The sequence below is a fragment of the Chenopodium album genome, chromosome 7 (assembly GCF_948465745.1).
Source record: "Chenopodium album chromosome 7, dcCheAlbu1.1, whole genome shotgun sequence".
NCBI lineage: Eukaryota > Viridiplantae > Streptophyta > Magnoliopsida > Caryophyllales > Amaranthaceae > Chenopodium > Chenopodium album.
This window is the reverse complement of record NC_137840.1, coordinates 64957469-65029557: the sequence shown is the minus strand read 5'-3', so window position 1 is coordinate 65029557 and position 72089 is coordinate 64957469. Positions and strand designations below refer to the sequence as shown.

The 72089-nt window shown below is 31.1% G+C and overlaps 6 protein-coding genes across 6 annotated transcripts; all 6 read right to left on the bottom strand.

The window, feature by feature from the left end:
• Positions 1-12242: 12242 nt before the first annotated feature.
• Positions 12243-13918, bottom strand: LOC145638095 (basic blue protein-like). The gene is made up of 2 exons (XM_081689052.1): positions 13600-13918; positions 12243-12698 (listed from the first exon to the last, which is right to left on the bottom strand). The coding sequence occupies exons 1-2, from the start codon at positions 13778-13780 to the stop codon at positions 12499-12501; spliced, it is 381 nt and encodes a 126-aa protein (XP_081545178.1). The 5' UTR covers positions 13781-13918; the 3' UTR covers positions 12243-12498.
• Positions 13919-21865: 7947 nt separating this feature from the next.
• LOC145639190 (basic blue protein-like) lies at positions 21866-23492 on the bottom strand. Its single transcript, XM_081690359.1, has 2 exons — positions 23220-23492; positions 21866-22297 (listed from the first exon to the last, which is right to left on the bottom strand). The coding sequence occupies exons 1-2, from the start codon at positions 23398-23400 to the stop codon at positions 22098-22100; spliced, it is 381 nt and encodes a 126-aa protein (XP_081546485.1). The 5' UTR covers positions 23401-23492; the 3' UTR covers positions 21866-22097.
• A 7991-nt stretch (positions 23493-31483) lies between these two features.
• LOC145639195 (petal death protein-like) lies at positions 31484-34969 on the bottom strand. Its single transcript, XM_081690363.1, has 7 exons — positions 34671-34969; positions 32929-33002; positions 32739-32821; positions 32583-32607; positions 32452-32471; positions 32178-32324; positions 31484-32075 (listed from the first exon to the last, which is right to left on the bottom strand). Exons 1-7 carry the CDS (start codon positions 34877-34879, stop codon positions 31722-31724), a joined length of 912 nt encoding a protein of 303 aa, XP_081546489.1. The 5' UTR covers positions 34880-34969; the 3' UTR covers positions 31484-31721.
• A 1321-nt stretch (positions 34970-36290) lies between these two features.
• Positions 36291-40065, bottom strand: LOC145639189 (petal death protein-like). The gene is made up of 7 exons (XM_081690358.1): positions 39687-40065; positions 38025-38098; positions 37845-37927; positions 37454-37478; positions 37331-37350; positions 37057-37203; positions 36291-36857 (listed from the first exon to the last, which is right to left on the bottom strand). The coding sequence occupies exons 1-7, from the start codon at positions 39890-39892 to the stop codon at positions 36504-36506; spliced, it is 909 nt and encodes a 302-aa protein (XP_081546484.1). The 5' UTR covers positions 39893-40065; the 3' UTR covers positions 36291-36503.
• A 4122-nt stretch (positions 40066-44187) lies between these two features.
• Positions 44188-47931, bottom strand: LOC145639188 (petal death protein-like). Its single transcript, XM_081690357.1, has 6 exons — positions 47625-47931; positions 45709-45782; positions 45532-45614; positions 45342-45366; positions 45071-45237; positions 44188-44780 (listed from the first exon to the last, which is right to left on the bottom strand). Exons 1-6 carry the CDS (start codon positions 47834-47836, stop codon positions 44418-44420), a joined length of 924 nt encoding a protein of 307 aa, XP_081546483.1. The 5' UTR covers positions 47837-47931; the 3' UTR covers positions 44188-44417.
• A 3590-nt stretch (positions 47932-51521) lies between these two features.
• LOC145639187 (petal death protein-like) lies at positions 51522-54487 on the bottom strand. Its single transcript, XM_081690356.1, has 6 exons — positions 54159-54487; positions 53011-53084; positions 52830-52912; positions 52621-52645; positions 52332-52498; positions 51522-52201 (listed from the first exon to the last, which is right to left on the bottom strand). The coding sequence occupies exons 1-6, from the start codon at positions 54362-54364 to the stop codon at positions 51839-51841; spliced, it is 918 nt and encodes a 305-aa protein (XP_081546482.1). The 5' UTR covers positions 54365-54487; the 3' UTR covers positions 51522-51838.
• Positions 54488-72089: the final 17602 nt, after the last annotated feature.

Below are 72089 nucleotides of genomic sequence, written 5' to 3'. Positions count from 1 at the left end.
GATTGCTTCGCCTGAAACGATCCTCCTCCGCAATGATAATATTCTACATCCTAGGGAATACTATCAAAGATTGCTTCTCTTGAAACAATCTCCATCCGCATTGATAATATTCCGCGTCCAAGGGAATACTATCGAAGATTGCTTCTCTTGAAACAATCCTCAGGTGTTTGTGACAACTCTCCACAATCTAGGGAACGCCACCTTGCTGTTTCGATGTTCACTCGTCTCTGAACAAAGAGCTTCCTTTTGATATGACTCTAATTTCCACTGTGATAGTCTTCGAAAATATCACTGCTTCTTAATGTTTGCTATGCCAGTACGTCGATACTTTGCTGCTTGTGAACCAGTATGTCGGTGCTTTTGCTGTGATGACAATCCTCTTTTCTTTGGGAATAGTTGCCAACACAACTCCTGTATGATGTATGACAATCCGATTTAGGGAAAGTTGTCAATGCCACGTAACAATCCATCCTTGGAAATGTTGTCACGATGAAGCGACAATCCGTACCTCGGAAAATTTGCCAAAATCAAATTTTTGGAAAAGTTGCCAATGCTTCGTAACAATCTTTCATAAGAACTTTGCTACGATAGACAATCCACATCTTGGAATATAACTCTTGAAAGCAATCCACCTTGGAAATTTGCCAACGCTATGCGACAATCCTTTTGGGAAAATATTGCCACTATTGACAATCCGCGTCTTGGAACATTTGCAAAAAAGAGTCGACCGACAATCCACTTCGGGAAAATTTGCCACTTACTGAAATGAATGACAATCCACGTTGAGGAACTTTTGCCGATATTTATGATGAATAGAAACCTACAACAATCCTTTGGGAAAATTTGCTATAGGGAACTGGGTGTATGACAATCCAATTTCGGAAAACTTGCCAGCGTTCCGATGAATGTATGACAATCCGAATTTGGAAAAACTTGCCTAACAAAGAAGGAGCACGACAATCCACGCTTGGAAACTTTGCCAGAGATGACAATCCAATCTTGGAAAAATTTTCGTTGAAGAAGATACACGACAATCCATTTTTGGAAATATTGTCAGTTGGGGATGACAATCCAATTTTTGGAAAACTTTGTCGTTTAATAAGAATGCGCGACAATCCATATTTGGAAACATTGTCGTTTAAGTGCTTGCTTTTGAACCGATTGTAATGAGCCAGTGCTTTAGGCGCTTAAGCTAAGTGAGACGATTTTTTTGTCAGGTCAATCACTTACTACGATTGTAATCGAGCCGACTACTAATCATGTCAAATTGCTTATAGGGGCTAACTGGCGTACCAAGGAACCCAAAATTGCTGCATGAGGTCGAAATCACCTTTCTGGGAGGCTTCGAACTCTGTCGTTGCTGAGATATTTCTAGCGCCAGGAATTGGAGTAGGGTCCTCCCTATTCTGCTGCACCTGTATTTATTTTGACTATAGAACTTTGCCAATCTCTTTAATTATCTTAGGGTTGACCTAAAGCTTAATGTTACTTGACTCATCGACTGGACACGACTCAAGGTATAAACTTGACTCGATATGTTTGACTGACTCGAGGTTGACTCGACTCAAAGTGTAATGACACATGTGTTAGACTCAAATCAAAGTGATATGGCACGACATGACTCAATGTGTACATGACTCGTGTGTGCATTGTAATGTGATCGTGCGACTCGAAAAATGCAAAAAAGCAAAAATTTTCCGTCAATTTTGTGGAGGGTACCGACTTTCTCCCAAAAAAGAAAGACGTGAAAAAGAAAATCAAAAGTTTGAAGATGCATGTTGAATGAGCTTAGTCAAATGTTGTTTGATACTATCTCTCAAGGTTCAAGGATTAATTAATCCTAGGCTATCTCAACTGTTGACTCCATGATGAAAGTATTTGGGTAACTTAGGCATGGAGGCTAAGCACTTCATACTTCGTGATGCAATGACAATTATGAGTGATTTTGACGAAGCATGCTTCAGCGTTAAGATTTCATGACAAAGGGTTCCTAAGGGAAATATATTTGGTCATGTATGCGTGATGTGTGTGATAGTGACACTAAAGTTAGGCCGCAAGAGCTAAGTGTGTGGAAAGATATTATTTTTAGAAGAGTCAAATGATGTGACTCTTAGGCTAGGTAAGCTAATGATATAAGGATCAAGCCCCCAAGTCTAGCTCTAAATGAATAGGGATGAGCACAGGGGATCCCTTGATATGATCATGGTGTAAGTGTGTGAATGTGAATATGAATGCATTTTTATTACGGTCGCACCTCGATGTGAGGTTGCGTACGTATCCATTAGGAATCAGGCCGAACGTAGCTCTAGCAGAACCTCGCACAAGTGTGTATACCTCAAAAAGGTCTTTTTAAGGGTTGTAACGTGGTTAGGCTAAAGGTTTAAAGAAGAAGGGGATAAAGGATCTAGACCCTAGATAAGCCCCCAAGGTGTGCAACCTTGATTTTGAATATTTGTATTTTTATGCTTGAGGTTTTCTACTCTTTATTTTAGCTCTTTCTTTTGCTTTAGCATTTATTTCATTTTTATAAGTGTGAGCAATCTCGATCATGCGGTCTATCACTCACTTGGCATTCATGTTTCTCAGGCACGGTACCGAGCACTCGATAAGAGACGCAATCTGAGACGTGTTCTTATCGAAGATATTTTCATATCAAAGACATTGGAACACTTGCCCTTTTGTACACTTTTATTTATATTTGCTTTTGCTTATTTTTAATTTTTTTGAATTCACTCAAGCTTAGAATTGCATAAGTTACTCACCATCCCATCCCAAGGTTAGGTAAATGTAGGTTGAAAAAAAAGAAAGGTCTATCGTTAGGCGAGGCTCAAAGTGGTTTATGAAGAAAGGATTTGTAAATTAGAAAGGCGAAAGGAGATATGATGTGGCTACAAGGGGTGCCTCAAATCATTGGTATACCTTGTGCTTAATTCGACATGGATTTTTTTTTTTTTTTTTTTTTTGCAATGCAATGTGATGATCATATGCAAGGAAATAAATGCTCATTTTTATTAAAAGAAAATAAATAAAGAATCTACAAAAATAATCTAAGGAAAGGAAAAGGTGCCTATGCTAGACTTATTGGGGAAAGGAAAAAAATGAAAAAAAAAATAGAAAAAAAAAAGGCCATGAAATCTTGTCGTTGCAGCTCGCCTCTTGTCTTGTGTCATTCGCTTCATCATCACCCAGTCTTCTCGCTAGCTAGAGGCAATGGGACCTTGTTTGCTTCTATGAGGTCTTGAATGAGATTTTGAAACCTGTAGCATTCATCAGTGGTATGACCGTTTCCTCGATGGTACTTGCAATAAGAATTTGGATTCCATCTCGAAGATCGATTTTCTGGTGTTGGATCCTCGGTAGGGCCAATAGGTTTGATTAATCCTCGATCATAGAGACGATCGAAAGCAGCATCGTAGGTCATTCCAATGGGTGTGAACTCTCGCCTGGGTTTCCTTTTAGATCCTTGATTGTCTACGGCTAAGACATCATTATGGTCAAAGGTACTAACATTATTACTAGAGTGGGCGTTTTCTGAAGAAGAAGGATTATTGTTCTTCTTTCCTTTCCAGCCACCGTGGTTACTATTGTTAGTAGCCTTTTGCTTTGCGAGGTCGTCTTCGATTTCAATTCCGAAGTCATAAACGGCCTTGAAAGTATTCAAGTTGTGTTGATATTTTAAGTGCTTTGAATACTTTTCTTGGAGATTCTTGACAAACATCCTTACAGACTCCTTTTCGGTGGGGACCTCAATCATCTTGGCGGAAGTTTCCCTCCATTTATTAAAGAAAGAAGTAAAGCCTTCATTCTCTTTTTGTCTTAGCATCTCAAGTTGTCTATGGTCAGTTTCAACTTGAATATTGCACTTGTACCTATCAACGAAAGCGTTTACTATCGATTCCCAGGTAGAGGTTTTCTCCTTGTCAAGGGAGAAGAACCATTGTTGGCAAACGGTTTCAAGAGACAGTGAGAACAGAGAGGGAAAAACCTTCTTATCGATACCCCTTATGTTCATTATAGTTTTGAAAGCTCTTAGATGGAAGTAAGGGTTATCTGTTGCCTTTAATTTAGGGATGTCAGTGGCGTTGAACTTATGAGGAAGAAGTTCCTTGTTCAGCGAGACCTCTTGTGAACTCATGCCCTTAAATTTATAGTCACTAGATAGCTTGCTCAAACTTTCTTGCATGAGGTTCATTTGTTGTTGCTTCACGGGATCATCGACCTTGAGCGCGAGAAGCTTCAGTGTCTCAGTCACAGTAGCCAGTTGGTTCTTAAGATCATTGACTTCTTCTTGAGTTGCCATTATCTTCCTAGCTTTACTCTTTTGACGAATTGGTTTATCAAAAAGCGAGACTTGAATAAAGAGGTTGTCCTTGATTAATCGCCCTTATCTCCTTGACCAAGTACTGTGGAAAAGGAATTTGGGGATACTTATTGTTAATTATTTGACTCAAACTTTATTCAACATGCAATGGATGGGGGAAGTGAAGAAAGATGGAAGAATGTGAAGAAGATTTAGGTGGAGGGATGTGAAGAATTAAGAATAGAATGTACCCCCTCAACTCAAATGACGGAAAAAACCGACTCATGCATGAACCTAAGACATGGTCATGGTGACATATACTCAAAGTGTGTGCTAAGACTAGTGAGTGTAGGTGACATGTTGAGACTCGTGTCATGACCATGTGGCTAGACTATGTGACCAAGACTCGATTAATGACTTGACAAGGTGTTATTGACAGCGAAAATTAACCGAGTTAATTAGTAAACTAGTTAATTAGACCTTAGGTGATGACTCGACAAATAATCCAAACGGTCGGCCAAACAACAGGACTGGCGTCACACTGTGGAGGTTGGCGCCAGACAACATAGCTGTCGTCAGGCGCTACACACCATAGTGTGGCGCTACAGCTCAGACCTTGGCGCCAATAGTGGAGCTTCGGTCTGGGACTGTTTTCGGTGTTATTAGTCAACTGGGGTATGCCTAAAGTCGTACTAGGTCAATTCCAATTGAAAAATTAGACTTTATTGACTCAAATTAAATAATTAATTAATTAATTAATTAATTAGGCAAAGTTCTTTAAGTCATTAATTTATTTAATCTCAACACAAGTCAACAAACGGTTAAGAGAAACATAGAATATATATGCACAACAAATAATGCACAATTAGTCAAGTAGGCACAATATGATGCAATGCGTTCGCAACCTAACCGTGGCTCTAGTTCTCTAAAGTTCGGGATATAGTTTAGTCAAAGAGGGTCCATGGTTAATTGTCCGGATGCACTGCGCGGAAGCCTAACCGTGAAGGGTTGGCGCGAGTGGATGGGACACCGCGAGCTTTAAAAAAACTCGCTTCCATGGTTTGGTGAATTCAACATCTCGGATGTACCCTTTGTTGCACGGAGCGTTCAATCGGGTAGATGGAGCATGAATTCCCAGAGGGTTATGTCCATATGTAGAACACATATGGGGTTCAGAAAAGTGAGAAAAAATTCAATCAGGAAGTAGGATCGAGCAAACAATACGAAAAACCGGTCAAAATTAGAACGCATATTTCTGGCTCGGTATTGGGGGAAATTGGCGCCAGCAAACAGAGACTGGCGCCAGCTTTTAACTGTAGCGCCTGGCGCCAATACTGGCATCTGGCGCTACAACTAAAATGTTGGCGCCAAGCTCTTGCTCCTGACGCTACTTCCCACATGCCTCAGCAGCTTTCTGTGCTCGATAAAATTTTCCAGTTTCGCGCGGTGTTATTTCGGTCCTAGTTGTGAAAGACATTCCTCAAATTTCCTACGTGTAAAATCCTATGTTTTTGACTCATTACGGATGGTCTTTCCAATGAGATCCTTTTTATGCATATGACAATAATGTTAATCAAAATTACGCACATGAAATACTTAGAACTTTTCGAGTGTCATCCACTCATTCTAAATCATTGCCGAAACAAATTCAGGAATTAAAATAGAAATCCTCCCCAGCGGAGTCACCAAAAACTGTAGGGAATAATTTCAAGCCTTTAAAATCCCACTAGCTTGAACCCCACTGTGATCATACACTAAAGTACGGTGGCGTCCAAAAGGGAAGAAGATATAGCAAAAGAGTCGCCAACAAGTTTTTAAGGAACTTGTAAACCGTTCACGAGGTGAAGGTTACACCCCTTAACGATCCAAGAGATCGTCAACTCCATAAGGTCATGAACCAAATAAGGGTTCGGGGATGAAGGTACAAATCCAACCTAAAAGAGATTGAATCTTCCCTAATAATAGGCCTCTACTTTATTCTGATCGTATTCATGTGCGCTTTCTGATTAACATGCAATCAATAGGTTAACCCTAAACCTGTTTAATCTATGTTGGTTGAATATTAATGCACAAATAAACTATTATTGGCGATCACTTGAATTATAATCAAATTAACCTAACAAGATTATTAATTATCTTATTAAACGTGATTACAAGTACAAATTCCCTTTAAACATGCATAAAAGGTGATCAAGCAATAACAATAAAAATCAAGCAACATAATAAATAATCAATATCATGAATAATAATTATAATAATCATAATCATATCAATATTAAAGCATAATAAACATAGCAAGATCCTAGGCATGATACTAACAAGATAAATAACAAACCCTAGCATGTCACTAAACAATAAAAATCAAATCTTTAACCCTAACATGATACTAACATGAAGAAATATTAGGAAGAATATAGGAAGCATCTTAGGAATCATAATAAGCATATTTAATATTAGAAATACCCTAGACATGATACTAGGAATATCATAATAACAATATAAACATGATTTCTACATCATAATATCAATTAATCAATTAAAGTACTTACTTTGATGCCTCGTACCTCTTTCTAATAACAAAATACACACGTTAGTAACTTCAAGGAAAATAATAATCAAAACAATTAAATTAAATAATTGAAAGAGAGATTTGGGACCAAACCCTCATAAATTAAACCTTTCACGTCTAGGGCGAAGGCAACTTCGAATATGGCTAGGTGTTTCTAGATCTTGCGAATGCGGAATTTTGTATGAAAAAGCAAAGTAAGAAAGAATTGAAAGAAAGAATGCTAAAGAATTAATGATTGTTGATGAAAGCTAATTAAAACTAATTGTTTATGAGAATTCGTGAATGAAAACGGAGTTTTTGATACGATATTTATAGAGAAAATCAGCCAAAAAAGATAACTTAACAAAACAGAGTCTGACGCTCAGGAAACAAGGTTGGCGCCAACCCTGGCTAGCTGGCGCCAGGCACCAGTGGCTAGCGCCAGGCGCCAATGGCTAGCGCCTGGCGCCAAGCCTGGTTCCAGGCGCCAAGGCCTGGGGTTGGACGCCAGTCTTGATTTTAACGCGTTTTCGAAAATACGATAATTTTATCGTACTGGAGGATAAAATAATATAATTTCTTCGAAAATGCTATTTGATCTTGATTAAAACTCTGAAAAGTCAACTTATCAATGCTAATTGAATTAGGAATGAAAAGAACCTTCTAGAAGATTCTAGAAGACTAAAACCATTCCTAATTACATTAGGAATGATAAATCATATTAGGCCCTCCCCTAGATCATTGGGCCGTACATAAAGCTCAAACCGGGCCCAGTTTAGTAAATTGGCCATAACTTCCTCAATATTTATCGGAATTGGGCTTATAATATATCGTTGGAAAGGTCTTTGCAAGCCCCATCCAACTACACTACTATTGGACCCATATCATGGACCAACCAAACTGGATTGGTTGTTTTCTTAAAATAAAGTTTTCAAAAACAGAGAGAAGAGAAAAGAAAATAAAAACTTTCCGCACCACTAAACCTTTCCACACTTTCGTTTCATTCGATTATGATTCGACGTGAAAGGTACTCATCATTGGGTTTGGTTTTGGGGAGACACAAATGGGTGTCTACAATTCTCAAACCATATCATAATTACATATTTATAAGTGATTGTGAGTTGAAATTACATAAAAGAAGCAAAGTTCTAAGTTTTTGGGCCCATTTCATCAAAATAAAGCCATTTTGAGCCGAAATAACTTATAATATGCCTATTTTCTTCATTTCTCAACTTATAAACTTATTCTTTCTCAAACTATTTCAGATTTCGCATGGAAGCAAAACTTCAAAGAGAAAGAGGGTGGACAAGCCTAAAAGCATTGATCAACCTAAGAAGAAGCTAAGTGAACAAAGGTCTAAGAGTGAACAAGCGTCGAAGTTGCACTCTTCGAAAGGTTCACCCATGCAACCTGCACCACTAGTTGAAGACATTGTTCTTCAATCGCTCTCTGCTGACATGACCTTTCTTCACAACCGTGCTTGTCATTTGGTCGATCCCACGGAAGTTGCCTTCCTAAGGCAATGTTCCACTATGATGAGGATGCAGTTGCATGGATCAGCAAAGAAGATGTGAAGGAATTTCTACGTGGTGCAAAGCTTAACACTTCCTTCATTTAAACATTCATGAGGTACTTCAATGCCCACATAATCTACACTTTTTCAAGTTATTCAAATTTATGGTGATTATCCTACATGTGATTAATTATTCAATGTTCATGCACGCAGAGCACTACAGGAGCACTTAACTGAAACTGATTCTCCTTGTAAAGTTGGGTGGTTATGCCCCAAGCAGTTATACACTACTAGAATCATAGGCAACCCCCATGACGTGTTGTACTATGTTGAGCAAAGTATCAAGGAATCAGCGTGTGCGGGAGACAAGTTTATATCCGCCCCATGTTATAAAGAGTAAGTCTAACCATGTCAAATTCAATCGATTTGGCCTCATTATATGTTGACTCCTAAATATTAATTTGCTTGTCTATTGTGAACTTATGTAGGGAGCATTAGAGCCTCATGGTGATTTGTAATTCCAATAACACAATTTATCACCTTGATTCACCTCAATCATCGGAGAAGTTGCTCGTGAAGTCTATATTGCAAAAGTAATTATATATAGCTACCTAGTGATGATTATTGCTAATAATAACTAATTTAGTAGTCATAAGACTAATCAAATTTGAATGTACTTTATTTACTATAGTGTTATGAAGAAGCTACATTGTCGTGCTCCAAAGGGTCCAACATGGAAGTCACCGTTGGTAATTTACATGATATTGTGATTATCTTCAAAATCTATGTAAGTAAATATTTTCTAATTTCCTTTGCATGTTTCACTAATGTGATTTGTTTGTCATATGCTAGTGCGCACAACAAGAAAATGGACTTGATTGTGCTTTGTATGTGATGAGATTCATGCTTGACATTGTGACTCATTGTACGGACACTCAACAGCTTGATAAGGTAAGTCCTAAAACTTAATGAAATGCTATATTGATGTGATTTCTAGCCTTATACACCTAATATTATCCAACATTGACATGTTATGAGAAATAAAAAGGTCATTTGACAAGAAAGGTAGAAAATGGGCTGAATATAAGTCATTTGGGCCATATTTGGGCCATTTTGTGTTAATATGCGCTTTTGATGTGATTTCTTTCCTTATACACCTATAACTAGATAATATTGACATGTTATGAGATAAATAAAGTTCACTTAATAAGAAATGTAGGAAATGGGCAAAGTAAAGTCATATAGGCCATATTCGGGCCATTTTGAGTAAAAAGCGTCTTAAACCTTAATAAAAAGCTCTTTTGATTCAATTTTAGGGCTTAGACACATAAAACTAGGTGTCATTGACATGTTATGAGAAAGAAATAGTTCATTTGATAAGTAATGTAGGAAATGAGCTACATAAAAGTCATATAGGCCATATTTGGGTCATTTTGAGTAAAATGCGTTGTTAAACTTATTGAAATGATATATTGATGTGATTTTTAGCCTTAGACACCTAATATTACCCAACATTGACATGTTATGAGAATTAAAAAGGTGATTTGACAAGAAAGGTAGAAAATGGGCTGAATAGAAGTCATATGGGCCATATTTGGGCCATTTTGTGTTAATATGCTCTTTTGATGTGATTTCTTTCCTTAAACACCTATAACTAGATAATATTGACATGTTATGAGATAAATAAAGTTCATTTAATAAGAAATGTAGGAAATGGGCAAAGTAAAGTCATATAGGCCATATTTGGGCCATTTTGAGTAAAAAACGTCTTAAACCTTAATAAAATGCTCTTTTGATTCAATTTTAGGGCTTAGACACATAAAAATAGGTGTCATTGACATTTTATGAGAAAGAAATAGTTCATTTGATAAGTAATGTAGGAAATGGGCTACATAGAAGTCATATAGGTAATATTTGATAAAATACATAATGTTTTGCCTAATTAATTAATTCTAACATAATTTTTTTGTATTTCAAATTTTGCAAGGTCCAAAAGGATGGTCCGTTGACAATCAAGGAGCTTAATGAAGTTTGTGACATGTTGGCGTCTTTTATCACCTTCAACATGTAAATGGCATTTTAATTGTAAATTTATGATATATATATATATATATATATATATATATATATATATATATATATATATATATATATATATATATATATATATATATATATTTATATGTATATATGAATTCTATTTTATTATAATATTTAATAATAATATTATAATTAGTAATTATTATAATATTATTAATTATTTTATTTAATATAATTGCTGGAATTACAGGTTATTATTATTGCTGGAAACAAGGTTTTTTTTTTTTAAATATTATTGCACGAAAAATGGAAAAAAAATATTGAGTAAAAAGGCACCGATTAACCGGTGCCAAAACTAGCTACCACCAAAAAAAAAAGGCGGGAGACTATTTTAGGCACCGGTTAACCGGTGGCCAAAATAGTTAAAGGCACCGATTAACCGGTGCCAAAAAAAGTATAGGGCACCGGTTTTGACCGGTGCTAAAAAGGGGGGTATTTGGCACCCCCCCCCCCCCACATAGAAAGCGGTTCAAACCGGTGCCTTAGACCGGGTTTGAACCGCTGCTAAAGGGTATTTTTCACCTAGTGTATTTCAGGTTGATAAGTTCAAACAAGAATTAATAAGATAAGATAAGTTCAAGAAAAATAAGTTCAGATAAGTTGTGATAAGGGTTAACTAGGGTTACCCAAGTTTAATTCATAACTAAAATAAGTTCTAATAAGGGTTAATAAGTTCAGATAAGATCAGATAATTTCAGATAAGTAAAAATCGGGTGAATAGAACGCTCCCTTAATTTGTGATTTGTTTTGATTTTGGGGAATTGGTTTTTTCTTTGTATTGGGGATTTTGGGATGTAGATTTGGATTGTGAAAGGAAGGAGTGAAACCCGTCGCCACTTCCTTCTGGCCACACAAACTGTTGGGTGCGGACGTCCGCACCCAATAGTTTGCGATTTCTAAAATATTTTTTTTAATTAAAAAAACTCTAACTATAGTCAAAGAGTTTAATAAAAAAAATGATCATTAATGTTACCAATGAATTAGTAAAGATAATTAAATTTTACCATTGATAATAAGTTTTTTATTTTTTTTTTATTTTTTTTTTTTTACATTTACCACCGAGAAAATTAAAAAGTTCGAGTTTATCAAAGAGAATTTCCCAACAATATATATTATTTGTCAAATTTCTAATATACTCCATAGCTTGTTTAGGTTCAAAGTTGGTTATATTGCGGTAGTTTTGGGATTTAGCTAGGTTATTTTGTCGTGATTTGTTGGAGTGTTGTTGATATATACAAAGTACTAGGTTAGAACCCGTGCGATGCACGGTTTATATAAAACCTATTTTTAATTTGTACATTTGAATAATAAATCGCTATTATACATGAATATAAATAAGAATTACGTACATTTTGCAATTTAAAATCTTTTATTTTCATCAAAACTATGATATAGTATCTGTTCGACGTCATCTAATTCATAGTTCAATAAAGGAGATCGTTTATTAGTGTGTTATTAAAAATTGTTTCAATTTCCTTCAATAAATTGATAGGTTTTAGTTGTAAGATAGAAGCTTTTAATATTTAAATTTGAAAAATGTTAAATAGGATAACTCTAAAAAAAAAAAAAAAAAGTGATATCATCATTGCATTTAGGCGTGAAATTTTTTATTAAGAGAATGACACGTGGATAGTGATGATGTCATCATCTTCTGTTTTAGTAATAGTTAATAGATATTATTATGATTAGGATTGAGATGTAAATGTAGTTGGTTTATACAAAATGTGTGTTGCATGAATATAAATTTAGTCTCTGAAGCATATTTGGCAATGTAAACAGACTAAACACAACAGCCATACATAACATAATTATTTTCCAAATTAAAGCCAGCATTCTAACAAGTATCATGATACCAAATTAAATCCCTTGTAAGGATTTAATTATAGATCCTAATTTGTAGTACAACCCGAAGATATAAGACGATAAAATACATAATTAGCAGTCAAATAGTACACTTTAGTCCGGATTTAGTCGTTTGACACAATGATTAAGATTCACTATCAACGTGACAACTAATATAATTCCGGCTTAATACAATTAAGCTGCACTAATAGCAATCTTAACTCCGCCTTGGCAATGGCCAGGAAGAGAGCAGATGAAGTAATTTTGACCTTTGGCTAACTTGATTCTATCCTTTCCAGTTTGGTATGCTTTTGCTCCTTTTGGTGAAGTGCAGCTATCATAACCCCTTTTATTTACTAATACCACATTGTGTGTTGTTTTATCATAATTGAATGCTGCCAAAAAAACATAAAACATCATCATTTTGTTCAAATTAATATGTTAAACTTAATCAACTTTCATAGTTTCTTGCTTTAGAAAAAAAAAAAAAAAAAAAAAAAAGATAGACTTTCATAGCTCCTTTTAAGGAGCTAGGCACAATTTGCGGTGAAATTAATAAAGTCAATGCCAGAAAATAGTCTCGACCTTCCTCACAACCCAAACATAATATAAAGACCTTTTGTGCCACTTTTTTTTTATAAAAGGGAACCATTATGCAATTATATATGCAAGCAACTTAATCTTGAATTCTAGACATGCAATGCTTTTGAATTTAATTATACATGTTTCTCTTATTTAATATATGTAAGAAAATGTTTCATATAAATTATTACTCCATATAAATTTATATGTATTAACCTTAGCTTTAATTAATTTTGCGGCCCTAGCTTGAATTGTAGAATAAATTAATAATAATGCATGCTTTAATGAACCTCTATAATTTAAAGTAGGTAATGTAATTCAATGGAGTACCATTTATATTTATTTATAGAGATGAAACATTGGGTTTTTTTCCCTAAATAAATGATTGACAAACATACAGTTAGAAACACAATAATGAATAATTAATCGGTTATTGACATGTTGATCAGGTAATACATATTGTAACTAGAGGTAGATCTAGCATTTTGAAGATAGGGTGTCGATATACGTTCATGGGGTGTTAGAGACTGTTATTACTATATAAAAATATATGTTTTAGAGAAAAAAAAGATTGCTTTTACGTAGTATTATTTTTATGTCCTTTTTTTAAAAAAAAAAAATATGTACGAGAAAAAGCAACAACAAGAAGAATTGAAATATTAATCCCAAAGATTTAGTTGAAATAAAGAAGTAATTAACGCGAAGTGAACGAACCTAAGACATCACCAGCTTTGAAGGACTTGCCATTAGTCCAAGTATTGACATTAAAGGTCCAACCACCAGCTCCTCCTACAGTATAAATAGCTCCAAATGTAGGCTTGGTTAGAGTCAAGAAACATAATATGCCAACTACAAAGACCATACTTAGTCTTACACTGCCACTTCCCTGACCCATTTCTAAGCAAAATGTAACACACCTAATTTACCAAAATAATATAAAGACTACTAGAGATAAAGATATAAAGATGGAAGAATGAAATTATATATGAGCTATATTGGAGTGATTTGTTAGAAGTGAAGGAATACTATTTATAGAGCTAGCTTAGTGGGAGGATGAAATATGTAGTGATAGACCCAACATAGAGTGTTGATCTAGAGTTTACACCAACTGGTCCATAATACCTTTTTTTTTCACAAAAAAATTAATAATACTTGTATATGGAAAACAATGTGTTTTAGGTCATTTTTAAAAATTAACAATCATCGCTTGTTAGTTTGTATGCGGTTCTTAACTTCTTTTAAACAGCTCGAAATAATCACACGAATACTTTCTTGCTACCAAGTGAGGTTATTTTATAGATGACCTATATTATATTCAAGGTTTCCCATTGATATTTGTCTTCATCATATATATATATATTTTTTTTTTTGACATTTTTGGGGTAAATTTTGGTTTTCCTCTACAAAATACTTCGTAAGACAATATATATCTAGTTAGGAATTGGTGCAATGGTTATGTGTGTAAGTCCAAATTTAGGGTGATTAATTACCTTTATTCCAAACATCAAATCTAACTATATATGTTTGTAATTTCATATCCTATAAATGCTATTAATCTATATTATTGATACCTAGCTCAATTCAAAATTTACAGTCGAGTTCGTTCACTCAATTTAATCATCTACTGAATCTATACTTTATCGACCACTCATTAAAGGCTTTATTGTTTAATCGTTTCTTTTTGAAAATGTGGGCATGTAAACCTTCTTTGGGGGCATAACATAGCATTTTAAGCTATAAACATATGTAACCTTTATGATCAAAGCAAAAAAGTCTAAAGCAAGTGGGTTTTGTAACTAATATAACTTCTGTCCTTTAGAGCTTTACCAACTCCATTAAGTGCTAGTCCTCCATTGTGAAATATAGTACTCCATATTAGACTTAAAAGTTAAAATAGTAATAATGTGTATATTGTATTGAGTAGTGATTGTATTTTAGACTTAAAATAGCTTAGTAATAATGTGTATATTGTATTATTGGGTTGTTACATGACCCCAATGAGAGTATGGACTGCCTTAGAATTCCCATATTTAGGCTCTCTCTTCTCATTAAAGCTTATTCTTACCTACCGCTACCACTTCATTGCATAGTTGCATACTTCCATCTACACAACCACCAAATTTAACTTTTCTAAAGTGGCAAAAAGAGTCATTCGTCAGAAATCTTTATTTGTTGTTGGAGATACATTATAGTGTCAAATATAGTGATAACTAATCATATTATGTTAGAGATATATATATATATTTTCCGATATCTCATATCTCTAACATATTCAGTTTTTAGAAAGAGTTGGAATGCATCGCCACCATTACTTTTAAAGATTTAATCTTGTAGTGATACGGAATGCGATTTTAGCTAAATATTAGTCGAATAGTCGATATCCGTAGTTGTTAAACCTGTGCGTTGTACAAATAGCTCATATTGTATACATTTTAATTCAAACATCCTCCCAATATCCAAGTGTTATTTTTTTCACAAATCCAACACAATAATACAATACCTTTTTTTTTTTTTTTTGGACAAACACAATAACACAATACTTTCTCACATGTCATTATGACACCCCATATAAAACAGAAATTCTACACAATCTCTCCTAGTTAATTGGCCTTCTTAATTTTTGTGGTTATTACCATATATAATACTAGATTAGTACCCGTGCGATGCACGGTTAAACATTTTATATCTAACATATAATTAAATTAATTTGTGAGAGTGAGGCGTGATTAAAACTTCATTTTCGATTTAAAGGATCATAACATTGTTTTTTTTTTTTTTTTTATCACCGGTTCTTATATATCTCTAAACATCAATAATAAAAAAAAAAAAAATTGTTGGTTAATAAATTACTATAAAAATATTACTAAAAGAATTAAGATGCAACCTCTAAGTAAAATAAAGGAAAAAAATTAAGATGTAACTCTAAGTAGTAAAATAAAGGAAAAAGAATTAAGATGCAACTCCCACCAAGTAAATTAGGAAAAGCAAACCCATTTACCATTATTCTGAGTTCTGACATATCTTCTACCAAATAAAATAAAAAATAAACACTTAAAAAAAAAAAAAGACCCCAAACAAAATAAAACCAACTTCCTAAAAGTTTATCCTTCTTGAGTCAAATGATATGATCATGGTAGAACAATAAACAATCTTAATTCAAAATTAGATATAGTGATAGATCCAGTCCATTGTACGAACAATGAAATTTCAGATATTTTATCTTTTGGATCATGTGTTAGAGTTTGATAAGAGTAATCTTGATATTAGCTAATTAATAAGTATCATGAGACATCTGCTTTGTTTTATATATGTATCTTCCTCAAAGTATAGTCTTGGTTTGATAAGGATTACTTTTTAATGATATTAGTATCAACTTTTTTGACATTGTTTATTCTAAACGATTATAGCAATTGAGCATAGTTGTATTATTAATTCTAATTCAATAATTAGTTCTATAATAAGCTTATAGCTCTTGATTTACCTTCTTTTGGGAAGGTCGACAACCCCTTCTTGCTTAACGGAATGTGTGCAATGTCTGTAGCAAAAAATCAGAAATAATATCAAACACGTTACTGTAGAAATCATCAAAATATGTAGTTAAAAATGACAAATCTTTTAATTTCTTCTACAAAAATATTAGATAGTTTACGGCAATACCTTGTCACAAATTTTGGAAAACCTCCTTGTGTACTACATTAGTAGTAGTACAAACAGTCTGACCTTTCTCGTCACAAATAAAAATCAAGTGTATGATAAAAGGAATTTATTTTCATTTAATTAAGAAAATAAAGAATAGAAGAGATGCATACTTATGTTTGCGAAACAGAGGTAATACGTATTTTCATAAAATGGATAAGTTATGATTTCGTAAGATGCCTATCTATTTATAGTAAAAATTAATTGATTTAAATTTTAAATTATGATGTTGATAAAATTATGATGTTGATAAAATTAATTGATTTAAGTTTTAAATTTTAAATTATGATGTTGATAACTATACTCAATCTGATAAGATTAGTACCTGTGCTCAGGATAAAGAATATCATGTACACCTCAATTTTAGGAAAAGTAGCTTATTATTATAGATTAAGTTTTTTTTTTAATTTTTTTTTATTATTTTTACGTATAAAAATAATAATGATAATTAATGTGTATCAAGATAGAGAACATCACATACCCCTCAATTTTAGGAAAAGTAGTTTATTATTAATAATCTGTATCAAGAGTTATCAAGTGATAATAATTTTTTTTTTTTATTATATAATATTTTCATAGCATGCAAGACAGTTTTGGGCGGGCAAACTTTTTATAATAAGTTGCCACGTGTCCAGGTTTGGGGAAAAATGACGTCAGCGGTTTCTACTTTAGTTATAGTTATAGATAAGAATGTTGTAAAACGATTAAGGCCCTGTTCTTTTGAGCTTCTGGGCAGAGCAGAGCAGATTTCAACAGAGCAGAGCAGATTTTAGCATTATTTTTATTAATATTAATACAACTATTATTATTAATTTATTATTATTATTATTATTATTATTTTATTATTATTATTATTATTATTATTTTATTATTATTATTATTATTATTATTATTATTATTATTATTATTAATGTTGTTACTATTTAATTTAACTACTATTACTATCATTATCGCATTGTACTACCATTATTATTATTATTATTATTATTATTATTATTATTATTATTATTATTATTATTATAATTATTATTATTATTATTATTATTATTATTATTATTATAATAATAATAATTATTATTATTATTATTATTATTATTATTATTATTATTATTATTACTACTACTACTACCACTATTATTATTATTATTACTACTACCACTATTATAATTGATGTGTGAATGAAAACATAAATAGATGTGTACCACGTTAACATATGTTTATAGTGAATAGATAAAAGATGATAATGGTTTAAAATATTCAAATTATTACAACATTGTAGTGTTAGATTTAATTATTAATTAATTCAATTTACTTTTTTAATTTCTTTACATAAAAAAAGTAACAAATTAGTAAAATATCTTCCTTTTTATATCATTATTTTTCACTATTATTATAATAATGTAGTATTACTATTCCCAAAAAAAACATGTATTATGTGTTATTATTAAGATCAATATGTATTTAGAAATTGTTAGACATTATTATTAATAAATATTAAAAAATTTGTATTGTGAATTTTTAATTATTATAATTTTTAAATATATACTTTAATTATTATGCACTTTAATTATTATGCACTTTAATTATTAAGTATTATTAATTATTGGTTTATTGATATTATTAATTGATATTAACCCAGAGCAGAGACAAATTTCAGCAAAGCAGAGCAGGGCCAAGCAGAGCAGAGCAGAGCAGCTCTAAAGAACATGGCCTTATTAGTATATGTAAATCTTAGCATGTCACAAATTAATCATTATGCAAAACGTACGTAAAAGAAAATTGGAACTTCGATTTGGAGATGGAGTCATGGAAGAGGTACTGACTTATTAAAAAAATTGATGATGTGAAGCTGACATCAGCATTGAATTGTATGAGGAAAGCTTATATTTTGAGGAAAGCTTATATTGTGCCCCTTTATTTATTATATTTTTTATTACGGAGTACTATTTTCAATTTAAATACTTCCTCTTTTTTTTAAGTGTTCCAATTTGTCTAGACAATTATGTCAATATAATTAAGTTGTAGAACTTTGGCTAATAATATCTTTAATTAATTAATTATTAATAAATATAGATTATAAAAAGTTGATATTCAAAAACTATAATTTGAGAGATTCTAACAAGTAATAACCTGACTATATTATTATATTTCCCATATACGAGTATATATCATTGATGTTGATTAGATTACTCCTCTGTATTTTATTACTTGTTCCACTTTTCTTTTGCGGTCGTGTTTTATTACTTGCTCTATTTTCTTTTTTTGGAAACCTTTAACAATATTTTACTAATCACTTCACTCTTAGTACACTCTAACTATTCTACTTAAAAAATTTCGAATTCTCTCTCATCTCAACTATCATACTTTATTTTTCCACCAATCCTACTTTTAATTATTTTATTGTTTTCTACTAATTCTCATAAAACTCTACACATGAAAAAATAGAGCAAGTAATAAAATACGGAAGAAATAGATACTTTTAAATTTTGAAGAGAGTATTTATTTAAATGGTACGATGAACTTTAAAGACAATACAAATGAAATGGAAATGGGAAGCTTGAACTTCTGGCCTATCATACATAAGTACTTAATAGTTAGGAAATTTTGTCAGAAAGGACCTTTTAAGTGCATTTCTTTGTCTAAAAGGACCTTTTAAAGCCAAAGTTGTGAAAGGGGTACAAATTTTGGAAAAAAGTTGTGACTTGGGACCACATGCCGTAATGTCAACATTGAGTGGTCAACTCCGGCGTTAACCAACACTTGCAGCCACCAATTTCCTCCACCCCATTGCCTCCTTCGTTCTCCCCCCTCCCCCTCCCCTTTCACGACAAGTCGACAGTTCAAGCCACCCCCTTTCTCCTCCGTTGTCGACACTAACCTCGAAACCCCATCTCTTTCACAGCAGCCCACTTCTCCTCTTTCCCACCTCCACTCCCTTTCCTCCACCTCGATTACTGTATAATCTTCAAGCAATTCCCTACACCCAAACCTTATAATTTAGGGATGACAGAATGGAGCAAAGAGAGAAGATGAAATCAAATTTCTAAGTGAGTTTAATGAAATTAGGGTATGAATTAAAATTGGATTAATTTGTGCTGAATTTGGGGAAAGTTGAGATCTTGGAGATTAAGAACCCTTACCGGAGAGTAAGTTGAAAACGAAGGGGGTGGGTAATCGGGTGAGGAAAAGGATCGGGGACTCAAGGTGGAGGAAAGGGAGGCTTGGGTGCTGCTTAGACAATGGAGGGGGAGAGGGGGGCTAATGGGGGGGTTCTGCCGTGAAAGGGGAAGGGGGAGGGGTTGGGCTAGGGTGGTCAACGCCGGAGTTGGTGGGTCAAATTCCACTTTTCGGCAAGTGGTCCCAAGTCGCAAATTAAAAACAAAATTTGTACCCTCTAGACAACTTTGATTTTAAAAGGTCCTTTTAAACAAAGAAATGCACTTAAAAGGTCATTTTTAACAAATTTTCCTAATAGTTAATACGTACTCCGTAGTACTTATTAGTCTTAACCACTAATTCAAGACCGCCTCATCGATAGTGTATTTCGTCATTTGTTGTTATGTGTTTAATGAACCGCGTTGTTTTGTCGTAGCATCGTGCTTAGGCGCTTAGCTTCATTCATTAGGCTCCAGCAGTCAAGCATGCAAGTATGCAACACAAATGGTGACTTCAAAACTGAGCGAGGTATCATAATAATTCATAAAACAAAAGGGTCCATATATTTTTATATTATTTTTTTGTTTTTATTTTTTTATCTTTTTGAATTAATTCGAAAAAAAAAATTAATTTTCAAATTAAATAATAATACACTCAGTTATTAGCAAAGTATCAACTTTCCAAAAAAAAAAAAAAGTATAAAAATAATTAGCATTATTATTTTCTCTACGTAAACTTGTCCTTGAAAATAAATAGGAGCATGCAGCACATACAACGGCGTAATAGTCGTAAAATTACCATGTTTTAGGGTACAGATTTGACTCAATATCATGTCCTTTTCATAGGTTCAATTGATTTAACTTTGCTTTAATTGCCTTGTAATCCCTTAATTAAGGATCTAGATTAGATTTCCATTAACTTTATTACTCCTTGTATTATGTGCATCAGATGTGACAATTAGGATGGTGCAGAATCCAATTAAGGACCGAGCACTCTACATTTGACATGTATTCATTTGGATTTGAGTCTTGAGATCATGAGATTCATGTTTCAGTTTTTATTTTCTTTCAATAGAAATCATAGAATAGATGTTTCTGTTGGGGTATGCAATACGAATCCTACACGTATATATTTCATTTAGATGAGGAATTTGGAAAGGAGCTAAAAAATAAATCTGTGCGAGTTAGTTTTAAAACGGACAATATCAAGGTGGATAGCCTAGGCTTAACAGTTTGAAGTATTATGCCAAATATATACGAGTAATTTTCATATTGGTTCAGTTATCGGGGACAAGATTATATATTAAAAGAATCAAAATTTAACAAATCTTTCATAATGATGAAAGTGGATGACAAACCACCCCTTGACTCTTGGTGATTGTGAAATTGACTTTCTTGCAATTCTAGACATTAAGTTCCCTTTCTTTTTATTTATGGTATAAATTTGACCCGGTATAATTTTTCGGGGGAAGATTTAAAAAGAACGAGATGATGAGGCAAAAGTTATCTTTTGTTTCACAATTTATCATATGACTTATTATTGTAACTTTAGACTTATTTTGATTTATTAAACTAAATTGAACTGTTTATGAGACAAGGAAATTAGAAATTGAACTGACTGAACTGAAATTAATTAAACTGAAGAGAACAAACCTTACAATATAGCGTTTATTTTGTTACCATAATTGCTCATTTTTTGCTCTTTACATTAGTCAAACAATGAGCAATAACGACAAAATTGAGTAAATTGGTAAAGACGCTCTCCTTTAGTGGTATTTCCCTCCTCTCTACATCCTCCTAACACCCCTATCTCCCTCAATAGCGTAAAATGTTGGTCCGAGTTCAATATCCATAATTTGAGACATCGGTATAATATTTAGATGACTTAGACATTTAAAACCGTAATACATCATTTACGAGAAGATAATAATATGAGGTGAAACGACGTACTAAATACTTTAGAACAACACAAATATCAAGATTCAAGAGTACAATCCTGGAAAAAGTTAAAATTAAAACACACATATATTATACTTGTATACTTGTACATAAATCCTCAATTTTCTTATCCATTTTCAAACTTACATTCCACAACAAACTTCCTTACATAAGCTAAGAACATGCCTAGATATTATAAAAGCCACAAGCACTCCTTCCTTAACATACATCACAATAAAAACAAAAACAACACTAACTTAATCAACAACTTCCTCTTTTCCCTCATCATAACATAATCCTAACTTTCTCCCTTTTTTTCCTTTTATTTTCAACACACATACATTAGTAAACCTACAAATTCAGAACATTAATTAAGAGAAGAAGTAGTAGTTGAGTTAATTAATTAATTAATTAATTAATTAATTAAGCAGCATTAATAGCAATCTTCATTCCACCCTGGCAATGGCCGGGGAAAGAGCAGATGAAGTAATTAACGCCTTTCTTCAGTCTAATTCTGTCTTTTCCACTCTGGTACGGCTTAACTCCTCGTGGTGCACTGCAGCTTGCAAATCCTCTGCTGTTCACTGGCACTACATTGTGCAGGTTTCTTGCATAGTTGAATACTGCATTCAATTTTTTTAATACAAGTGTTATACGGAGTACATAATATATATCGCCTTGTAAAAAAAAACTTTGTCTATCCACCGACGTAACAAATAATAATACTTATACGGAAATATGTTGCACTTGAAGTGTACTTATCTTATTAGAGGTGATTAGCCGTGATTTTTGCTTTATAGCTACACCTGATTAATTTTAAAATTTTTATTTACCTAACAAATAATTATACTTTGTATTGAACTGCACTTATCTTATTAGACTTGTTTAATTATGATTTATTTACTATATACTTACACTGTTATAACACTCGAATAATTTTGAAAATTTTATTTAAAGTGATCTAAATGCACTTTCATAATTAGTGGTTGGATTAGTAATAGTATATTTTGTTTTCATATGAAAACAATAAAAACATTAAAGGTAAGTAAAGAAAAAGGTTTTTTTTTTTTTTTTTTTTTTTTTTTTTTTTTTTTTTTTTTTTTTTTTGGGACAAGTGATGTCAAAACAAGAGTTTAAAGTCAAAACAACAATTATAAAATCCGAGCTTACTTTTGATTGTAAAGTTGTGAAACTTAAAACCCACTAGGAAAATAGAAAAATGAACCAAGTAGAACTATACTAAAAAAATTTTACATTTTGTTGTTACACATATAAGATTTAAGTATATAACCCATCACATTTAAAAATCATATTATAACCCATCACATTCAGTAATCATATTCACAAATCATTAAACTCCGTACATGTTGATAAATATGACAATGACACACACTGGAAAATGATATTTTTTCCTATCCATATTTCATACAAAATTAATTGTAACGTTAATATACATAGTATTATAATCAAAACCCGTAAATTATAAAAAGACAACTAAATCCGAATAGAGGAAGTAAAAACGTAAGAGTAAAGACGAGATCTTACCAAGAATATCACCAGCTCTAAAGGACTTGCCTCTAGGCCAATTGTTGACATTAAAGGTCCATCCACCACCATTTCCAACATTGTAATAGGCAGCAAGACTTGGCTGAATAATAGCCAAAAGGCAGAGTATTGCTACTCCTACTACCAAACTTGATCTTGCACTGCCTCTTCCCTGAGCCATTTTTTTGTTAATTACTTTAGTAAAAGATGATTAATTGTTGTAAGATAAAAAAAAAGATGTTAAGTGTTTTTGAGTGAGGAAATTAGAGTAGTGAAGGCCTCTATTTATATAACTTTGGTGGTGTTATTTTTCCATGAAAGAGGAAACTTTGGGCCCCACAAGAGTAGATTTTGTTTGAATTTTAGGGAGTGTGGAATTTAAGATACTTAATTAATTGGAGTATTTATTTGCCGACTAAAGTCCTTTATTTTAATTTTAAATATTTGTAGGTTATTTGAAATTAAATCTAGGTTCATGAGGTATAGTTGTTAATTCGGATATCTGGGTAAGTGGGTTAGATTTAGTGAAATCGTATCACATTTATTAAATTACTCTGTAAAATATTGTGTACATACAAATTGAAATCTAAATCGAATTTTTTTCGACTAGTATTCATAAGTTTTTTTTTTTTTTTTTTTGAACAGTAGTATTCATAAGTCATAACTCCCAACTACTCCAAATTTTTGGTCCACAAAGTTACGTTGGAGTTCCACTGCCTAGTGTGAACTCTTGCCTTTTCATGTCTATAATACAATATGGTACCTCTAGTCAGTCCACTAGACACTACTCACTAGTAGTAGTACTCTCTTCGTTGACAATATTTGTTCTAGTTAATCTAATTTTTTAACTTTAAATGATGCAAAAATTTAGACCCGTGATTGTAAACATAATAATAAAACGTATAAATTATTTGATACTTGTGAATTATGTTGACTTTATCTTAATATAATATGAGTAATTCACTCTTTCGATTGTCCAATAGTTTTTCCCTTGTTGAAAATCAATGTTATAGTAAAACTTAGGATATCAATTGGGTAAAATCTCACAAAAAATTATTGAATTTAGGCCTTGTTTAGGGTCTGTTCTCATTTACTGAACTGAGCTGAACTGAATATTTTATGAGAGAAAGAAATTAGGAGCTGAACTGAATTGAATTTATTAGAGCTGAACTAAACTGAATATTTTATGAGAGTAGGAAATTAAGAGTTGCACTGAACTGAACTAAACGGAGCTCTCTCTATGTACATCTATTTTAATTGTAATATTCTGCCAACAATTATTAGAAATTAGTTAGAGAACTCCATTAAATGGCATTAATAGGAACAATACAACATACTCAATGATGAATGATCGTAGGAGAATTATAATTGTGTACCTTCATGAAATTTCTGATTATAAATCTCCTTTTTCATTTTATTATTTTTTTGATGAAAATCACATAAAACCTACCTCATAAGTTTGACGAATTGTTCATACTATTACAATTGGTTTTCATATGGAACAAACCTCCTTAAAAATGATATTATCTTTATCTTTAGATATAAAAGAGTTAAAATCTCACAAAACAGCAAAATTTTGTATTTCAAGATCCACTTCATCATACAGTGACAAACTACGTATTTAGAGTTTTCGTTCGCACACAAATTCCTACACTATTAAATATGGTTGTCAAAGTATGTAGTTGTTCTTATTACTACCTCCGTTACATATTATTTGCAACGATTTGACATAAAGTAGAGAGGAAAAATGTCTAATCGTTGCAAATAATATATAACGGAGGTAGTAGACTAGTAGGTGAAAAAAATATTGCTCCTTATTAACATTTGTCTTTCTCAACATCTAAAAACTTGCGTTGACAAAAGAGGCTAGTGCTAAAAATAAATTTGATTTGAAACAATCCGACCTAAATCAAAGGGACTTAACCAAAAATTTGATTTGTACAAACTTAATAATTCAACAAGACCAAAATTTAAAATAATCCGACCTAACTAAATCTAATGCAAACCGGACCGATCCGATGATAAGAATTGACACTTCTAGCCCAAAATATTAAAAATAATGTGATTCGTAATATATACGGCCAACTGCCCAAGTCCCGACACACCCTGTACGGCTGGTAGCAGTATCATTACGACGATGCAAGTAGTTAATAGAATACACAAGCATATCTGCATATTTATATGGACTGACTTTCAACATTGACGCCCAAGCCACCCCATCATCGATCTTTAGTCTTTATAATGTGCATCTACCTAACTAGCTAGTTTGTGCAGCTTGTGCTAATGCACTATAACTAATGCGACTCAAATGCAGTTGCTAATGCACTATATCTTCAGTCATCTTTCCTTTTTGTTCTTACGTTTTGAATTTTTTGGTCAATATTTTTTAAACTTTGTCTATATATATTCATTCTCTCCGTTTTTTCTAATTGCAACACTTTGATCGGCACAAAATTTTATGCAATAGAGTCGAATTTGTTAAAAAACTACTGTCTACTCCTATTATGTAAGTGGAGATTCAAAAAAAAAAAAAAAAAAAAAACATGTAAGTGGGGTTTGTTGGAGAATTAAAAAACGATTAAAAAAAAGTGATTGTGAGTGAATAGTTTATGAAAGGGGATGCAAAAAAAGAAAAAAAAAATTATATAAGTGAGAGGGGGTAAGATCCTCTTTCTTTTGAGCTATATCGTTCTACTCTGCTCTGCTCTGCTGACAATTTTGCCTGCTAATAATTGCTCTCTCTGCTTAGCTCAGTATCTAAACTGTAATTAATAATCAATACTTATACTAGTATATGATGTGACAAAACTTAGAATAGGTTCAAATGGCATGGTAATTGATTTAATTTGGTTAATAGTAAGTTTGACTATAATATGAAATACAAAGTACAAAGGATGAGGGAGCTTTGACGCCCAAGCATTTGCTTAAAGTTTCGTAATGCTTTAGAAGTATATGATCAAAATATTGAAGTTGGCAGAATGGGAACGCATAGGGCACAAGCTTTGCTTTGGGCATCAAGGCCTAAACGCGTAAAAAAGTGAGAATACTGAGTTAGGCATGTGATTTCACTCCATATTCGATCACTATAGGTGCTTTGAAGTCAATATAGATCCGAAGGGGATTAATGTATACGGAGTATTTGTATTGTTTTATTTTTTTATTTTTTATTTTTTATTTATGAAAAAGTATGTGTGAATTGAGATAAAGAAAGATTGATGAGATCTTTCCTTAAAAGGTACAGAGTAATGTTTAAATCGTTAATCTAACAAGAGATTAAAAAAAAAATTGTTTGAACTAAGGGCTTGTTCACATTTACTGAATTAAGTTGAAATGAATTGAATTGATTGGAGCTTAAATGAATAGAGCTTAAATGAATATTTTATGAGAGAAGGAAATTAAGAGATGAAGTAAACTGAACTGAACTACACTGAACTGAACTGATTGGAGCTAAACTGAACTGAAATTAAGCTGAAGTGAACAGACCTTAAATTAGGACTGTGGAAATAATTCAAAAGATGTCATGTATAGATGTACTCATCAGTCATGTGCAGGAATTGAAAAATAAGGTGTTGCTAATGATAAATTAAACAATAATTTCTTATAATTTATAATAATTATAACAATTCTTTCAAATAAATAAATAATAATAATAATAACAATTAATAACAATTTCTTTTATAAACATTTTATATTAGAATCACAATGTGTAGAAACATTATATGTATGTGGGTATTGATTGTTAGTTCATTGAGTTGAATTATTTTTTAGACTTTCCATACAATTTAAGAATTAAAAAAAAAAAGAGGTTTTCAAGTAGTACTTTGTATATCATTATTATTTTTAGGGTTAAAAATATATGACTAGGACAAATTTACAAGTAAAATCATTATTACTCATCAAATCATTTTATTTTAAATTTTTTGTGAAATAAATATAATTAAACCGTTGTCTTTTATCTTTCTACTATTAACATATGTTAAATATGGTATACATATATTTATGTTTTCACTCACCTAAATCAATGGTATATGCACTTAGTAATAGTAATAGTAATAGTAATAGTAATAGTAATAATAATAATAATATTAATAATAAAAACATTAATAATAATAAAATTAATAATAATAATAATAATAATAATAATAATAATAATAATAATAATAATAATAATAATAATAATAATAGTAATAATAATAATAGTAATAATAATAATAATAATAATAATAATAATAATAATAATAATAATAATAATAATAATAATAATAATAATAATAATAATAATAATAATAACAACAACAACTACAACATTAATAATAATAACATTAATAATAGTTTTAATAATAATATTGAAATTTGCTCTGGTCGGCTCGGCTCTACTCTGCTGAAATTTAATCGATTTGCTCTGCTGACCCCTGCTCTGCTCTGCCATATGCTCAAAAGAACAGAGCCTTATAAGTTCTAAAACTTCGCAATTATATTAGTGGATTCATAAGACATGAGTGATGAATAGTGTAACTTTGATGTTGTCATACGTCATGCCATAAAAGGGGAATATAAAGGCAACACTCGAGTTGTGCTAAAAGTTGAGTGTGAGTTTTGGTTGCCACAAAATTAAATAGGTCCTCCTATATTAGATAGGATGGGTATCTTGGCCTCTTGAAGAGTAAGAATTGAAAATGCATGGTCGTGCTCAAATGGATCATAAGATGATAATTTGCTTAGCATTTCAAACTCGGATTTCAAGAAATAATTTGAAGGCTAGTATGGATAACATAAAAATGTAATTATACTATCAAATTAGACACTAATAGACTTAAGGAATTTGAATATTGCACACTTGTTGTAATACCCCGTATTTTTAATGTATTTTATATATTATTTATTTAATAATAAAATATATTTTGGGTCAAACTATTTTAATTATTGGAATATATAAATAAAACAAGTTTTGGGTCAATAACTAATTAATCTAAATGTAGCCCATTTTCACTATAAGGCTAATCATTTTATTTACTTATTTATTTGGGCCAATTATTCTTCCCATCATACCATTTCTTATGAGGCCCAAATAATTATAATTTACCCTATTCTATAAATATCCCTTTGATCCCCAAATTTGCCACACAAAAGTCAAATGGTCAAAATGGACTATTTTCCCTTTTCTTTTCTTTTCCTTTTCTTCTTTTTCTTTTCCTCTTTCTTCTTTCCGTGGGTTTTCATGAGTGAGACTTCATGCAGCCCTGCTGCTCGCCTCCCCTCAACACCACCTAACGACCAGCCCTCAACGCCACCTACAGACCACTGTCAGCCACCGCTGGCCGCACGCGACACACCCTTCTCCCTTCTTCCTCCTTTTCTTTTCCCTTCGTGAGATGCCCACTTCTCACTTAGCTTGCCCTGTTCTTGCGTGACCGCTGCTACTGCCGCCCTTCACCGCCGGAAATCGGCGCCACCTACCTGCCGCTGGTCGTGAGTCGTGGATCACCATCATCATCATCACCCTTTTACTCTCCCTTCTTTTGGTTTTATCTCTTTAATTTGTATAATTATGTATAATTAGTATTGGTTTTGGATTTTTAGTATTGAAACTTGTTTATTTAGTATCAAATCATATTTGTTATGATTCAAAAATAATTTTCAGATTATGATTGGTTTTAAATTTCAGATTTTTGGGTTATGGTTTATACGTTGGGGTTTTAATTCTTCAAAGATGTGATTTTAAGGTTCTATAATATTCTTGACTTGGGGGTTTTTATATTTTTCATGTTTCAAAATTATAATTGAGTATAAAAGTATGTTTTGATGAAATATTAAGGGGTTTTTAATTGGTTTATAGTGTTGTTTTTTATGAGCTTACAAAAAGGGTGTAATTACCCATTAAAGAGGAATTTAATTAGGGGTTTTTAATTAATTTTCAGATTATTATAAGTTGTTTAAAGTGAGTTTAAGTTGCTGGAAATTGTGTATACAAGGGTAATTAATATAGTATTATCGTCCCTTTATGTAGGAGACTTGGTTCGAGAATTGTTGTAGAGTACTCGGTTATTTTAAGAGCTTATTTGAGGTACGTACGCGTACTGAGCATAATTTGGTGATGTAGAATCATGCTAGGTTTGTTTGTAATTGATTATAAGTAGAATCATGCTAAGGTTTATGTATGGAATTGTGACTTTGTGAGTTTATGATGTTTGTGATTGAATTGGGAAGCATGAATTATTTGTGATGGTTATAGATTGGAAGATTATATTTTGGGCATGTTGTGTTTGAACCACATTTTTTTATTTATGGGATGTTAGAAGGCATGATTAATTAAATTATGTTTGGAATATTGAAAAGGAATTTTATTATGGTTCAAATAATTTTTATTGATGCTTTAAGCATGAGGAAGGAGCTATAAGGTGTTTTTAACACCGAGGGATAGGATTTTTGGCGCATTATGCGTTTAAGGTGTCTTTGACACTGAGGTAGAATTAAAAAGGGTTCAACAATAAATAATATGTGGTAACTAATTATTCAAGAATTAAATTGGTATGTTTGTTTGATTGTATAATTATTGTTGACTGACTTATTATGTTTTGAGAGTCATCACCAAGTCTAATAATATGTAAATAACGTAAAGTGAAAGAGATTACGCACCAAAACTCTTGAAACGTATATACCTTGAGTATGAACAATGGGGGGAGTTATGGGGTTTTATATTTAACCATAACTTCCAATAGAGTACAAGACGATGTATATTCCTTTTTTATTATTTATTATTATGCGCAGGAATTCCGCCACCTTTGTGTGGTTTTGTCGCTGGCACGGTTAGCTCCCGTGCCAGTTAACCTCAAATTTATTTGGGGGAGGTTAATAGGTGGAAACCCGTTCGATGCTTAATCAATGCAAAATGAATTAATTAGTGTCTAGTCATCGTGTCTTGTTGATTGGTGTGTGTGCTTGTGAACAGGTGCAATGAGGTAAGTGTGTGTTGATAGGTGAAAACATGTTAATGTGTTTAATTACGCTTATGTACTCAGCTTTGCTGATTGTGTGTGTTTGTGTGTTTTGGCCATGTCTTTATCTTGGCCCTATGATGACCCATTTTTAATGGAGAGTAGTGGAGACAAGTAGAGATAAGCTTTTCAGGTATTGAGGCATATTCATGATGGGGCACGAGTGAAGAGCGAATCATGCTAGTTTATTTTAGTTACAATGTGTTTCTGCTTTAATTATTTATGCTAATATTTATATGTGGAGCTAATATCAAGTTTGGATTTGGGTTGGTTTTTAATAAGGGCCTTTAATGGTTCCAAGTTGTAGGTTGATTTTCATTTTACTTCGCTCATTTTGGTTTTAACTTTACTTTCGTTTGGTTAGCTTTTCAAGTTGGGTTGTTTTGGAAAGGTTTTTAAAATTAGTCTTCCGCTGTGTATCTTTGATATTTGCCTTAACCGTTTTCACGGTGGCGGTAATGTCTTAGATATTCCTATTTAAAGTTTTATACAGGGCAAACAAATATTTTAAAATAAAGGAATTTCTAAGGTGTTACACTTGTCTCGGACAAGTGGAAGATTGAAGGAAATGTGTCCTCGACTCTAGTGCAATTATTAAGTATAATTATGGATCGTATTATGGAGATAGTAATTCATTTATTTGGGTCGTTTATACGTCTTGCAAGAGAATGATATAGAACTTTGGGTTAGTAAGTAATAAACCCGAATCCCACCTAAACGGATCCTACAAGGTCACACATTAGGTTTGGATTAATAGGAAATCCGAAGCCCAAAGTGGACCTTAGGGTGACCGGCCAAGAAGTGAAAATGAGAGAGGAAACCCTAACCTAATTAATGATAATGTGATTATATTAATGAGAGTTTTGAGAAAATAAAATATATAGTATTCAGTTTTCTAAAAACTACGTAACTTTTCCTCTCTATAATTTTTCTCTAAACCGGTTCTCTACTCCAAAAAAGGCGAAGGATTTTCCCGTCTAACTAGCATAGGTGCATTGATTCAAGCCGGTGGATTGAATAAAGGAGTCACGTTTGAGCCTCTTTATCTCCCCTAGAGAAGAAGATTGCTAAGAGGATTCACGCTTCAAAGGTTAATCCTAAACTATTATGTGATCCTTTATTTGAATATGCATGAGATCCTGTTTACGTGCGTATGAATGCGATTCATGAAATTCCGCTTAGGGTACCTAAAACCCTGCACCTTACCCTTGTAAAGTACGTAGCATTTAGTATGCAGTACAATTTTGTTAACAGATAAACAAGACATGGTAGCAATAAATTACTTTATTTTTTTTCTTAGTAGGAAGAAAAATTACATTACAACCCATTGCTGCACGAGTACAACTCGCAAACTGTAATGAAATCAAACAAGCAACATTACTCAAATTCATAATTTAAACAATAGTAAACAAGTGATAACAAAGTATATGATCTGGTATGATATGATATGACATGACTTCGAGCTTATATAGTTCAATCCCATTTTTATGAAAACCCGATAACATAATCAAGCTTTAGGGATGAAGTTCTTGAACTTTGATTCCATCTCATACCAAGACTCCAAGCTGATCATGTCATTAAACTCGGAGAAAGTAACCATTTTGTCCAAATCATCCCTAGTAGTACCCTTGTCCTTAAGAACCTTCATGATTTCAACCAAAGCTTTGGTTGTAGCATAGATTGTTGAGAGTGAATGAGCAATCAAATGGAAGCCGAGTTCCTTGAACTCTGCCGGTGTATGTAAGGGAGTTTTCCCACCTTCGATCATGTTAGCAATCCTCAATCCTTTCACATCCCTAACAACCTCTTTGAGCTCCTCAATGTTAGCTGGTGCCTCGACAAAGGTGGCATCAGCCCCAGCCTGTAGGTACCACAGAACCAATTTATCATGTGTCACAAGATTTACTACTCAAGTGCTGAAGTGCATAATGCAGACTTTTATGTAGAATTGTAGATGATATACCTCTCTGTAAAGGTTTGCGCGTCTAATAGCTTCTTGAAGACCGTGGGGTGCTCGTGCATCAGTCCTAGCTACCAGGAAAAAATCAGCATCTCCAATTGCTTCTCTTGCTGCTGCTATCTTGAGAGCATGCTCTTCTGCAGGTACAACCTGACATAACATAATATAAATGAAAACAATTTGTTAGCCCTGATTGCTTTCATATGCTTGGATTAGTTAGATGTATCAAAATAAACTAGTAGCATATAGTAATTGTGTGAGACAAGTTTGCGATTACCATCTTGCCACGCATATGACCTAAGAAAAAAGACACGATATAGAGTGAATTAGTAACGATGTAGAGGCAAATGTACCATTGGTAACACTATATATTAAGACAGATAAAACAGAGGAAATATTGATATTTACCACACTTCTTCGGCCACACTTGATCCTGTCATGAAGAAAGTTAAAAGTTTTTAAGCTATATGATACAGAAATACACACATTAACATACACTATACATAAGAATTCAATCACAAACTTGTTCTAACTCGTGTTCATAACACAAGTAGAACCATTTACCTCTAGAAAAACACCCTTAGCACCAGCTCTGATCAACTCTTTAATGAACCTTTGTACATTAAGAGGACCACCACCACCAGTGTCTTCGCGCCACAAAATTAAAAACAAAATACTTTTGTAAGTGTTACCTTGGAAAAAATAAAATAAAATTATCGCGGTATATGAAGCATGACAAACACTAGTCTGTTACCTCCATCAACAATGACACACAAGTCCGGGGCAGCAGCTGTTATTCTACGAGTAGCTTGTGTAACTTCCGTTGTCCTGTATAGCATAAAGTCATCATATCAATTAAAGGTCCTAAAAGACACAAACTAATTGGTCATCCTTTCATCTTCATAAAAAGTGTGCATGTGTTATGAACTGTAAACAAAACATGTCTCTTCTATAAATGAATCCAAGAGGTACTTCAATAACATGTTTGAGAAAATTAGAGATGCAATTAGTACGAAAAAGTTCAATGGCACCTTCTGACAGTTAGGGCCTGTTCTCTTCAGATTATTTTTAGTTTAGTTCAGTCCAGTTCTTAATTTTCTTCTCTCATAAAATATTCATTTCAGTTCGGTGCAGCTCCAATAAGTTCAATTTAGTTCAGTTTTGCTCAGTTCAATTAATCAGAACAGACCCTTAGTTAAAAATTATCATAACTTTCTAATAACGGGTTTTAATTAGTTTCTAATTTTCAGCCCATAAACTATGCTATTCAGCTGGGCTCCCACACACTTTGTAGTAATGGGTATTATTCTTAGGCTAGAAGATCAAATCATAAAATTCTAGAAAAAGTAAGGTGGGGAATAATACTGATGACTTTGACATAAAGCTAGACACATAAACGTGTATACTCACTTCACTTAGGCCCATTTCCAAAAAAAAGGATAGTAAGATAAAATTAGACACTAGAAAGTACATATATGTCCCTTTTTCTAGCTTTTACATTCTATTGAAATCAAAGTAGACCAATATTGGCAATATATGATTAAAGAAAAAAGTTAATGTTGCCCTACTTTGAGTTTCAACTATGCCCGCAACTCCATGTTACATAAAATTTTGACACTTTAAATCTTGATCTAATGTTTTTTTTTTTTTTTTTCAAAAATTGAATAGTTGAATATCTATAGACTAAAATTAGTTCATTTAGGTGCAATTTTTCCAATGTATACTTCATAGTATAATGAAAGCCACCTACCAAATCACGACCTTTAGTAGCTTAACAATAGTTGTGAATTTAATTTGTTCATCACCAGGGTGTTTTTGAAATACGGAGAATATATTGTGGACATTTCAATTAGTAGATTTTGATAATTATAATGTTTATTGGGGGCTTAAACAAACATAATTTGTTCATCACCATATTCTAAATTTCGAGTTTCTCAACTATGCGTTATTGAATTAAGCCATTATTTGCTAAACTAAAAAATGTATTACTTTTCGAGATCTAAAAAGAACTTGTAAGAGAATAGTTTTGAATGTAAGGAATACTAAGGCTTTTTTATTTTTCCTTTTCCTAATCGAAATAAACCATTATACTCCTTATATTCTAAAATTGTTATCCCACATTCCCACCGTGTCCACCCTCACAGTTAAGGAAATGACACGAGTTTACAAAGATAAACCTTGTATAACAATTGTCACATTTATACTTTCTCCCAATTACACAAAATATGTAGCAACATCTTTAAAATATGATTATATGCCCACTTAAAGCTTATAAGAATATTCTAACACAATATACAACCTAATCAATTAGACCATTATTACAAACTATAATCAATCTTCCATATATATATATAACAAAACCTTATCATAAGTTCTTAACTTAAAAAAACTTAGTTAATGGAACAATACTTAAACATGTTTAACAAAGCATTAAATAAGCAATTAATAAACAAAGTAGACTGATAAAATAAGATAGAGAGAAAGAAAGAAATATACGTGAGCAAGCCAAAGTCAGGCAAGCCAAGGAGTGCAGCGGAAACACCAAAGCCAGAAACAAAACAAGCCTTAAAACCAGTTTTGGCAGCAATAGCAGCCGAAAAAGCGTCTTGAATACCCGGCATCAACACCGGCCCTTCCTCCGCGATAAGGCGGTGCATTGTAGTGTTGCCCTGAGCCACATTATTGCTAGCACCAATAGAACCCATTTGTATGAAATTTGATCACTTGAAACTAGTGTTGTTTTTGTATTGTTTGTATCTTAACAATGATATAGTATACTATGTTTTATGTATAAATATATGCTCTTGTTATCTTATTTATACTACTATAAGAGTAAAAGACTAACACTTGGTAGTGTTGTAGTAAAATAGTAACATGTACAAAATGAGTAGGTGGGAAATTTCGTGGCCAGGTTTTTAGTATTTTTGAACCAAGTGGAAATTTCCTTCTTTGTAATTTTTGTTTTTTAGGGATCAACTTAAAAATCTGACAAAGTGGAGAACCCATCGATGGGTCCCTACATATGATGAGTAATTTACGTTTTACATGGTGTTTATATCCGTATATGGTATATCTATCATGCTCGTGCAATGCATGGTTGTTCCCGTTACGAATATGTACTTCGTATAAATAGTGTGAAACTTCTGGTTTTTGAGGAAGAAGCGTAATACTTAACTCATCAGATTGATGGCATTAAGACAAGGCTTTAGGTTGCATACATTAAAAAAAAAAAAAAAAAAAAAAAAAAAAAAAAAAAAAAAAGAAGGTAAGCTTTTATATAATTTGAGTCTTGTTATGATCACTCAAAATTTTGATTGAAAATGAGAGTACGTAGGGCCTGTTCTCATTGACTGAACTGAACTTATTAGAGTTGAATTGAAGTGAACTGAAATGAATATTTTATAAGAGAAGGAAATTAGGAGTTGAACAAAACTGAACTTATTAGAGCTGAATTGAACAAAACTGAACTGAACTGAAGATAAACGTATGAGAATGAGAATAGGCCCGTAGTTTGTTAAAGCTTATAATATAAGTTGATTATTTTCTCTCATGCTCATATGAAGCAACTTCAAATATATACGAAGTATATGTTTTAATGGAAGTTTCAACATTCAGATATGGTCTTAAATATCTAAAATTTTATAATGATCTATGTACATGTTATTATGTTAGCAATATATAGTACGAAGTATGTCATAAGATAATACGGAGTACCATTTTGCTCATCTCTAAGACTAGTTAAACTTAATAAATTGACCTGTTAATCATCTAGATCATCTTATAAACCAACAAATTAGAAAACAATCAAACACCTTTGAACTTGTAGTGTAATTTTAACAGTTATTATACATGTCCATTTTAAAACCATATGGTATATATCAGGTATGACTAATTTTGTGTCCACTTGGTTTTTTTTTCTTGGCCCATCTGGTTTATTGGAGCTTAACTTTGACTACATCCATATTCGATCGAGGTCGCACACCTTGCTTATGATACTAGAAATGAAAACTACATCCATATTTGATCGAGGTGCCAACTCTTGTTGGTGTCCACTTGAAATATAAAAGCAAAAAAATAAAAACTACATTGATACTAGGCTCTGTTGATTACTCAATCTTCAATCAAAATTCAAAATTATATTGGTCATATGCTAGACGAAATTTATTTTTACAGCTAACGGATCAAGTAGCACTAGATTACCTTATTTATTCTCAAATTCATAACACATACAATAACAAGTGGTATTAGACCACATCATATGGTATAATATGATATGACTTTGAGCTCATATAGTTCAACCCCATCATTTGGCTCACCCAATAAACATAATCACTCTTTAGGGATGAAGTTCTTGAACTTTGATTCCATCTCATACCAAGATTCCAAGCCAATCATGTCATTAAATTCGGAGAATGAAACCATTTTGTCTAAATCATCCCTAGTAGTACCCTTGTCCTTAAGAACCTTCATGATTTCAACCAAAGCTTTGGTTGTAGCATAGAGTGTTGAGAGTGGATGAGCAATCAAGTGGAAACCGATTTCCTTGAATTCTTCAGGAGTATGTAAGGGAGTTTTTCCTCCTTCGATCATGTTAGCAATCCTCAAACCTTTTACACCTTTAACAATCTCTTTGAGCTCCTCGTCGTTTGCTGGTGCCTCAACAAATGTAGCATCAGCTCCTGCCTGTAGGTACAACATAAAAGCAAAGGTATCATCTTAATGCATTTGATACTCGAAAAAATACTATATATAGAGGGTATGTTCTCATTGACTGAACTCAGCTGAACTGAACTGAAATGAATATTTTATAAGAGAAGGAAATTAAGAGCTGAACTGAACTGAATTTCAACGTATGAGAATAGGCCCAGAAGGTTATATATACCTCAGTGTAAAGGTTTGCGCGTCTAATAGCTTCTTGAAGACCGTGGGGTGCCCGTGCATCAGTCCTAGCTACCAGGAAAAAATCAGCATCTCCAATGGCTTCTCTTGCTGCTGCTATTTTGACTGCATGCTCTTCTGCAGGCACAACCTGATAATATAGTAACAGTATTAAAAAAGAAAGCAATTTGTTAACTCTGATTGCCTTAAATGTATAAGAATATATACTAGATAACTAGCAGCAGATAAGTGAAAATGGGAGATGAGTTCGCAATTACCATCTTGCCACGCATATGGCCTAAAAAAATACAAGGTACAGTGAATTAGTATCAATATAGAGACTAGAGTATCATAGTTTACGATATAAAGACTGATAAAACAGAGAAAATGTCGATTTTTACCACACTTCTTTGGCCATACTTGATCCTGTCATGAAGAAAGTTCAAAGTTATATGATACAGAAATAATAATGACATATAAACATATGCATTCAACTACAATCTTGTACTAAATCCTACATTCGCGTAGTTTGGTTACATAAATATGTTGTTGATAGAGGCAGGTTTATGCCTCTTTGAATCTTTTTTGAGGAACATTTAGGCAAATTTACAGATGCATTTAGATTTACATCATTACAGTTAAACATTACTTCAATTTACATCAATTGTACTGTTAGTCTATGAACACAGGACATTAGGACAATATGACAAATTCTGTTAATAACTTGAAGTGATTATAAGTCATTTTCCTATGCTATTACATACGAAGAATAACTCAAGCAGAACAATTTACCTCTAGAAAAATTCCCTTAGCACCAGCTCCGATTAACTCTTTAATGAACCTTTGTACATTGAGAGGACCACCACCACCAGTATCTTCACTTATCAACAAAAACAAATTATCTTCTGTAAGTGCTAAATTGGAAAAAAAATTATCGCGGTACACGAAACATGATGAACACTAGTCTGTTACCTCCATCAACAATGACACACAAGTCCGGGGCAGCAGCTGTTATTCTACGAGTAACTTGTGTAACTTCCGTGGTCCTGTATAACATATAGTCATCATATATCAATCAAAAATCCTAAAAGACACAAAGTAATTGGCCACCTTAGCTTAAACTTCCGTGGTCCTGAATTTGGTGTTACTGAAAGAGTATATAAACCGATCATGGACTTCAACCATTAACTTAAACTTTTAATTGAGTGAGTCCTTTATGTCAAATTCCATTAAGCTATTGCATCAAATCACAAATTCTAGAAAAAGGTACAGGATATTTTGATGACTTAGACATAAAGCCAGACATAAACGTGTATACTCACTTAGGCCCATTTCTAAAAAAAAATAAAGTGTAAGAGAAAATTAGATACTACTTGTAGAAAGTAATTCCCTTTTATGTTAGCTTTTACATACTATTGAAATCGAATTAGACCAATAATATGATCAAAGAAAAAAGTTAATGTTGCCCTACTTTGAGCTTCAACTATGTCCATAACTCCATGTTATATAAAGCTTTGACACATTAAATCTCTATTGACTTTAAAAATATCTTGAATATTTAAATAGCAATAAGCTAAAATTAGTTTATTAAGGTGTGTTTCTACAATATTTGCTCCATAATAATACTCTCTCCGTCCTTAAATTACAATACTCTCTCCGTCCCTAAATTACATTCCTGTTTTTCTCTATTATGAAATGAATAAATGCTAGAAATAGGAATGTAATTTAGGGACGGAGGGAATACTAATTAGTAGTGGAAAGCCACCTAGCAAAATGACCTTTTTTAATATTTGTGAATTGAATTAGTTAATCATGAGGATTTTGTTGAAATCCCGATAAAACATAGTGGACAATTCATTTTAAAAAAATTGCTAATAATGATTATTGGGACTTAAATAAACAAAATTGGTTCATCACCAATTTATAAACTTTAATTTTCTAAGCTAGTTGTTGTTAAATCAAGTTATTCTTTGGCAAATTCATGACAACACTCATCTTTTCAAGATCTAAGAAGAGCTTGTATGAGATTAGTTTTAAATATATATGGATTTATCAAGGTGAATTACCATAAGTTTTCCACATTTATGATTAAGGAAACAACACGAGTTTACAAAGATAAGCCTTTGATAAAAACTATCAAGTTTAATTTATACTTTCTCCCAATTACACAAACAAAATATGTAATGGCATCTTAATATAAATGTGGCCAGTTTTTCTAATCTACCTCCTCAATCATTTCATATATGTCCACAAGTATATTCTAACACAAATATGCAAGCTAATTATACTCATTAGAGTATTAGACCATTACAAACTTAAATCAATCTTTCATAAATTTATCATGATTTGAAAAAACTTAAACAAAGAATTAAACCAGGCAATTATTAGGAGGGGACTTCCACCGAGGCCATTTAGGATCCGGCCCCGATAGAAAATTATTCTAATTAATTATTTAATAAACTTAAATAATCTTATTTTACTTATAAAATATCAGAACATAGTGATTAATTTTGAGCGAGAGGTAAAAGATTTAAATCTCGGCCCTCTAATATTTTGGCCAAGATCCGCCACTGGCAATTATGAACTTAATAATTAGATTAATAGAATAAAGGAAAGATAAAGATAGAAATATACGTGAGCAAGCCAAAGTCAGGCAAGCCAAGTAGTGTAGCGGAAACACCGTAGCCAGAGACAATACAAGCCTTGAAGCCAGTTTTGGAAGCGATAGCAGCCGAGAAAGCGTCTTGAATACCCGGCATCAACACCGATCCTTCCTGCGCGATAAGGCGGTGCATTGTAGTGTTGCCCTGAGCCACATTGTTAGCATCAATACAAGACATTTGGATGAAACTTGGTCACTTGAAACTGCTAGCTAGTGTTCGTTGTTTTTGTATTGTTTGTGGCTTAACAAATAACAATGATATAGTATATATTTTCTGTTATTATGTTTGGTAGTATATATTGTTGCCTAATCAGTAGCCTTAGTTTACGCCTAATTAGTTGCTTTGTATAACAGTATGTGTAGTCTACTAGTCTTGTACTCTTCTTATCATATTTATGACTAACAGACTAACAGTACACTTGGTAGTTGGTAGCTTTCTCTTCTCCTAATGGATTTTTTTTTTTTTTTTTTACCTTCAAAAAAATTTCGTTCTTCGTGTTTTTTAAATGCATCCTTTTTTTTTAAATTACGGATTTTTATACAATTTTTGAAATATATAGAGATGAAGAATTAAAATAAAGAGGATATGTGGGTGATGCATTTTAATTAAAACTTTATCTATAACAAGTACTGTAATATTTCGGAAAATTTGCAAATTACAGCTATTTAAAGTTAGTATTTTTCAAATCGCAGTCATTTAAAAAAAATTGCAAATTGCAGCCCAAAAGTTCTTATAAATTGTAAATTGCAACCCAATTTAACTTTTTCATCGGTTTACGTGTTAAAAAAAATTTGGTTAAGGTTTTGGAGGCCATTTTTTTCTCTTAAGGTTCGAATTGAGCTCGCAATTATAAAAAAAATAACGTAATTATCTCGTTTTTACAACAATACATAGTTGTCCAGAAATCGATACATTTTTACACAAAACGAGGCACTTATGTTTTTTTTTTTTTGCTAATTCCGAGCTCAATTTGGGTCCTTAAAGATTAATATAAACTTGGTACCCCCTCTGTCCCATAATATAGTTTCTGTTTTCCTATTTTAGAGATCCAAAATGTTGTTCCTGAATCCTGATCTATTTTTGAATAGTATATAAAGACCATTATACCCTACTTTTTTTAACTTTATTCATTGTATTTCCTAATTTACCCTTGAATTTTGCACATGCATTATACTTTTCTCACTTTTTCTCTCTAACTTTTGTCTACGATTGTACTTTTCATTTTTATTAATATATTTCATCCACTTTCTTCTTCTATTTCTTAAATACCGTGAAAAAAATATAACTAGCAACTATATCATGGGACGGAGGGAGTACTAGTGGACTATTGGAGTAACATATTCTTCGTACAAAATGAGTAGGTGGGGAATTTCGTGGCCAAGTTTCTTTTAGGAAAATTTCACATTTACTACCAGGGAAAGCACCACCATGTTTCACATTTGCTACCCCTTTAAAATTTTATTTTATTTTACTACCATCGAAACACACTAACTTTCATAATCACTACCACTTAACGGAATCCGTTAGATTTCCGTTAAGTTTATTAAAAAAATTATAAAATTAAAAAAAAATTAAAATAATAAATAAATAAATATAAAATGAAAAAACCACCCAAAAAACCCTAGCCCTCTCCGTCATCCACCCTCCCCCTCCCCCTGCCGGCGGCCAGCGCCCAAACCTGCGGCCGGCGCCGGCGGTTCGGGTCGGAATCGGACTCCTCCCCTTCCCCACCCAAAACCGACAATCCTAACACTAATCCCCCTGCCCAAAACCACCCTAAACGAGTTTTAGGGTTTCGCTTAGGGTGGTTTTTGGTGGCAGGGAAATCCTTCGTCGCGGCTAGAATAGGGAACGGGGGACGAGGAGGGGTTGGATCGGGTTTCAAGGGGAGAGGAGCTGGGATCGACGGGGGTTTCGAGGGGAGAGGGGCTGGGATCGACGGGGGTTTTGAGGGGCTTCGTCGCAGCCAGAATAGGGAACGGGGGACGAGGAGGGGCTGGATCGGGTTTCAAGGGGAGAGGAGCTGGGATCGACGGGGGTTTCGAGGGGCTGGGATCAACGGTGGTTTCGAGGGGAGAAAGGGGTTGGGATCGACGGGGGTAGGGGAGAGAGGGCCTGGGATCGATGGAAGTTTTCGAGGGGAGAGGGGCTGAGATTGAGGTGGGTTTTGAGGGGAGAGAGGGGCTGATCGGGTTTTCGAGGAGTTGGGAATGCGACGCCGGCGCCGACAGTAAGGGTGGTCGGAGTCGCGGGAGGCAGGGGATTGGGCTCAGGCGACTATGGCAGTGACTTGGTGGCTGGGCTGGACGGTGAGTGGTTGTTGCGGCGGATTGGCAGCTGGTGGGTGGGAAGGAGTGGTGGCTGGACGGTGGTTGGGTGGTGGTAACGGAAATACTAACGGTGTAAGTCAAGTGGTAGTGATTATAACAGTTAGTGTGTGTAGGTGGTAGTAATAAAAATAAAAAATTAAAGGGGTAGCAAATGTGAAAAAGGGTCATTTTGCTGGTAGCAAATATGAAATTTTCCTTTCTTTTATTTTTGAACCAAGTGGAAAGTTCGTCCTTTGTAATTTTGTTTTTTTTGGGTTAAACATAAGAATCTGGCAAAATTGAAAAGCCATTGAAGGGTCCCTATTTATGATGAGTAGTAACTTATGTTTTACATGATGTTAACATCGGCATATCACATCTCGTTCATTGCATGGCTGTATGAAATTTACTACGGTATATGAGGGGCCAGGGAAGTTGAATTCTTATCTTAGATTATCAAACACATTTTAAAAAAAAAAATAAATAAATAAATAAAATCATGAATGATATTAGGCCAAGGAAGTTTAATTCTTAGGATATGTCATATGGACTACATATAAACATTACATATATTTCTTTATTTGGTACTCGCATTAGTATAGAAATTTATGACATAATCGATCACGCGCAAATTAGTATATATAATGAACATATTTTATTAACACTTTTCTCTTTTAATTTCTTATACTTAGGGCCTGTTCTTTTCAGCTTAATTTCAATTCAGTTCAGTTCCTAATTTCCTAACAATTCATTTCCATTAAGCTCCAATCAATTCAATAAATTAGAGCAGGCCCTTAGCCCTAAGGGCAGTTTATAGCATTTTCTTTATTCTTATCCTAATGACATTAATTCTCACAAAAAAGAAAACTTATCAACGATATTAATTACAATATGAGTTTAGGCCGCACACACTAGAAAGTAAGTACAATTGGAGGGTTTTAAACTTTTATAATTCGAGTCTTAGAAAATATGAAAGTACAATTGGAGTGTTTTATACTTTTATAATTTAATTTGAGTCTTAGAAAATATGATCAGTAAAAAAATCAATAGAAGACAAGAGTATTAACTAATGGTAATGTTATATGTAACCCTAAGAGTTTTATATAAGCACTTGGAAATTGTATAAAATTAGGAATTCATGACAAAAACACGCGTAAATTAGTGTTATTAGTGTTTATATTTTGATCATTTCTTTAATTTTTGCGATTTTCAAGTGTAAATTTAATGCTTATATGTAGCCCTAAGGGTTATGTATAACATTTTTCATTAATTAAAACTTATTTCTTTCATGCTCTCCAATATGATATGCATGAAATACAACTAAAATTGTGGGATTTAATTAATATATATGAGCATTAATTTAAACTTATTTTTCCGTACAATTGATATGTCCAGAATATTTAAAATGACTTACACGAAGTACATATTAGAAATATAAAGAAATCATAATAAAAGTCCATTTTATTGGTGTTTTCGGTGTAAAATTAATTACCACACATCTAGATTTTGATCAATGTCAAATCAACCCAAAAATTAATGTCACTAATATCAATTGATTTTTCTCTAACTTGAATTTGACATCCACAGTTCTTGTAGGTGTGTACTAAACTAATTCACTCACGATTAAAAGGCTAATAACCATTAAGAAGCAAAACCTTTTTTTAAAATAAAAAAAAGTTCATAGCACCAACAAAAGTACTTGTACTCCGTACTTCAATTAAAACCACACGAAAAAATGAATTAACTATTTATTTATCTTATTCTTGGATAAAGGCGTGTCCACCTTTTTTTTTTCTTTTTTTTTTTTTTTTTTTGTCGTCGGCAACCTTGAGTATGAATCGGGCTAAAATGACAAAACTACAAAAGCGAAACTTGGACTCATGCCTTTGTTTCATCACTCCGACAAAGTCAAACTACTGTACTTTGATGCTCTTTGTAAATTGTAACAATTGCATCCAAATCACTTTTATAGATTATTTACATTAATATAAGCTTTTTATACGAGATTCAAAATCATGGCCAAGCTCATATTACGTTAAGTTTTAGAGTGGTATTCAAGATTGAGGATCAAACTTGTTGCAAAGTTAAGTTTTAACAGTTTAGGCATATAATTCTCACAAAGAAATCCCATTCAATAAACCAATAATAAAAATTCACCCAAAATAGGAAAAAATAGCTTCGAATTATATTTGAATTACTAATTAATATTGATAAGATTACAAGCATCTACACCTTGTAGGCTCTCAAAACGGGAATCAAACTTACAATATTACTCAATATGCAAAATTATTATTTTCTCAAACAAATATTAAACTAATTTCATAATCTTACAAAACTCAATTGCATAACCATGCATGCGATTGATTTCAACTCTTGATAGGTAAAAAAAAGTCTTAGGATTCCAAAGATTTTGGGGTGAAGTTCTTGAACTTTGATTCCATTTCATACCATGATTCCAAGCTAATCATGTCATTAAATTCAGAGAAAGTAACCATCTTGTCCAAGTCATCCCTAGTGGTACCCTTGTCCTTAAGAACCTTCATGATTCCAACCAAAGCTTTGGTTGTAGCATAGATGGTTGATAGTGAATGAGCAATCAAGTGGAATCCCATCTCCTTGAACTCTGCTGGTGTGTGTAGTGGGGTCTTTCCACCTTCAATCATGTTAGCGATTCTCAAACCTTTCGTACCCTTGACAACCTCGTTAAGCTCATCGATGTTTGCAGGTGCCTCAACAAAGGTTGCATCAGCTCCGGACTGTACATAAATAAAATTTAAATGTTATGACTTTTATGCATCTTATCTTAATCACATAGTTAGCTCATATAAATACAAACATTTTTTTGGAATATATAGTACATAAGCCTTTATGATTGATTGAATTTTCTTATACGCCAAATAAATTAAAGTTAGTGGTTTGTTAATTAAAATTATACACGACAAGAGTTTTTTTTTGTGGAATTAATTATATCAATATTGAAGATTGTGTTCTGTTTATCGGGGGTCTTTTAATTTGGTGACGTGTTATTTCATTTACACGGTTGTACCTCTCTGTAAAGGTTGGCACGTCTAATAGCTTCTTGAAGACCGTGAGGTGCTCTAGCATCAGTTCTTGCTACCAAGAAGAAATCAGAATCACCAATTGCTTCTCTTGCTGCTGCAATTTTAAGTGCATGCTCTTCGGCAGGTACAACACTCTTACCACGCATATGACCTATAAATTAAGATAAACAAGAAATAAATTCTAACGCTCAATATGGTCTACCATGTTACAATTAATGTAAAAATATGACTATTGATAATGTGTAAAGTACTTACCACACTTTTTTGGCCATACTTGGTCCTGAAAATATTGAAATACATGTGATCCAATCAGTAAATATTCTTAAATTGTACAAATAACCCCTTTTTTTCTTTCTTGTGTAAAGTTGATTTCTTAGTCACATTCAATTCTAATTATTGTCTTACTATTCTAGTATATTAAAGTGAGTCGTGAAAAACATTTTACCTCTAGGAAAACACCCTTAGCACCGGCTGCAATCAAGTCTTTGATGAACCTTTGCACATTGAGAGGGCCACCACCTCCGGTGTCTGTCATAATCCAAGAAATTACAACTTTTATAAGTAATGTACGTCTTTATAACAATGGGACATACATGAATAAGATCGTTTTAATTTTTTTTACCTCCATCAACTACGACACACAAACTTGGAGCAGCAGCTGTTATTCTACGGACAACTCCTACAACTTCCGCGGTCCTGTATCACAAATTCGTATTAATTAGATAGGATCAACTAAGTCTCATGTATGACCCCTCTTAAAAACAAAAAGATGTGTCTTATCGAGTTAATAACAAAATAATACCGTACCCCAGGCTCAACAAGAACTAGGAATTATTGTTGAACCTTAATCACATATTCAATTAATCAATTAAAGTTCAAATACATGTACTTGTAGATAACGTTGTAAAGGTCCAACAATTTTTAGATAGACAAAATAAGCCTTTGAATATTCATGCCTTTTTTTCTCTCTCACTTTTAATTAGATAAAATTACAGTCTTACAATACGATAAAGTAAAAATAATTTTAAAATTTGCTCTTTAATAATTTGAACCAAAATTTTGTGTTATAACTCTAAATTTTGTTTTGAAGGTCCAACTTTTATTTATTTATTATTTTTTATTTTTTTTTGGTAGGGAGTTTTTTCGTTAAATAAACAATCTAATATATATATATATATATATATATATATATATATATATATATATATATATATATAAAGGGGAGTTTTTTCCCGAATTTTTAGAGAGCCACGTAGGATCTAATTTTCTCAGCGCGCCATGTATGATTATAAATCTTAGTGGTAGCCAATTAAATAAGAGATTATTAATTTCTTTTAGAATTAAATAATTTAAATTCCATGTAAGCAAAATTGGCGAATGAGATTTTTAAGTTTAAATTAATTAAATATTATATATTATCTTTTAATATTAGGAATTTTATCTTAATATATAACAAATTTTAGTCTCATAAATACAAAAAAAAAAAATTATTTAAAAAAAATCAAACAAACCGTGCATCGCACGGGATTCATCTAGTTCATTATTACATATTTGTATTGAAGAAGTACACGATAAATTTCATTTTTATAAAAATAAAATAAAATTTAGACGGCAATAAGTAAATAAAAAAGAGAAGTAGTTCGCCTCTCTTTGTGGGGGACAAAATCTAACTTTACGAACGACAAAAAAGGCAAAAAAAAAGATAAATCCAATTTCAATAAAATAAATTTTGGCCGGCCATAATAATTCATGTACGAACATGAACTTTTTCACTACTAGTCTACTACACATCTCAAATATAATCGCAACAAAATATTAAAAAAAAAAGGATGAACTTTTAAATATTATAATTTATTTATACTATATTCCATTTCTGATTTACGAGTATATACTCTTATATTAATTAATTATTTACAGATCTTTTTCAAGTCAAAGTGCACAAGAACATTCCAAGGAATATATAATACCAAAATAAATTATGGAGTATAATTTGAAGGGTAATGTTATATGTAGCACTAAGAGGTATATATAAGTATTAAATATACTCTTGAAAATTATATAAAATTAGGAATTTAGGATAAAAACACGCGTAAATTAGTATTATTAGTGTTTATATTTTGACGATTTCTTAACTTTTTACGATTTTTAAATGTAAATTTAATGCTTATATGTAGCACTAAGGGCTATGTATAACATTTTCCTAATTTGAATAACAATCAGTTAAAAAGTCAATCCTTGTGTTATACTCTTAATTTAGATGTAGTAGCCGTAATAAGTGGATCATACAAGCACACACTTTTAGATGTGTAATTAATTTGAATTAAGACTATGATTGCAAAAATAAATGAGCATTGTCAACTTTCATGATGAAACTAATTAAAAACTCGCAATTTATTGCTTAAATTAAAGCAACGACGTAGCTATGTGAAATGTTACTCGCTTTGTCCTACTTTAATAGGTCACATATTAGAATTTTAACACACTATAAAGTACGTAGATGTACAAAAATAAAGTGATAAGAGAGAAATATATACGTACGTAAGCAAGCCAAAGTCGGGCAAGCCAAGGAGGGCAGCGGAAACACCAAAACCGGAGACAAAGCAAGCTTTGAAGCCGGTTTTGGCACAAATGGCGGCAGAGAAAGCGTCTTGGATACCCGGCATCAACACCGATCCTTCCTCCGCGATCAAACGATGCACGGTTGTCCTCCCCACGACGGCATTGCCATTGGTCTCAGGAAGAGAACCCATTTTTTTTTTTTGAGATTTAGTGGGAAAGGAAGAAGGATAGGAGAAGATGACTTAGGAACTTTTTTTTAATTTTGTAAAGTTTGAGTTGAATAAGTTGGCTTTGATTGTTGTTCTATTTATAGTAGTAACTAGTGTAGAAAGACTAGGTAATAATGAGTTGTACAAACAAAAGATGCAAAATGTAGGTGGGAAATTTCGTGGATTTATTTTATTTTATTTTATGCGAAGGGAATTTTTTTGGAATTTAATTTTTCTTTTTTAGTAGATTAAATATAGAATTATATTGGGAAATTTTGTGGTTTGGATTATTTTAGTGTCAATTTGAAGAAATATAGGGGGTCCCTCCACGTGAGAAAATGCATGGTTGTAGTATTTGGTCACGATTAAAGGTTAAGGGGAACATAACACCCATCAAACTACATCTAAGTCACATGATCTAGTGATAAACTCACATGATGTCTCAATAGTGGCTTAATTTTTGCAAAGGTTAATAGTATTGTACTCCAAATATTGGATGCTTCATTCCCTTTGTTTATTTAATTGGCATTGTTTTGACAAAGATTTAAAATTGAAAGTTTTTTAGTATGGATGTTTGTGGTCGGAACAAAAAACTGTTTTAGGGAGATTCCTTAGCTTGTATTATAAAGTGTATTTGCTTTAAGTCTTAGGATTGTAGATCAGATTATCAGTTATAATATGAGACTCTACAACAATTATTTAAAAACTAGTTGTTCAGATCGTGTATTGTTTTATGTATATATGTAGGGCTTGTTCTTTTTCGATTCATTTCAGTTTAGTTCCAATAAGTTCAGTTCAGTTCTTATCTTAATATCCTTCGTTCATAAAATATTCAATTCAGTTCAGTTCAACTCTAATAAGTTTAGTTCAGCTCAGTTCAGTCAATCAGAACAAGCCCGTAGTAATTAATTTATTATAACAGAAACCAATCTCATCATCAATTATGGCTAGAATAATTTTCATTATAAGAAATTGCTATTTTGCCGTCTACAATGAAATTCGATTGGCAATGTAATATTAATTACGGTTGAGTAGTAATTAAAAAATCACATATAGTTTGGTATGCGTAGGTAATTATAATGAAACTATTGACTATGTAGGTAATTATGAAATTACCAGCATAGTTGATCTTTAGTTAGCAATTGAAATCTTAAACGCGAGAGAAAAAGAAAATTACGTGAATTGTTGAAACCCATTGTAACCCACTTATGAGTGTCCCACGTTGGAGAAAGAGGAGAGATGGTTTCACTTTATAAAGTAGAGGAGTACCTCCTACTATTGTCAATTGGTTTTAGTATGGAAGCTGCAAAGCCTTGTTTGTGGATCAAACTCTCCTCCTCCTGATTTGGACATAGCGTTATTAGATTATGTAAAACTTGGGGTACGTTCCAGTGTTAGAAATTTGTCTAACAATTAAGATCTAATCACATGAATTATTCAAAGCATGTGAAGAGAACTTATATAATATATATTCCCTAACATACGCACTCAAAGAATGTCACACGCTAATTAAAACTTAATCTAAAATAAGTCTCTTTGTAGGCCGCCTTTTGAATTGTGAATAGAGATCAAAGTAACACCTATCTAATACAAACAAGAAAAACTTGAATATGACACAAGCAAGCTACCTTTTTTTTTTTTTTTTTTTTGAGTGGACTGAAATGTATAATAACTATCGGCTCACAATGTTTGATGCATTAGTGTTGAGCTAAGTTGCTAAAAAAAGATAAAGACATAAAGTGCTCCAATATTTTTCACAATATATCGAGGCCAATGAATTATAGCTCAATTACAAGATTACGAAGCCAACATGCCTCACGTAGTAGGGTAGTCTACAGACTGGCTTTGGGAAGCATCAAGACTTTATGCTTCTCGCTCACTCTTAGCTAAGTGTCAATCTAGCCCATAAATACTGAACTAAAAAAGCAGTAACCGTACTAAGCGAGACCAGATTGATTTCATCAGGATCATTTTCCTTACCTTAAAAAAAGTCATAAAACTTAATTATAGTTATTTTAATACGAAGTATTATGTCTACCATGTCACCATAACGCATTGCCAATAATGTCAACTTTTGATTCATTATTATTCATTGATACTATGGGTGTTTTAATTAATCCATAATCATAATGAATGCACAAACTAATATTCCATTTGATCTGAGCTGGATTTGATGAACTAAGATTGGAAAAGATAACAAGATCATGGCATTGTTTATGGCTTCATCATGTTTTGTAGATTAAAAAAAGCTACAATTTGTAATCGAAACATGCATGTCATGTAAGTTGATAGCTCAATAATTAAGTTGATAACTCAATTGGTATTTAATTAAAGCCATAAAACTAGGAAAATACGTTGCCACTATATATAATTGACATTAAAAAGTTATGGCTGCTCAAATTCTCAAACTCATCATTCGTTGATTGTACTAGTTGAAATCGAAAATTTGATCATCACTCATTGGTTTTTAAATTGTTTTTGACAAGTTGACGAATACAAGCATTTATACATATAATTGAATTGTTAAATATCGATGCATAAATCTATACCATTTCGTTTAATGTAAAGAAACAAAATCAAGTCACTTGAACCAACAACTACCATCCCATTTCAAATTTAAGAGATTTATGAATAAGGGTGGCAATCAGTTTATTCGGATTCGATTGGGTCAATTTCGGTTGGGTTATTTGTTTTCTTTTTATCCGGAAATATGCTTGTTTTGATTAAAATTATTATTATAAAAAATTAAATATGAGGAATGCTTAGTTAATTCCCTAGATAAACAATATTTGTTTATTTGGGGGTATAATTGTCTTTTCAAGTACCAGTGAAGGGGTATATGCGTCTTTTCATGCACTAGTTGAGAGGTACATGTGTAATTTCCTCACCAAACAGTAAAAACAAGTTGTACTGAATAAATGACCCTGCTTTTTCAATATATTTACAAAAATGCCATCAGATTAACAAAAATTCATTCATCGAATTAGATTAACTTGTATTTTCCCATTAAATATTGACTATTAAATCAGTTTAGTTCGAATTAGATTAGATTTTATCGAGTGATTTCGATTTTGAGTATGATCCAATTTGCTAAATTTTATTTACAAGCGAGATTTTTCGACCTTAGTTTACAATATGTGTGCTCCCGGTCAATGCAAAGTCACCAGTAAATCAGCAAAGTCAACAAAATTAATTTTGATTCAGCAAAAATAAGGTGAAGTAAACGGGCCGTAATACCTAATAATTATAAACCAGAGCAAAGTCACCAGAAAATCAGGAGCCAAAATTTTCGGAAGTTCCAATCATGAGGGATTTTACCATGTTGATTTGTTGAATTTATAACTCCAGTGTTTTAACATGAAGATAGTAATTGAAGTGCCCGGATAACATTTTTTTTTTTTACAAGGTTGGTACATACCAAACTACCAACTAATAAAGTATCAAGTGGTCCAAGTTGAGAATAGAATAATGTCGCAGTAATTTGTCTCAAATTATTAAATTTTACGACTAATTTTTTTTTATTTAAAAAAAAAAAAAAGAAAGAAAACATCCATCAATGTTGAATTAGTCACCTCACTATTACATACGTAAATGCAACAACGTATTATAAAAGATTTTGTTAGAATTTGATAGATCAACAACTCGTATTGCATTGGCTCATTATAAATCTAAAGAAATTTGGTAACAATAATTTATTCATTTCATATGAAAAAAGACAACTCTAGGTTGTATTTTACTAATTTGAACAAGAACAAAAGATTACAATGCATCTAAACTCGCTTTCATTCTAGTAATCAAGCTTACAACCTTACTCAAATGCATTTTTATTTCAAACAAATATTAAATAAGTAACAATGACATGAATTTAAATGAGCTCACAAATTCTATTGCCATTATTTGGCAAACTAATTCACATTATAGCGTGTTTGAATTTCAATTCTTGTATTATGAAATAATCAACTTGGACCAAGCTTAACCACTTCTTTAGGATTCCAAAGATTTTGGGGTGAAGTTCTTGAACTTTTGTTCCATCTCATACCAAGATTCCAAGCCAATCATTTCATTAAATTCGGAGAATGAAACCATTTTGTCCAAATCATCCCTAGTAGTACCCTTGTCCTTAAGAACCCTCATGATTCCAACCAAAGCCTTGGTTGTAGCATAGAGTGTTGAGAGTGAATGAGCAATCAAATGGAATCCCATTTCCTTGAACTCCGCGGGTGTGTGCAATGGGGTCTTTCCGCCTTCAATCATGTTTGCGATTCTCAATCCTTTGACACCGTTCACAACCTCATTGAGCTCGTCAATGTTAGCAGGTGCCTCAACAAAGGTGGCATCAGCTCCAGACTATTAACATAATAGGAAATAAAAAAATTATTAATTTGAAAATTAATTATTTCTGGACATTTTATAATTGTTAATGGGAAAATAAATACGGCCTAAATGAAAATTTTGGTCTAATTAAAGTAATGTGTACCTCTCTGTAAAGGTTAGCGCGTCTAATGGCTTCTTGAAGACCATGGGGAGCTCTAGCATCAGTCCTTGCTACCAAGAAGAAATCAGAATCACCAATGGCTTCTCTTGCAGCTGCAATTTTAAGGGCATGCTCCTCAGCTGGTACAACACTCTTACCACGCATATGACCTATAAATTAAGATGAACAAGAAGTAATTAATTAAGGCCTATGTTAAGTAATCAACTAATTAATCACATTATAAAAATTACCACATTGGTAAAAAAAAATGGTAAATGTTAAAAGTACTTACCACACTTCTTTGGCCACACTTGATCCTGTGAAAAGTAAAAAATTCATTTGATTAGTACGTACTTAGTGTCACTTTCTTTATTAATTACATAAATTATTGATATTGCTCAATTACCTAATCATATTTTAAAAATAAACCTAATCCTATTTTAATATAACTTGTTGTCTTATACTAATAAATGTAACAATGACACACGCAAAGCTATTTACCTCAAGAAAGACTCCCTTGGCACCAGCAGCAATCAACTGCTTAATGAACCTTTGCACATTAAGGGGGCCACCACCTCCGGTGTCTGTCGTAGTAAATAAAAAAATTACTCGTTTAGTGACTATATTAATCAAAATAATAAAATACGAAAGGATGAAAATAAATTATGTTTTTTTTTTTTACCTCCATCAACAACGACGCACAAAGTTGGATTAGCTGCGGTAATTCTGGCTACAGTGTCCACAACTTCTGCGGTTCTATATCACAATATAATTCGTGTTAACTATTGCTACAAGTACATAAAATGATAATTTTTTTTAACATGACATTTATTATGATAATTGTTTTCCTAAACATTTAAAAACCTATTTTATCGAAAAATAATACAAAGAAATTTAGTAAAATCCTACCTAATAATTTTCTACAAGTCACAGGTTTCTTTTTCTATAGAAACGTTAGTTAGACTAATTTGTAGTTTCAATGACTTATTTTGCAGCATTAACAAAATTAATCATTAACGAATATCTCTCCTTGTGGGGGCAAAAAAGAAAATTCGATTCTATTAAAAACGACAAAGAGAATAAAAAATTATTAAGATACCAAAAATTAAAAAATTTAAAGTCCACTTATACAGCCACAAAATACAAACATAGAGGCGACAAAGCATATGAGAAATTTTGCATATTTCATTATCCAAATTAAAAAAATATATTAATATAAAAATTCAAGATTTATAAACTTTTCTACTGCCTTTTTTTATTTTATTATTATTACTTCGTATTGTTTTTTTTTTATTTACCCATCATTCATGCATGTGATTACATGTGATAATTTCCATTTTTATCAAAATAATAATGAAAATAATAATTTTATTACTTATATAATTATAAACTAAAAAAGAAAAATACAGTACGTACTACATTTCTTGATAGTGGGAAGCAAAACAATTTTGTTTTTGTAAAATTCGATTTAAGTCAACGTATGTCTAAACATTCCCATTACTTTTACTAAAAAGTTAAAGAACAATTATTGATACTAGTTGGTACTACGGACTACAATTAAGAGAGCAAACATATTATAGTTTATAACCCTTTATCTTTAATTTTTTAATAAATCAATCATGTGGAATATACGAGCATATTATACCTTTACGCATTTTTCTTAAATATTTACTACGGAGTACTATATTTATATACATCTCGAAAAATAATGTGTGACACGTAAAATAGCTAGTTACTAACCTAGTATGTTATATGTAACACCGAAATTGTTACATTTAATCATTATGTACGTAAAAGAACTAATAAGAACGGTAAGGGAATGAAACATACGTGAGCAAGCCAAAGTCGGGCAAGCCAAGAAGGGCGGCGGAAACACCAAAACCGGAGACAAAGCAAGCTTTGAAGCCGGTTTTGGCACAAATGGCAGCGGAGAAGGGATCTTGGATACCCGGCATCAATACTGATCCTTCCTCAGCTATTAAACGATGCACGGTTGTCCTCCCTGTGGCGGCATTGGTCTCAGCTAGAGAACCCATTTTTGCTACACAAAAGTGGAAAAATAAGAATAAAACCGCGAAAAGGAAGGAGTAAGGAGGAAGGAGGAAGGAGGAAGGAGGAGGTTTATTGATAGTATTTGTAGTTGAACTGAATGAAGATAGCTTACATTGTTGTTCTATTTATAGTAGTAGAGAAGTGATGTAGTAGTAGTAAGACTTGGAATTGGTAGTAATGGCATTTAAGTAAATAAGAGTAGTTGGGAAATTTTTTAGGTGTATTATGATGAGTAGTAGTTAATTTAACTTAGGCAACATTTTTTATTTTTATTATTTATTATTTATTACAAAAAAAAAAATAGAGAAATTTCGTGGTTTGGATTATTTAAGTGTCAATTTTAAAGAAATTGTGTAAGGGTCCCTCCACGTGGTAAATGGCTTGGCTGTACTACGTAGGGTACAAATTTGTCCATGCCATATAACATAACCTACTAAAAATAAATTAATTAGTGACCTTTATAGGTCATTTAGGGTCAAATTATTATGCTCTTTTTTCTGTAATCTTATGATTTTGTTCTTGCTAATATAGTACGTACATAATAGATCCCTTTCGATCTACACTTTAGAAAAACACTGACTTCTTAGTTATATGATCTGATTATGTGAATATACCACTCTATGCAATTATTTCTGTATCATGTGTGCTTGGTTTTTCTTTGTAGTAATCATATGTATATTGTATTTGTAGATTAAAAAAAAATCATATACCTCAAAAAGTTTCTCTGTCCACAAATCGTACGAAATTAAGGTTACCACACATGCAGAGATTAGCAATATGGTTGGTAAGAATGAAACTAACATTATTGATGAAAAAATTAATAAAGGTGTCGAAATGAATATACTAACCAAACATTATTTTGTTTGTGTATTGAAAAAGAAATAAAATAAAATAAAATAAAACAAATTAAAATTGTAAAGATATGTGGAAATTATTGTACATATAGTTGGACCATTTATTTATCCAAACTTTTCCTTCCAATAGTTTCCAAAATCAATGGAAAATACGTGAAAACCTATGGAAATCTAAAATTCTACTAATTTCAATATTTGTCCTTGAATACTAACCAAGCAATGGAAAAACTAGGCACGGATTATGTAATTTTACTTTTTACTTAAGTTTTGTACTGTTTATAAACCATCAAACAAGTATAAAACCAGTTATTTCCATAGTTTTGCTTTTTTCCATAATTGTACTTTTACATAGATTTTCCCACTAATCATATTTCAAATCACATGTAAGAAACTAAGGATAGTTGTTAAATGGACTTGGAATAAACAATATGATGAGTTGATAGTGAAATGTTTAGGAAAAGTAGGTAAAACATAAAGGGAGTTAGATGGATGAAAAGAAAAAAGGTTATCCTTTAAACTTTAAAGTAAGTGTGTATGGATCAACAAATTTATATATTCATATGAATACTTATCCTTTTCTTTGGAACATATATAATATATTGAAAATCATACATTAAAAAATAGTTTGAAATAGTGGTATTAACGCCAATTGGTTTTGAGGTTTATAGAAATTTGAATTGACGCATGTTTTGTATATATGTTAATTTATACTGTATAATTTAGAACCAATCAAGTCTATATGAAATTTCATCTCAATATCAATTTAGCAATTCTAGAAGTTTGACTAGGTGAAATTTAGTCCTTTATATATTACTACTTATCATTTTTAAAATTTAATCTCTACTTTGTCGCTATTTAACTATAAATCATGCGCAAAGTGTCATTTATCAATTAAAAAGGACAAATTGAGTATACAATTACATAGATTTCTAAGAAGAACTCTTTGGTAGTAGTAGTAATATATTAATCTAATAATCCGTCAAAGCATACTTAGCTTTCATCCAAATCTTGTATCTTTACTTAGTTCATTTGACTACCATTGTAGAAGTTTCATCACTATCCAAATTTTTTGTCAAATCACCTTTTTTTTTTTTTAATCTGTTTTGAGAGATTTTCAAGTCACCTTAAGCTCAATTATAGTCATCAATTTTCCCAAAATTGCTTGATTTACAATGCATTACAAGTTACACAACAATTATTGGATCTACTATTTAAATATTCATATAATTTCCTAATAAGACAATCCAAATTTTGAAATATAAGGGAATATTTCATTTTTATGTGCTAAATATAATCTCTTCCACGTCATAGAATCGATGAGATCATTATCTTAAAAATGTTGGGCCACTAATTTTATTGGCTATAATATTTCTTTTCCTTATTAATTTATTTTTTTTAAAGGTGATGGCTGTTAAATTTTTTCAATTTTGTGGAAAATATAATAAAATAACGTATGCATATATTGAACGTAAAGCAATAAAATGGTAGGCGAAGTTACGTATTTAACCAAAGCATGAAAATGCAATCAATTGATCAGTCAAAAATTATGATAGTCCCTACATCTTATCTTACACTAAATTTGGAGTATAAAGTGATACGTGGTTTTTATGTGATATTTCTTGCATCTTATCTTATCTTATAAATTTTAGACCTTACATCTTATCTCATAAATTATGTACATACATTTTAAACACGACATTTATAAATTAAATAAAAACAAAACCATGACAACCACTTAATTTTGACAGAATTAGCAAGTTAGGTTTACCATTTTAGTAATATATAAAACAGTATATATTCATCAATCATGCATGAAGTTAATAAATGTTATTGTACATGTAGTACAATGTCGTTTGCTTTCTTGTACCTAGTTAGCTTGGTAAAGTAATGGTGAAATTTATTTCAATGTAATTGGATTTTCAGGGACATAAGCTTGACTACTTGTTGTGCTTGTTTTATTTGTGTTGGGACATATATATGTATATCGACATCATATCGATGAATGCACATGTACTTAATTGCTACAACGTCAATCAACATATGTGGTGTATGTGTGCGCGCGCATTATATTGTGCTTGCGTGTGTGCATTGAAGGGTTGAGGGTAATCTAGGTGGTGCCATCGTTGTAATATTAGGGTTTTAGTTTTCATTTGGCAAGGTTTCATGTGCGAATTTACATGATTGTGGAGCGCTATACTGTTCAACGGACGACAAGTCGACTTAATTATTAAATTTTCTAAGAAATAAATATATTATCAATTTTTAGGTCATAATTAATTGAAAAGTGCTAATATATCAATCAGACATGAAGAAGTATTGATGTTGATAATGTATCAACCCTTCATTGATACATAATGTTTGATGAAATTATAGATTTTGGTAAATAAAAAAAAAAAAAAAACGGAGGAAGTACAACTCTTGTTAAACTACTACATCATGTAAACTTCGAACTTGTTCAGTCTAAACTTGAGCTAATCCCGAGATTCATATGATTTAATCCAATAAAAAAATCGATCCAAATCATAAGTTTGTCTGGTTCAAACTTGATGTGAATTCAAACTCCATGTCCTTGAATTATTCTAAGGTTCATATTTTACATGCATGTAATTAATACTAAAAACTAACATGTAATCTTTTGCTTTTTTCTATGATGAGTCGGTTCTGTTGTACGAAATCTTTTTTTCAACCACCCCCAACGCCCAAACTACTTTCTCTTAGCCATCTATGAACTATTTTAATCTTATGTCAACTTTTTCACATGTCAAAAAACCATATTTTAAAACAAATAAAAAAAAAAATTTACCATATGATATGGTGTATAAATTAAGGATGAATTTTGGTCAAGTATTACTCTTGCGCATGCATTGCTCCATCTTATGAATATGACATGCATAAATTAAATTTATTAGTTATAAGTATAATCTTAATATAATTAAGAATCTTCTAATTATTGATTAAGTATACAATCAGCCATGACCATTGACCATTTAATTTCTACACTCCTAGACAATATTGCCCCTATATATGAAAGTGCAGCCATTATCCCTAGGCGGCTAGGCCCTTAGTTAAATTAACTAAATTTTTTGTAGTAATCATGAAATAGGTCTTCTAATGATTAATATTATTGCAAAATGGTCTTTTTTTTTTTTTTTTTTTTTTTTTTTATGTGCTTAGTTTGCTCACTTCATCTTATTGTACTATTGTACGTAGTTGTGACGATTACTTCCTCTGTAATTGTTTTACGGAGTATCACCTTTTGCATTTGTCTTACTCGCATTACTTTAACCATTTTTTTTATCAAAAAAAAAAAACTTTGTATATGTACCGTTGGATTTGTCTCAATATACTATTATAATAAATCAATCCATTTTATATAATTTTATTTACTATAAATGAAAAATACATGGATGATCAAAACTTGCTTTGATATTCAATATATATCAACAAAAAATAGATAAATAAATAGAGAGATAGAGTATATCTATGCAATCAAATCCTCAACATGAATTGAATAATGTCAATTATTGTGATAAGTGACTACTATTTCAAAGTATCCTTAAAATAATAGAACTATACAATGTAACAACCTATAATATGTGACAATTTATATATTTTTTTTCTTATTTTTACCAAATAAGATAGTCAGATAGATGAACATTATAGTTCGTATGGTACTATAAATGCTATGAGCAATCATTCAGATCTTGAACATTATTATGGATCCAACAACTAAATTAGTATAGTAGATATACATAAGGAGTAGGTAGGACCTTAATTTAATTAAGATTTACATTTAAAATTATTTATATACCTTGTGGGGTCGGTCTAGTTGTAGTTAACCGTACGACTTATTAGGTGATTTAGTATTAACACACAATTCATTTAGTAATTACTCTATATAAAGAGTCAAGAGTTGAAATATTAAGTTCATACATCACATTCTAAAGTTAATACGAAACAACATTTTACATTATACAAAATATGTATATTTAATACTTACATGTAGTCGTGGATTTATAGGATGGAGTTGTATGTTTACCTCTACCTTAAATTTTTCTTACAACGAATATAATACAAGTAGTTATAGTTGATTTAATTATTTTCATCATTTGAATTTCACTAATCTTAACGACTTTAAACTTCTAATTCAACTAATATGAACAAATTAAATTAAAAGTAAATTAATTGATTGTACCCTCATGCTTGTGAATTGAACATAGGCCATGGTTTGAATTGATAAAAACTTATTAGCTCTTACAAAAACTATTAGTCCATAAACTTAATTTCTATGTTTTTTTAAGAAGGGGATGAGATAATAGCTATACTAGGTTAATCCCGTGCGATGCACGGTTTAAATAATTAAAAACTTACTTATATGTGTGTAATATAAATATTTTAAGCAAAACATAATAAATTGTGATCGATCCCTTTAATTAGATTAATTAAGCTTAAAAATATTCTAATTAACTTCATAGTTATAATAATTTTTTTAAAATGTTAGCATTTGTTTTCGATTCATTATAGAAAATTTGAAGAATTAATAAAAAGGGAAAAATAATCCAAACTCTACTATCACTAATGAATTGTGTACCAATTGGGTGTTGGTGTAGTGGTGATTGGGACTACACTTGGTAGGGAGAACCTGTGTTCGATCCCCCGCAACAACAATTGGGAGGGGACTGGAACCTAACCACCCAGAACTGATCCCCGAATTCGGATTAGCCCAAAGGGTGAACCGGGTAGAACACCAAAAAAAAACTAATGAATTGTGTAATGCTATTGTTAAAAAATAAATAAATAAATAAATTGTGTAATTAGTCATTTTAGCCATAAAAGCTTTTAGAAAAATGTATAATTAATCAATAATTTTCAAATATTAGCTTTATTTTGAAAAGGATGATGTCACAAATAACTTAGGAGGGAAAAAATTTTATAAGAAGCTGACATATGTACAATGGTGATGTCAGCGGTAATTACTTTTAGTATTAGTTATAGATAGATGAGTGTCTTATTTTACCACTAAAGAAATTGTCATTACTATTTTTTGAAGGACGGACTATATCAATAAATCTCCATTATAGTATAATAAGACAGGAATGATGACGTGATGTAGTGGTGTCCACCTAAAACACCTGAAATATCCTTTATAAATGGTTAGTGAATATGAATTACAAAGCGGAGTATAAAATTAGAAGAAAAAAATTTTGCGTATCACATGCATGTAGATCTAATATGTATTAATGTAACTCTTGTACCCTTTAAAACACATTACGGCATGAGCCATGACTATCCATGGAAAGCACAAGTTTAGAAAAATGTTATGCAGCTATCATATAAGCGTAAGCTTTTTTGGACACTACCTTATTTGTCCATATATATATTTTCAATTCAACGAAGTAAAATAAATTATAAAAAGGATTAACACTTTTTTAAGAAACGTACTAATATATTAGTCATGTTACTTGCTTAACTTTTTAATTAACAATTTGACAAATTATTTTGAGATTCATACCTCTCATACGTAGATAAAGAGTGGACTGAGTGGATATAATTGAATTGAATAATATTTGGTTATATTATTAAGTATTATTAATTAACATTAAGCTTAAGATAGATTATATTTACCAACATAAAGAGAGGCAATTTGCATATGATTATTGATTAATTCAAAGTTTAACGGCAATTTGAATATCTCATGATTGGCGCACAAAAAAGAACTCCTAGATTAAGGTATGAAAGTCTTAAAGTTTTTTATGCAAGCGAAAAGGTGATCGGGTAAATATATGTTATTTTATGTCTAATGATGATTTTCGGTTTTAATCAATAGATAGATCAATACCTTATTAATAAAAAGAAGGCTATATTGTTATTATTTTATATATTGTGGATAACGGTAATTCTTCTAAAGTATGGTTTGTTCTCATTTACTAATTAAACTAAGCTGAACTAAACTGAATTGTTTATGAGAGAAAAAAAAATTAGAAACTGAATTAAACTGAACTGAAATTAAATTAAAGAGAAAAGACCCATACTCCCTTAGACTCTATAAAAATTAAATCTCGTTTCACCAAAATTGTGTTTATTGTGTTCTAAAGAATTTTTTTTATTTTCACATATTTTTCAATTTGTCTTTTATCAACCAATTCAAATGCATGATTTTTTTCCATACACCTATTATGAGGTTTTTTTTTTTTTTTTTAATCATTTATTCTTTCATAAACAAGTGTTAAAGACAAATAAAACTTTTTTTTGTTTTTTAAATGTCTAAGAGTGGATTGTTTTAAAATAGTGGAACACGTAATCCTCTAATTTCTAAATTATGATATTTTATTAATTTCAAATCTATAATGTGGAATCATATCGTTAGCTAATATTTGTCTTAAGCCTCACAACCACATTAAGAAACTAACAATAAGCAATAATAAGGCCGTATATAAGGAGCTAGGTAGACAAAGAAAAGGCCACGTAATATTAGTACTAATCTAAAAATACAAGCAATTTATAAAAATAATTTATATTCTTATAGGTGGTAAAATCAATCGATTATGAACTAATACAAAACTAATTCGGAGTAATAAAAATTTACAAGTATCATAAAAGCCAAATATGGCGGAGTCTATGATAGGGTTGCACTATTAGTTACACGAATAACTTCTTATTAAGAGTACCCAAAAACCTACATACTTATTGTTACCAATTATCGTATTGATTAATTTAGGAAACAATATTATAAAAAACAAAAAATTGCCGAGTATGTGATAGGGTTGTACTTTTAGTTACATTGGTAATCTTTTCATTACAGAACGTACCAAAAATCTTACTAACTTATCGTGTAGATTAAATAATTTATACTTCATAGTTCATATGAAGTGTACGGAGTATAATTTAGAAATTTCTTAATTACTATTGATAATGATTTATGATTCAACGCAACTTTAGGTCCAACTAACAACCTGTAAATAAAGAAGTAGGACGTAATATGTATTAGGTGGGAAATTATGAAGAAAAAAACAAGATTAGCAAATATAATTAATCAAGTTTAGATGGGATCTGATAGACTAATTGCAGCAGCAGGCAAGTTTAACATGATAATTAATAAATAAGATAAGTGCAGAACAAATTTGTCATCAACTTGTCACGGAACATTTTGTTGCAATATGAGAATTTCTGTATGGTATGACATTCAAACTATATTATATAATCATAATAATTTATACTATTTTTCACAACGTTAAATGGTAGATCCAAGAAGATTTTATGCGTTATAATAATTTAATTTATTAATTGATGTTTAATTAAAAATAATTAAATTGGTATAATTATTTAGATCTAAGTTTCTAATTGCCAGGTTGGAGGCTACCAATCAAAATGAAAGAGCAGCCGTACGAATATGTGGACAGTCTGGAAAGGTTGGAAAAACCCACTTGGACTTTGGGATATATTTTATGCACATGAATCATGATTAACATTTTGGCGTGTTACATGAACAATTACATATCACTAATTTGGACCAAATTCAGTCGATTTTCGATTGTACCTTGATTTGGATCTTTGATAAAATGATAAGTTGAATTGTGCTAGATATTGATAGGTATTAGCTACAAGCCTACATTAGTAATTAAGAATGACTCATTTAAGATAATAGTTGTTTCATACTTTGTCACACCTAGCTTTACTTATCTAGTTAAGTTTAGAGATAGATATGAAAACTATATACTGATTATACTCCCTCGATCTATTCCTGAAGTTCGACTTACTTGGCATTTGTGCGATCTCTAGTGAACAACTTTGACCATAAATATCTTCGGCTATATATTAGTAAAAATTATAAAAGGTTAATATTAATTGAAAATTTTAATTATAATAAGAGGATTCTAATAAGATCTCATATGCTTATTTATTTATATATTATAGAACATAAAATGTGGTTTAAGTTTTTTTGTAACGACACTAAGCTTGTAGAATTTAGGTCATCCGTAACGGGCAAAAACCTATCCGTAACAGGCAGCGGGCGTTACGAATGGAAATGGTTATTAGTAAGCGAGTAGAACTTTCAAAAATAGAGGTCGTTTGTTACTTTACACACACAGAAAAAAAAATAAAAATAATACTAGTGTTATTCAAATGGTAGGTTAGAGTCTCACTCTCTTAAGAAATATTTTAATTAAAATTTTTTAATTACCAATCTCCCATCTTTTGAAACAAATTTTCTCAAGCAAATCTCCCACATGAATGGTAAGCGAGTAGAACAAATTATCAATCTCCCATCTTTTAGGCAAGATAATTTACTTGGCCAAGTTAATTTTATAAGTTAGCTAGCTCCTATGGTCAAGTTAGTACTAGAGATCGACTTTTCAAAATGCATGTCCTAGTTACCACCATTGCAATTGCTCTTAATTGCTATCTCTAGTAAAATTGTTCTTAACATTTACTTTTTGCTCAAAAAAATTAAGACAAATGAGAAATAAAATGTAAAAAGGCGGGGTGGATGTTATTAGAAAAAAAAAAAGGATAAAGTAAGAAAAAAGTGTTAAAAAGTGTGTTTATGTATTTTTAAAAAAATGATGGTAGATTTTGGGTATAGTGAAAATAATTTACGTGACAATGAAAGTTTTTATGCAATAAAAATAAATTATGTTAATATGATTTAATATCAATTCAAATAAGATAATTGAAACAAATATGTAAATTGAATAGAATATTTGCTAAGGTACACAAACAACTCTCAATATATTAAAAATTATCAGTATCATAGTTTGATAAAAGATTGGGTTGAGTTGTTGCAGCATATATAAGTTTCGCAAACATCAAATGTAAATGTCTCACATTGATAGAGGAAGCAAGAGTTAAACACTTTACATTTAATAAACATAAGAGGTAACTCCTATGTATTGACACAAATCAAAGTTTTGGAATGACGAAACATCTTTCGACTTGTGAAATAGACTCTTTTTCTTGGTGATGAATGCAATAGATTGTAGATCCGTATGTATTTGACAGAAAGTGAATCAAACTTTCTCAAACACTCTGGGACCAAAAGTGAGTCAAACTTTGAAGAACGGAGAGATTATTAAGAATGCAATAATAATGGTTACCTTTAAACATTTATTTAGTTTTTCAACGAAAATATTTGTATTAGATGTAGTTGATATTTTGATAAATGAAAAATAGTTGCTTTGGGAATATTATGTGAATATTTTGATAAATGCAAATAGTTGCATTAGAAGTAGGTAATATAATGATAAGTGTATTAAGAGGTTGAAATATAGGGATAAATGTGTAAAATTAGTATATTTTAAGAAAGTTTTAAAATGTAACCATAGAAAGGAGATGCTCAAAATAGAATATGCAATGTAACCATAGAAAAGTGACAGAGGCCGAGAGTATCTTGTTTGCAATATCATATATGACCTTCACTTATCTTGACATCTCTTATAGATATACAAAATATTTCCTCTTCTTGCATACCCTAAGGGGATGGTTGAAATTCCAAGATTGTTTTATATATTCTATCAGTATCATTCTCCACAACATAATTAGTGGATTAATCTATCATGTTATTTTGTAGGATAATTTGATTTTGTAGCCTTGGAAGGATGTCAATCACTACTTAAATTATAATCTTTCAAATAATTAACCTAGCATTAGTTACCTCCAACACACTTGCGGAGATGGACATTTATTTTGCGCTTGAAAAAATTTCTTCAATTATTTGAAACATGCATGTTCGAGTGTTTTCATGCACGTTCCTTATTTGTTTGCAAACATTTTCATCAACAAGTCACTACCTCATCAATTTTTTTCTTATGTGTAGATGTAATCTAAATGTACATTTTTCTCCTGATACAACGGGAAATTAAAGATATGACAAAAAAATGCAAGATACAACTGAAAAAGATGTGACAAAGAATATGTCAAGATTCTCTAAAGAGATTTTGTGTAAAATTATCTTCTCATCACGTGTTGTATTCCTGTAGTGATTATGACTCTTTTAATTATCCAAAATAGACTTGTAAAATACCTCAACAGAAATTTTTTTGTATTAATAATAAATTTAAATTACACATGGTATGATGAATTTGTTTATCTACATCATTGTACATGTTGCATTTCTTTCTATATAATAATTGTGTTTCAATCCACCAAAAAGACAAATAGAAAATTCTTTATAAATTAGTATAGTCAACTAACCAAATAACAATTAGGAACTTTAAGCTAAGCTCATCAAAATAATCATTGAAAAATTAAATATATAACACTTTATCATTATTTGGATATAATCTATAAATATTATTGATAATTTTCAACACTTTAATAGAATCATTGAACCACATATGGAAGTATGAGTCAAATAGATAACCTATTTAAGGATTATAGATTCTCATGACTCAAGAATATATGGACAATGGACTAAGTAAGGGTATATATATACTCCCAATAATTTCAAAAAATACAATAGACGACCTACTAGTAGACACCTACTTTTCTGTCATGTTATATTGAAATGTATGAGAGCTAAGAGCCCATCTTAGCCGTTGATCACACTTAATCTGATGACTAAATAATGTTTCACCCGGCCTTGCTCATTAATGCTATTTTCGTGATTTTACAGCTTTTAAATTTTTCTTCAGTTTTTTTTTAACTTTTATGGGAATTTCATTTATTTTATGACTTATTTCATTTACTTTTTATTAGTTTTTCATTTACTTTTTGGAAATGAAACTGTAAACTACTTTGTAAAGTTGAAATATTACAAAAATGTCATTAATGACTCGGGAAGCATGTGCACTGTCCGATTAACATGATCTAAGTATATATGTTAATGAAACACTAAATATAATTACATTGATCATTAAAAATTTGAGAATAATAAATCTTATTAACTATATAAACTTTTTTACATGAATTAAAGATAACTTGCTTGAATTTATTTTTTCGAAACAAGGTAGCTTAGCTTGCTTGAATTTTAGCATGAATTTAATGTCACTGTGAAATCTACACATAACTTGATTGATTGAACTTCCTTGATTCATTCCAATACTCATTGAATGAAAACATGTATTACCATCTTAATTAGCAAGAAATAAATCATACTCTACTAATCCACATTTGTATGTAAATACATACACGCATTAAAATGTAGGATAAATTTTTTAAAAATAAATCCAAAATAATTTATTGCTGTTATTATATTCTAATTCACTCACATAAAAAAAAAATTAACAAGTTTTTAAAAACGTTTAATATTAGAATGAAATTATTTAAAGTATCACTCACAGAAAAGTTCGGGTCACACACTAGTTAGACATTTAAACCTCTACTTTATATAATAATACACGTTTGGTATAGAATTGATTTAGCAATTAAGCCTATCCGACCATATAATAATCGAATCATGTTGTATTTGTTGTAGCATAACCTCTCAAAACAACACGTGTGATTGTTCCACGTTAATAAATATTTAAAAGGCTAAGGGGCTACTTCTCCTCTTGCTATATGCTGTAAATTAGACTCTAACTTAGCTTGATGACATATGTTGTAATTTAATTTCTTCTCAAATGAATTTCATGATTTCAACCAATAATTAGTAATTTTTTAATTTTTAGGTTTTTTCAAGTAATATTTTTCTTTCAAAGATAAGATTTGTAAAATTCTAATACATTCCTATTTTTTTTTATGGGAATACATTTCTAAATAAGACTAAATAGATCATTTAGGTCGAAAATATATAGACACATCCAATTCTACTTAAATAAGTTAATTTTGGCTTTTAAAATTTAAATTTAATACTCTGTACTTCTCTATACAATATTACTAGGTTAGGTCCCGTGCAATAATGCACGGTTGTTAAATTTCCTATATATATGTCATATTATTATAAAATAAACTCTTGCTATATTAATTTAGTACAATTAAGGCAATTTACGTTTTAGCCAATTTATATTTACCTTATTAAAAATTTACATTAAATAAATTTTAACCAAAAAAAAAAAAATCAAAACTAAAAGACACACCAAGAGATGACACTTGTCATTGCTGGTGTGTCTTTTAGTATATATATTATTGAATTATTGATTATTGATGATTATTGATTATTGATGATTGTTATAGTTCTCTTAAACTTGTTCGTCTCAATATGGTAAAGTCAATATTCAATTGTTTATTAATTTGTTCCCCACTGATGGATTACCGTGAAATTAGTTCGTTGATATAGCATCATGTAGAAATAAAACATACATCAATTTGAATTAAAGTTTTTTCAAAAAAAAAAAAAGGTAAAATTTTAATTTTTTATTTATTTATTGGAAAATTTGCAAATTGCAGCCATTTAAACTTCGTATTTTGCAAATTGCAGCCCAAAAGTTCATATAAATTGTAAATTGCAGCCCGATTCAACTTTTTCATCGGTTAACAAGTTGAAAAATCTTCATTAAGGTTTTAGGGGCCATTTTAGTCCTTAGGAGTCCGAATTGAGCTCAAAATTAGCAAAAAAATAACGCAAGTATCTCGTTTTGCGTAATAAAAGTGTATCGATTTGTGGGAAACTGTAAATATGAGACATTTACGTTATTTTTTTGCTAATTTCGAGCTCAATTCGGGCCCCTAAGGCCTAAAATGACCCCTAAAACCTTGACTGAAGATTTTTCAACATGTAAACCGATGAAAAAATTGAATCGGGCTGCAATTTACAATTTATACGAACTTTTGGGCTGCAATTTGCAAAAAAAAAAATTAAATGGCTGCAATTTGCAAAATACAAACTTTAAATGGCTGCAATTTGCAAATTTTCCTTATTTATTTATTTTTACTTCTAGAATTTTTTAGATTTTGTAAAATTCTAGTACATTCCTAAATGAAACTAAATTGATCATTTTGGTTGAAAATATCACATCCAATTCTACTTAAGGGCATGTTCTCATACATTTATTTTCAGTTCAGCTCAGCTCTATTAAGTTAAGTTTAGTTCAGTTTAACTCTTAATTTCCTTCTCTTATAAAATATTCATTTCATTCATTTCAGTTCAGTTTAGTTCAGTTCAACTCTGATAAGTTCAGTTCAACTGAGTTCAGTCAATGAGAACAGACCCTTAACTTACTTTGGCATTTTAAATTTATCATTAACATTTCTATAAAATATGAGTGCCTTAATTTTTTTGTTTAATGAGAGTGAGGGATAGCTCAAGTGGTAAGAACTTACCTTCTAATTTTAGGAGATATGGGATCGATTCTTACCTCTTCCTTTGTGGCTGATCTCTAAACACACACACACAAAAAAAAAAAAAAAAAAGGTTTTGTTTAATCTGTTTTTTAGGTCACTTACATCACTATTCTTTTTTTTTTTTTTTAGTTGGTCTCCCCTTAATTGTTGGATGGCTATGAAATTATTAAGTGGGTTGATACAAAATTATGTAAGAATATATACAAACATATATATTTTAGATTTTTGATGGAATTAGATTCAAAATAAAATCATTCTCACTGTTACAACCAATTGTCAAACAATATATATAATATAATATAATAATAATATATATAAAGGGGAGTTTTTTCTCGAGCTTTTAGAGAGCCACGTAGGATTTAATTTTTTCAGCGCGCCACGTAGGATGATAAATTTTAGTGGTACCCAATTAAATACGAGATTATTAATTTCTTTTAGAATTAAATAATTTAACTAACATGTAAGCAAAATTGCAAATGAGATTATCCAGTTTAAATTAATTAAATATAAAATATTATCTTTTGACATCAGGAATTTATCCAAATATTTAACAATTTTTAGCAAATAAATATACATATAAAAAAAATTATTTTAAAAAATTCAAACAAACCGTGCATCGCACGGGCTTCATCTAGTCTCATCTGAAAGACAGTATATTCGACGACATTGGCAAAGATAATCACATTGCATGATCTATAAACTCAGAAAATTATAACTTTGATGAAAGAATTGCTCTACACTTTTTTCAATTTTCTATACTTGTTAGCTTCAAATTTCTTTTATAAATCTCATCTAATGTTTTACTCCGTATTGAATTGAAAATTTGATTTTTTTTTTTTTTTTTTTTTTTGTTCTAACTCTTTAAATCATTTCATATTATCGCAGGATTCCTACCTTTCAAAATGAACATTTATTCAAGCTTAAATTATCCTAACACCCCTTTCAACTAAATTAAATTTAGATTACATATACATCACCACCAACCCAACTCCACCCTAATTAAAATTTAAGATGTTAAGAGTCAGATTTGATTCTTCATTACAATACGCAACGTAAAAAATTACTACTGAAATGTGACAGAAATTAGCCATGTTCACAAAAATTAATAGGCATCAATATTTGAATACGACCAAACTAATTGTATTAATTTTGTAATTATATATGTAATTAATCTACATAAAAACTTAGCTTCCCACCTGAAATTATCACATGGGCGGCTTAATATTAGCCAAATAAAATACAATAATATAAAAATAAAATAAATAATTATTTAATATAATAATAAATAGTTGTTTGAAATTATGACTCAAACTTTAGTGACATTTGAATCGCTTATCTTATTCAATTATTATAGCTAGTAGCAGTTATCAACCATATAATTAAACTTATCAGTACAAAAGTTTAGAGACAAAACAAAAGACATGGGACATCTATACCATATACGGCACCTATTCTTGTAAGGCCCTCTTAATATTTCGATCTACAATATTGATAAAGACATAATAAGATTTATCATTATTTATTGTCAGTATAAAAAAAAAAAAAACCATATATATCTACAGTTTTTATTAAAAAAATAAAAAAATTACTATATTGTTTTCTATATAGTAGTATAATGTTGTGACTAAGGGTCTGTTCTCTTCCGCTTAATTTCAGTTCAGTTCCTTTAAAAAAAAAATAAGTTCAGTTTAGTCCTGCTCCTAATTTTGTTCTCTCATAAACAATTCATTTTAGCTCTATTAAGCTCAGCTCGGCTCAGCTCAGTTCAGTTCAATTCAGTTTCCAATCAGTTCAGTTCAATTCAGTTCAATAAATCGTCATAACATGCCCTAATTCATCCATATTTTAATATTCATTATCTATCATAATCACGAACAAAAGCTTTTACCGCCTTGGAATAAAAAAATTAGTCCCTTTTTTATATGAATGTATTTTTAATTTTTTTTTTTTTTTTTTTTATAATACACACTTTTAAGCTTTATGCATCTAGGATAGATTTGTAACTCTAGTGTATAAGTTTAATCTAATAAGATCTTACACAAGTATGTTATTTTGTTAGTTCTTGTATATACATCACTATAACACTATTCATGCTCAAAATTTCAGTTTTGATCTCCAAATTAAAGAGAGTGAAAATTAAATCACTAATGATCATGATAATTCTAATGGAGTACAGTACTAGCTAAGAATTGTGTTTACAATTAATGATTATTTTCTTATGATAAGGTTCTATAATTATAATGCATGGTTACTGGTTATTACAATCTGATTGTATTTACTTCAATTTTGAAATATATGTTACGACAAAAACATAATCATTGTGAAAATCTCATTGTAATAAGACTTAACACATCACAATGATACTCGATCTTACAAATATAATAATGGAGAATTATCCATGAAATGTGATTTTATGTGGTGTGAGATTAGATAAAGGATAAGCACAGAAATGATAATAGGACGTGGACTATAATCATTTAAGATATGAATTGAAGGCTTAAAATATGTACAAATGTACAATAATTATCAAACTCCCGATGTTACACTTCTAAAAGACACTTATTTGAACTTGAGAATTAACCAAAGGATGCCGCCATTTAGCTAGCTTGTTTTTACTAAAGTCTTAAGACCTTTGATTTTAATTTGCTTACATCAGTTTTCATTTGACAAATTCAAATGTATTTGATAGAGTAAGGCTATTTCCTTTAGAACTGCTCTGCTCTGCTCTGCTTAATAATAAAATTATTAATATCTCAGAATAATAATTTTGGATGATTCTATGGTTGTCATCTTTAAAAAGATTACCATAATAATTTTTATTTTTTTTTTAATTTTGATTTGATTATTTTTTTAATGTCAAAATTAATTATAAATTATTTATCTTACTTTTAAATTCATTTATAAAATTTTGAAATGACTTATTATTTTCTTACAATATTCCTAATTAATTTACAAAATTCTGTTTTACTCCGTATTATTACTGAAATTTAAAATTCATAGATTAATTATGAAAATGTTAAAAAAAAATGAAAAAAATGACTCCGTAAAAATTAATTTGACATAAAAAATAATAATAATAAATCAGCTACGGAGTAATAAGTAATTAGATGATAGTTGATCATTTTGAGAATGACTACTATAGAATTTTCATACATTTTTGCTTATCTTCTTTTTAATTTTTAGGAAATAATACTGCTTACTATAAAGCATTAAAGTCAATCAAAGTAAAGCATATGAATAGTATGAATGCAATTAAAAACAGCGAGGGAAGTATATATCTGTGGTTTACAATTAAAATTCCGAGTAGACATGATTCCTTGTTATATTAACAATAATTTTCGATACAATGATTTTTAATTGCAACACTTTTAAATTTCAAGTTAGTAAATGCTCCGTATCATTTATTTCGTTACAAATTAATAAGGATGAGAGAAGAAGGTAGAAATAACACAACAATTTTTAATTATGGCAAATATATAACGGATTAAGTGTTTGACATAATATGAATGGAAATTAAATTACTTCCTCAATTCCCTTTTAGTTGAAACACTTGTAGATTTACCCTATCATCATCTTCTTTTATCTGACCCTATTATTTAGCTTATATGTTGAGCAAAATATAACACAAGGATTTAGG

Excerpts from the sequence above, each read along its gene's own strand:
- LOC145638095 (XM_081689052.1), bottom strand. The coding sequence starts at position 13,780 with ATGGGTCAGGGAAGTGGCAGTGTAAGACTAAGTATGGTCTTTGTAGTT. Across the intron at positions 12,699-13,599 it reads CAAAGCTGGTGATGTCTTAG|CATTCAATTATGATAAAACA; the intron begins GTTCGTTCACTT and ends TTTTTTTGGCAG.
- LOC145639190 (XM_081690359.1), bottom strand. The coding sequence starts at position 23,400 with ATGGCTCAGGGAAGAGGCAGTGCAAGATCAAGTTTGGTAGTAGGAGTA. Across the intron at positions 22,298-23,219 it reads TAGAGCTGGTGATATTCTTG|TATTCAACTATGCAAGAAAC; the intron begins GTAAGATCTCGT and ends AATTGAATGCAG.
- LOC145639195 (XM_081690363.1), bottom strand. The coding sequence starts at position 34,879 with ATGGGTTCTATTGGTGCTAGCAATAATGTGGCTCAGGGCAACACTACA. Across the intron at positions 33,003-34,670 it reads CCTGACTTTGGCTTGCTCAC|GACAACGGAAGTTACACAAG; the intron begins GTATATTTCTTT and ends TATGCTATACAG. Across the intron at positions 32,325-32,451 it reads GTCATATGCGTGGCAAGATG|GTTGTACCTGCAGAAGAGCA; the intron begins GTAATCGCAAAC and ends ATGTTATGTCAG.
- LOC145639189 (XM_081690358.1), bottom strand. The coding sequence starts at position 39,892 with ATGTCTTGTATTGATGCTAACAATGTGGCTCAGGGCAACACTACAATG. Across the intron at positions 38,099-39,686 it reads CCTGACTTTGGCTTGCTCAC|GACCACGGAAGTTACACAAG; the intron begins GTATATTTCTAT and ends TATGTTATACAG. Across the intron at positions 37,928-38,024 it reads GTGTGTCATTGTTGATGGAG|ATACTGGTGGTGGTGGTCCT; the intron begins GTAACAGACTAG and ends TGATAAGTGAAG.
- LOC145639188 (XM_081690357.1), bottom strand. The coding sequence starts at position 47,836 with ATGGGTTCTCTTCCTGAGACCAATGGCAATGCCGTCGTGGGGAGGACA. Across the intron at positions 45,615-45,708 it reads GTGTGTCGTAGTTGATGGAG|ACACCGGAGGTGGTGGCCCT; the intron begins GTAAAAAAAATT and ends GGATTATGACAG. Across the intron at positions 45,238-45,341 it reads AGTATGGCCAAAAAAGTGTG|GTCATATGCGTGGTAAGAGT; the intron begins GTAAGTACTTTA and ends CTTAATTTATAG.
- LOC145639187 (XM_081690356.1), bottom strand. The coding sequence starts at position 54,364 with ATGGGTTCTCTAGCTGAGACCAATGCCGCCACAGGGAGGACAACCGTG. Across the intron at positions 53,085-54,158 it reads CCCGACTTTGGCTTGCTCAC|AACCGCAGAAGTTGTGGACA; the intron begins GTATGTTTCATT and ends ATTGTGATATAG. Across the intron at positions 52,913-53,010 it reads GTGCGTCGTTGTTGATGGAG|ACACCGGAGGTGGTGGCCCC; the intron begins GTAAAAAAAAAA and ends TTACTACGACAG.